This window comes from Haemorhous mexicanus, chromosome 13, assembly GCF_027477595.1.
Source record: "Haemorhous mexicanus isolate bHaeMex1 chromosome 13, bHaeMex1.pri, whole genome shotgun sequence".
In the NCBI taxonomy this organism is placed as follows: domain Eukaryota; kingdom Metazoa; phylum Chordata; class Aves; order Passeriformes; family Fringillidae; genus Haemorhous; species Haemorhous mexicanus.
The window spans coordinates 21,557,230-21,626,792 of NC_082353.1; the positions used below are offsets into that span (position 1 = coordinate 21,557,230).

Consider the following 69,563-nt stretch of genomic DNA (forward strand, 5'->3'; position numbering starts at 1 on the left):
TGGCTGGGATTTGAACAAATAAACCACCAGCGCTGGATGGAGACAAGCTGAGGGGCGGCCACAGACAAACTGGGATTTTGATGGGAATACCTACAAATCACGGCTCACGTGGAAGCTCCAATCCCAGTCTCCCTGTAAAAGAAAAGCTAATTAAAAATTCCCTAATGAGCCGGGGCTCGGTGGCTGAGCAGAAGGGAAGCACCTCCGAGCGGCAAATCCACTGCCAAGGACAGAAAACCCTCCAAGTGCAGCGTGTTACAAGGAAAATGTCACTTTATTGGATGTTCCCTCGTCTCGCTAACGAGCTCTCGGGATAATTTTAGCTCTTCCGCTGCATCCCAGCTCCCTTGTTTCTGGGGATTGTGGATCTCGGCTCCCTCCTCAGTGGGAGTTTTCCCATTAACTCCCAGTGGGAATGGGGGTGTTCTCCCATCACCTGCACCATTTGTTTCCTCAAAACCATTCCAGGTGGGAATTTCTTCATGGAAAGGGTGGCCAGGCATTGGAATTGCCCAGGGAGGTTTGGAGTCCCAGTCCCTGAGTAATTCCCAAGGAATTACCCTAGGAATGCCCAAGGAATTCCTGGATGTGGCGCTCAGTGCTCTGCGCTGGCTGCAAGGCGGGGATCAGGCACAGCCCGGACTCGATGGCCTTGGAGGGCTTTTCCAGCCTCTGGGAATCTGGGATTTAGGGAAAAACAGCACAAAATTGGGAAGGGAACGTTGGGATAAAGGTGGGAAAGGTGAGGTGTGCGGGTGTGGCAGTTCCCCAGCTGTGCTCCAGTGACGTCACCCTCGGTGTTCCCTGTCCGGCGGCGCCGGGAGCCCATCCCTGTCCAACAGCCATGGAAAACCAGTGCTGTGGGTGTTCTATTCCCAACTCCACCTGGGACAACCAGACCCGATCCCAATTAGCACAACCTGAGTGCTCCAGGATCCCGCCCTCGCTGCCGGGGACATTCCCACATCCCTGGGAGCTGCGGGATGGCGCTTCCAGCCCCTCCTGGCACCCTGGGCGCTCCTCCTTCCCCAATTCCCTGTAAATTGTTGGCACCCCCGAGGTGTCCTCAATCCATTGGTTGCACTTCCAGGGATCCGAGCTGGCAGTAAATCCCCTGCTCTGCCCGAGGCCCCCGTGCCATCTTCCAGAGGCTCATCCCGGTGTTAATTCCATCATTCCCAGCACTCCAGATCCCCCGGGGCCGCGCCTGCAGAGGGCTGATAAGGGAATCGGCTTTGGCGGCCACACCAGAGGTGAAATCCAAAGATCCCGGATATTTTGGGATGTTTATCCTTGGTAATCAGCTCTTCCACTGGATGTCCCTGGGAAAGCCTGGATTGCGCTCCGTGCCCGGGGGCGAACAGCTCTCATTAATATTTCACATCATTTTCCTTTTTTTTTTTTCCCCATCTTTTTTTTCTTTCCCTGCTCCCAGAGCCTTGCAGCAGAGCGCCGGGATATTTTCCCATCTCCCGTGTTTGCCTGCTCCAGTAATCATCGGATTCAATCACTCTGGTGATGTTTTTATGGATTAATAACGGGCACTTTGGAGAGCTGGGAGCTGCAATCTGTACAACCTTAATGAGCACCGTGGGGACCCGGTGCCATGGTTTCCCAAATCCTCTCCCTGCTTCCCTCTAAATCATTCCCTGCTCCGGATGGCTCTCCTGCCTCCAGCACACCGGGCTCCCTGCTGGAAGTTGTCCCAATTAATTTTTTTTTCCTGTTTTCCCTTTTTTCCCCCACCTTTCCTAAAAGCTCAGCTTTGTCAGCGCTGACAAAATGTTTGGCTTTGCTGCCTCGCCGGGATGGAGCTCCGGGGTGGGAAATCTCCACTCCTGGATCTGGGAATGCTGGGATTGGGGCGTTTTGCTCTGCAGGTCGCTGGGAAGGTGGGACTGGGGACAGGGGTTGGCTCTGGGTGACACAACTGCAGTGAGGGGACACCAGCAGGGGTGGGCACCTCTCTGTAGGATTTTGGAATCATGGAATCGTTTGGGTTGGAAAAGCCCCCTAAGGCCATCGAGTCCAACCATTCCCAGCACTGCCAAGGCCACCCCGACCGTGTCCCCAAGTGCCACATCTGATTTACATCCCCCAGGGATGGGGGCTCCCTGTGCCAGGGCTGGATTTCCTCTGGATTTCCTCTTTGGTTTGTCAGGAAAAGAAAGCAAAGGATCCTGAGGGACAATTCCAAGAAAAAGGGATCCCTCACTCACTGGAACTCTTGGGAAGCAGCTGGGGATGCAGGGAAAGCCCAGTGCCCACCCTGGGGACAGGGCAGATGTGGCACAGCTGCTTGGGGCACAGACCTGCCCCTGAAATCCCTGGGATACTCCTTGGATCTTTGGGAAGTGATGCTCCCCCCTCTGGGTCATCAGCTGGGTGGGGTCCCTGTTGAGGAGGGTGGATTGTCCCCCAGGGCTGGGGACACAGCAGGGACGGGGCTGTTCCAGAGCCTCTGGAATCATCCACAGGCTCCCACATTCCCGGGATTTGTAACTGAGGTCTGAACACAGGGAAGGAACAAAGGACAATGCCTGGACAACATCTCCTCCTCCAGAGGCACATCCAGGCCCTGCCCTGGCAGGCATGGAGCAATCCCTGAATTCCTGCCCTGGCAGGCATGGAGCAATCCCTGAATTCCTGCCTGTTTTCCTGCGGACAGCCCAGGAACAGCCAGCCCAGGCAGTGCAAAGTCACCTTCCAGAGAATTCCACAAGTGCCGGATTTATTCCCAGCCCCCTCCATAGGAAACCTCCCAGCATTTCAGAGCAGACCCAGCTCCGGCTTCTCCCCCTCTCTGTTCATTTCCCGGGATTTTTAATGGCTTTTCAGAGGCCTGTTCTCAGCCTGCAGCTATTCCAGAGCCGTGGGATGCAGCTTGGGGTGACTAATAAGGAATTTATGGAGCCTTGGCTCCAAGATTTCTCCAGCCAGACGGTGCCAGGACAGAGGCCTTGGGCAGCACCAGCCCAGCCATGCTGGGCCCAGACTGGGAGAACTGGGAGGACAAACAGGGCCTGGATGCTGGGATGCCCTGATTTCCATGGGGAAGCTCATGGTGAAGGAATTTCCCCCACACAAGGTCTGGTTGTGCACTTTTCCCAGCAGGCCGGGAGCCGGGCAGTGATTCCCACCTGGATTTACGGCAGGTGTGATCCAGGCCTGGAGAGGACGAGCCAGATTCCTGCTGGGATGGGGCTGGAGGGGGTCTGGCTGGGGTCAGGGACACCCTGGGGACACCAGTGCCGGTGGTCAGTCCCACGCCCTCACTGACCACCCCTGTCCCAGTTCTGATCCTTCCCTGAGAATTCCTAGTCCATCCCTGTCCATGCTTTGCCCATTCCCGATCCTGCCTGGAGCATCCCTGTCCTTTTCTGCCCATCCCAATCCATGTTCTGCCCATTCCTGGTCCTTCCCTGCCCATTGCAATGACCATTCCTGATCCCAATCCATGTTCTGCCCATTCCTGATCCCTCCCCTGCCCATCCCTCTCCCAATTCTGCCTATTCCTGATCCCAATCCATGTTCTGCCCATTCCTGATCCTTCCCTGCCCATTGCAATGACCATTCCTGATCCCAATCCATGTTCTGCCCATTCCTGCCCCTCCCTGTCCATCCCTCTCCCAGCTCTGCCCATTCCTGATCCCAATCCATGTTCTGCCCATTCCTGGTCCTTCCCTGCCCATTGCAATGACCATTCCTGATCCCAATCCATGTTCTGCCCATTCCTGATCCCTCCCTGTCCATCCCTCTCCCAGTTCTGCCCATTCCTGATCCCAATCCATGTTCTGCCCATTCCTGCCCCTTCCCTGCCCATCCCAATCCCGTTCCTGCCCCATCCCATCCCTGCTCCTGCCCTGCCCTCACCTCCAGCTGATTTTCCCTCTCAGTTCCTCTCCTTTGGCATTCCCGTGGTCCTGCTGGTTCCGAACAATCCCGGCATTGACCCGGAGCTCCGGGCTGTGCCAGCTGGCGGCGGCTCCCGCTTCCCATCGCGTTCCAGGGCTCTGAAAGCCGCCCGGCCCCGATCCCGCCGTTTGGGATGCTCTGGAGGATCCCTGCTCCCTCAAATCCGCGGGCACGGGGACAGGGGATGGGAGCGGAGCATTCCCCATTCCCGGTGCCATTCTCCGGGAACAACGGGCGCCTTCGCCCATGGAATTCCCGCTCTCACCAGGCGGGATCTGCCCGGCACTGGACTTGGAATGCAGCCGGTGATCCCAGCGATATTCCCAGAGGAGCGAGGGCAAAAAGGGCTGGTTTGGACATTCAGGGGAGGGGAAAGGGGCAGCTGGGCCTGGGCAGGGACTCGGCAGCTCCTGACTCCTAAATATAGAAATATAATTTATATAGAGGTGCATTTCTGTCTAAAAATATTTTCATAAGTATATTTTTTATATATACACACACATATATTTTATATGTTATATATACTTGGTTTATATATTATATTATATAATATTATATCATATAATATTATATCATATCATATTATATCATATTATATCATATCATAGTATATTATATCATATTATATCATATTATGTTTTAATATATTTGTATTATATATTAATGCTATCTGTTATTTTATAGATTTCTAGATCTGTCCCCTTTGGGGACACCGAGGGTGATGTCCTCCCTTGGGGACACCGCGTGGGAGCGAGGGGAATGGTTCTCCTCTGCCTTGCTATCCCGGGAAGCAGCGCTGGGATTCTGGGAATGCTGGTGGGTGACTTTGGAAGAGCCCCCCCGAGGTGCCGGGGACACTCGGGAACTGGGAACAAAAAGAGGGAACTCAGGGAATTGGGGGATGATCCCTTCCCTGTGCCAGCAGGGTGAGGAAACAGGGAACTGAGGAATGCGGCAAAATGGGGGAGAAATTAATAATTATCCAAAGCTCATCCCTATCACTGCTCATCAAAACATTCCCGAACTCCATCCCAGGCTCCTTTCTTCTCCCTGCCTCCAGTAAGTGCTTGAACATCCCTTTAAAAATTAAAGGAGGAGGGTTCTGGAAGAGATAAGGGATAATTGCCTGGCTTTGACTGCGGCATTGATGTGAAAATAGGATTGGAATTACTCACTCCGGTTGAAAGGTTAGTTGAAGGTTATTACAGGAAAATTGTTATTCATCCATTTTTTCTGTGCCGCTGGATAGCCCCAAAGATTAAATCCGGGGAGCGCATAATGACCCATCAGGGCGGACAATGGTGGGAATAATCTCCAGAGGCTCCCGAGAGCCTTCCCTGAATAATTCATGGCTCAGCAGCCCTCCCTCCCTCCCCGGCAGATTACACGGGAGTTTTCTTTGGGAAGAGATCATTTAAAGGAGCTTTAAAAACCACCGCGCTTTTGGACGGAAGTGGAATTACCGGCAGCATTCCCGAGGTTTGTTTATGCCTTAATAAATCTCCTTTCCCGCTGACCTCCGTGCCATGGGAACAAAACGCCGCGGGATAAAGGGAGGCTTTGTTCGGGACGGAGCCGGAGGAGCTCCCGTGGGGCTTTTTCTGCTGCGGGCAGGGACAAATCGGAGCTGCTCCATCACCTGGCAGGAGAAATTCCCGCTGGCCCCCCGGATCGCCTCCCTAAAATCCACCGGGAATGAGTTCCTTCTTTCCAGGAGGAGGTGGTGACGTTCCTCATCCCTGAGGTCCCCAAAGTCCCCCCTGGTCCTCTCCTGATGATTCAGGTTCCATTCCCGGCTTCCTCCGGCTCAGGAGAGCCCCTCGATGAGGAGGATGCTCAGGCCCTCATCCCTGGATCCTGCTGGAAAACCGGGAGCAAGGCTGGGATGTCACTTCCCGGCCTTCCCACTGCTCCTGTGGCTCCTCCAGCTCCTAAATCCCGGCCTGGCTCCGGTTAATCCTTTAATTTCCTCTCCTGGAAGCGCTGTTATGTTTTAAAAGCTGATAGCTTGTTAAAGATCCCAGGATTTCTGGAGGTTTAGGGATGTGGGATACACATCCCTGGCATCGTCGGGATCCTGGAAAATAGTTGAAAAAGTATCCTGGATAATAATTAATATTTACTAAACACTTCATCGTTATCAGATGGAAATTAAATCCTAATTAAACCTTCTCTGGGCTTTTCCAGCCGGGAGAATGAGGAAGGATGGCATTGCTGCTGTGGGATGAGCAGGGAATCCTCTGGATTGGGAATCTGGGGTGGGTTATCTTGATTTTAGGCAGGTTTATCTTCATTTTGGAGAGGTTTAGCTTCATTTTGGGCAGGTTTCTATTGATTTTGGGTAGGTTTACCTTGATTTGGAGCAGGTTCACCTTGAGCTGAAGGGCTCTGTGGAGCTGGAGTGGCTCCTCCAGGCCTATCCCATCCCAGAATTAATGAGGAAGGATTTTCCCAGGGGGAATGGAGCAGGTACAGAGCTGCTCCTCCCTCCCCTCCGAGGGAGAAGGGTTGTTAGGAATAATCCTGGAGTTTAAGGATGTGAGTGAGGACTTTTATGGATTTAACAGGAAGCTCCAACATAATTTCCCACTAAAGCTTGTGTCAATAAATCATTTTTTAATTATAAGCTCCAATTATCAGCTAAGCTCGGCTTAATGATCTCTGGAGTGGTTCCTCCTTCAGAGGCCCGGGAAGGAACTTCTCCTCCTTCCTTTGGAGCTGCTGCTATTTTTTCCCAGCTCCTGGAAAAATCTCCCCCCGCCAGTGCCCGTGTGCCTGATGGGATCCGAGTGAAATCCAAGCCTCTCCTAAATCAGGGGCTGTCCAGAGGCTCATCCAAAGGCTCATCCAAAGGCTGTGGCTCGCTTCCACCCCTGGCACAGGCCCTGAGCCTGGGGTTGATTTAGGGCTGCCCCGGGATCGGGTCGCATTCCCGAGCGTGCCTGGGGCAGCTCAGGAGTGCTCAGGTGCCCTGGGGGTTATTCTGGGATTCGGGACACGTGGCAGTGCTGGGGAATCCCCGGGAGAAGGAGCTGGGTGATCCAGCAGATCCTGCAGTTTGCATTTCTCCTGTCTACGCTCCGGGATCCGGAGAGAGATCCTTCCCGTTCTCCATCAGGTCCGGGCTGGGAATGACAGCAGAGTTTGGGGGGAAGAGATAACAAGCTGGGAAAAGAGGAGATAAATATCTCTGGAATGCTCCAGCCCATTCATCCTCAGCAGCTCTCAATGTACCATGGATGATTCCTGACGGGATTGAGCTGGGAATTGAGCTGTGCTCCATGGCTCCACGCCCATCCGTGCCTTGGGAAATTGGTCATGTCTGCCGTGAACATCCCGGGATTTCCATGTGGGAATGGTGCCTCTCCTCAGGCTGGATCACTCCGGGCAGGAGACAGATCCCAGGGCCTTGTCCTGGTGCATCCAACATGGATCCAGAGTTTGCATCCAACACGGATCTGGAGTGTGCATCCCACGCGTGCGCACATTCCAGTGGGTGCATCCAACACTTGTGTCCAGCCTGTGCAGCCGTGGGAATCCTGTGTGTGTTCCTGGAGTTTGCATCCAGTGTGTGCCCGACTGTTCATCCACGGGAATCCAATGCAAGGTCCCAGTGCACGCATCCAAGGGATGTATCCAACACTTCCATCCAATGCAAGGTCCCAGTGTTTGCTTCCAATGGATGCATCCAGCACGCCCATCCAATGGATGTATCCAACACGCACATCCAATGGATGTATCCAGTGTTTGCTTCCAATGGATGCATCCAACATGTCCATCCAATGGATGCATCCAACGTTTGCTTCCAATGGATGCCTCCAACATGCCCATCCAATGGATATATCCAGTGTTTGCTTCCAATGGATGCATCCAACATGTCCATCCAATGGATATGTCCAGTGTTTGCTTCCAATGGATGCATCCAACATGCCCATCCAATGGATATATCCAGTGTTTGCTTCCAATGGATGCATCCCACATGCCCATCCAATGGATGCATCCAACGTTTGCTTCCAATGGATGCATCCAACATGCCCATCCAATGGATGCATCCAACATGTCCATCCAATGGATATATCCAGTGTTTGCTTCCAATGGATGCATCCAACATGCCCATCCAATGGATGCATCCAACATGCCGATCCAATGGATGCATCCAACGTTTGCTTCCAATGGATGCCTCCAACATGCCCATCCAATGGATATATCCAGTGTTTGCTTCCAATGGATGCATCCCACATGCCCATCCAATGGATGCCTCCAACATGCCCATTCAATGGATGCATCCAATGTTTGCTTCCAATGGATGCATCCAATGGCTGCATCCAACATGTGTATCCCGTGCATGCGACCAAAGGATGTATCCAACATGTGTGTCCAACATCTTGTATCCATCATGCCCATCTCATGCATGGAAGCAATGGATACAACCAGCTGATGTGTCCAAAATGGGTGTCCCACATTTGTATCCAACCTGTCCATCCAGTGCCTGTCCCCAGTACACTCATCCAACACGTGCATCCCACTCACATTCCAGCACAGAATCCAAGCCCTGAATCCCACTGGGGGCGTGTCCCAGCGTGGAGTCCTGCAGCGTTCCCCCCTCCTCATCCACAGGCAGGGAATTGCTGTCCTCCTGCCATTTCCAACCTGCCTCCCACCTTTCTGTGCCCGGATTTCCTCCTTGGCTGCTCTGGAGAAGGATTTCCCGTCCTTCAGCAGGATCACGCCGAGGGTAACGACGTTCCAGTCTTTCCAGGACGGATGGGGCTGTTGGAACAGAGCTTCCCTGCCATTTATCCTCTGGATTTCCCTCCTCTGGATTCATCCCCTCTGCTCCCAGGCCAGGAGACAGCACGGATAGATTTTCTGAGATCTTTTATTTTCTGTAAAAATATTGGATGGGGGCATTGACAGAGCTCCGGGTGTAAAAGGACAAGGAAATATTTCCAAATGGTTTCTCTGGCAGCTGGGAATTCCAGCTCCTGTCGCTTATTGACCTCTAATTGTTTCCAGTAGGAGCGGGAGACAGGAAGATCAATAGGAATTGGAGAGACTTAAAACCCTCCTGGTGCACTTCAGTGTAGTTAGGAACCGCTGGAATTCATCTTCCCGGGATTTCCAGCGGTAATTGGAACACTGGGATTGCTCCATGCACAGAGCATTAATTCCTCCCCCAATCCCGCTCCTTGCCTGGTCCCAGGGCTCGGAGCAGCCTCGTGGTTCTCCAGCCGCCCTTCCCCGCTGTGCTAGAAATCCAGGAGACCCAAATTTGGGGTGGAATTCCAAAGGAGCAGGAGGATTCTGGCAGCTGGAACTCCACAGGAAAGAAGGGATGGATCGGTCAAGTGAGGAGAGCGCTGACACACCAAGACACGGGAGAGGATGCGGGAATGATGTCCTGGAGAGCGGCCTGGCGATGGAGCTGGATTTTCCCTCAGGGAGCTGCTGAGTTCGGGAATGTTCTCCGTGATTTTGGTGTGGGGGCCAGGTGGCCACCACCGAGTTGGTCCCATCCCAGCCACGGGCGTTTCCCTGGGAATTGCTCTTCCCTGGGAACTCCTCTGGTCGGCCGGTGGCGGTGCCGCAGGTGCAGGTGGCAATCCCTGCTCCCCATGGAAGATCCCTGCTCCCCATGGAAGATCCCTGCTCCCCATGGAAGATCCGTGTTCCTGTTGGAAGCTCCTGGCTCCTGATGGAATCCCAGCTCCTGATGGAAGTTCCCAGCTCCCGATGGAAGCTTCCTGTTTCAGTTGGAAGCTCCCTGTTCCTGATGGAAGATCCTGTTGGAAGCTCCCTGTTCCTGATGGAAGATCCTGTTGGAAGCTCCCTGTTCCCGATGGAAGCTCCCGGCTCCTGATGGAAACTCGTGCTCCCAATGGAAGCTCCTGATGGAATCTCCTGATGGAAGCTCCCCGTTCCCGATGGAAGCTCCTGTTGGAAGCTCCCTGTTCCAGTTGAAAGCTCCCGGCTCCTGATGGAAACTCGTGTTCCCGATGGAAGCTCCTGATGGAAGCTCCCTGTTCCCGATAGAAGCTCCTGATGGAAGCTCCTGATGGAAGCTTCTTGTTCCCGATGGAAGCTCCTGATGGAAGCTCCCTGTTCCCGAAGAAAGCTCCTGATGGAAGCTCCCTGTTCCCGATGGAAGCTCCGGCTCCCGGCGCTGCTGTCACCGGGAATCAGGGCCCAGCCCTAATCTGTCATTAGCGCATTCAGCACTAATTGCTGGCAGGGTGCCACGCGCCTATTTTCCCGTTTTAACAAAACATTTATGCATGGAAGATTTAATGCCAGGTATCAAGCATATCATTGTAAATTTACCACTAATTAAGCCTAATTAAAATAATTAAATGGCTGCCGAGTCACAATGTGAATGAAAATCACATTTCCTCTCGTGTGCTCGCCCCTCTCCTCGCTGGCCCCGCTCTGGCTTCCCAACACAAATATTTTCCCATTTGGATGTGGGAAGGGAGGAGTTTCATCCTGACCATAACCCTGGGATTTGGGGGGAAGTTCTCCAATTCCAGGACCTCTGGAGATTTTCCTTTCTGGGGATGAAGGATGGACAATCTGACAAATCTGTTCCTCGGAGCTTTTGCATATTCATCACTGCTTGGATTTTTAATCAAAGCCTGGGCCATGAATAATGGATGGGGCTGGGATGGGGTGGGATGGGATCCAGGAGCTCCAGAGGATGCTCTGGGCTGAGGCTCCAGGGAAAGCTCTGGCTGGAGATCCAGGAACTCCAGGGAATGCGCTTGGAAGGGCCTCCAGGAGAAACAGGGACTCCAGGGGATGCTCTGGCTGGAGGCTCCAGGAAATCCAGGGGATGCTCTGGGCAGGGATTCCAGGAACTCCAGGGGAGGGAAGGAGGAGGGAAGGAGGAGGGAAGGAGGAGCCCACCGCCGGCCCGTCCCCGTTCCCGCTGTCCCGTCCCCTGTGTGGTCCCAGCCCGGGCTCACAATGGCCTCAAAGCCCCTTTGTGCTCCGGCTGGGCCGAGCTGCATTTTGGGCTCGGCTCATTCAAGGCCAGCCTGGCAAAGCTCCGATTAACCTTTGCTTTCCCAGGCACGGCCTCATTCTCCCTCGCGGCGGGGTCCTGGCACCCTCGGCCCGCCGGGAAGGGGCGGGATGGCCGGGAAGGGGCTGGGAATGGGAATGTGGGGGTGGGAAGTGTGGGATTTCCTCTCTGCGCCCGCTGGGATCGCAGGAATACCTGATGTGCTGCCTGGTCCTCTCCTCCTCCGTGGGTCCGAGCTGAGGGGACATTCCTGCTTTGTTATCCCAGGAACGAATGTCATCCTCCCACCACGACGTCATCACCGTCCTGATGTGACGTCATCGTCATCATTGTCGTCACTATCATCATCCTGCTGCAACATCACCATCATTATCATCATCATGCTGTGACATCATTATCATTTTTGTCATCACTGTCATCATCATCCTCTTGCTGTGACATCATCATGACCCTGCCGTGACATCATCATCATCCTCCTGCTGTGACATCATCTTCCCACCATGACATCACCCCCAACAACATCCTCGTGCCGTGACATCATCCTCCAGCATGACATCATTCTTCTGCCATGACATCATCCTCCCATGACATCCTCTCGCTGTGACATCATCCTCCCACCATGACATAATCCTACACCACATCACCCTCCTTCTGTGACATCATCCTCCTTCTGTGACATCATCCCACCACAACATCATCTTAGTGCAACGACATCATCCCCCTGCCATGATGTAATCTCCCCACCACGACGTCACCTTTCTGTGACGTCATCCTTCTGTGACGTCATCCTCCTGCCATGACATCATCCTTGCTTTCCCATCCCCCATTTTCTGGGAATCACATCCTTCCCCAAGGGACACCAGCCCAGGAGCCCTGGCCCAGCTGTGCCCCCCTCTTTGTCCTCGTGCCCCCCCCTCCAGGAACAAACATTGGTTTTTCCATGGATGACCATTTTTTTTCTGGGAATTGACCCCTTTGGCATTCCCAGATCCCCGGGCAAACAGAGCTGTTTGTCTCCGTGTTTGCTCATTTCATCCCAAATATTTGCCTGCCAAGCGAACGCAGTCTCCCGGGATGTGCTATTAATGGGATAATTAGGCAGCCGCTAATGAAAAGGATTCCTGGGAATTATGGCAGGATTTGTTTTGGCATTTGGAGGCTGGAGTGCTCCAATCTACCTGAGAGTTAATTAGTTAATTACTGCTGGTGGAACACACCTGGAAAAATAGGGCAGCCAACAAACGCTCCGGTTTATTTTCCAGGAGCCGGTGGAATGAGTTTTTCCATGGGATATTGGGGAAGAAAAAAAATTCCTCTTTCTTTCAGACGTTGGGATCTCTGGGAAAGGCTCAAATCCCGGTGATTTGGGGTGTCCCGATCCTTGTGGGGTTTCTCTGGTGTCGCTTTGGGGGTTTGGCCCGGAGCAGTGGGAACGGCCGTGGATTTTCCGGATCTTTCCCGGTTATGTAACCCCTGCCTGGCTCCCGCCGCGCTCCGGGTGCCGCCGCTGGTGACAAACCCCGCGTGGGGCCGGCCCCGCGCTGATTAATTAGGAAATTACATTTATATAACCCCTAATCCCCGGCCGGGCCTCGCCAGGGGCTCGGGAATTACATCCAGATTAGCTCCGAGCCCGAGAAAACCCCAGGCTGGAATTACTGCCCGGGCACACATCGGCAAATTGGACCGAACTGGAGGAAAACGGCCAAAATTCAGCTTTTTTGGGGTTTTATTTCCCTTAATTCCCTCCTCCCACAGAGGGGTGAGAGCTCCGTGCAGCCAGAGCTGACTCCGGCTGAACGTGGCCTTCGGTTTTCCCAACAAAATTGCTTTTATCCTTCCCAACATGTGTTCCCAAAGATTACAGGGCTGTAATCCCACAAGGCTTAACCGGGGGTGGGGGGGCTTTGGGAGAGCTCCGGGAACGGCGGCGCCGGAATTCCCCCCCCAGCTGGGAATCCTGGTTATGGAAACTGAAAGAACCTTAAGGGATAAAGGATTGGGAAGGAGGGATTGGAATACTTGGGGGGATTTGGGGGAGCCGGGCGATCACAACAAATCATTTTTAAAGTGTTTTCGTGGATTTGGGTTGGGTTTTTTTGTTTGGTTGTTTTTTGTGGAGGGCTGATTGGAAAATAGGTCGTGGATTGATCCGGATCCGATCGTTACAAAGGAGGAGTTTTCCCCGTAATTATAGGGACACATCCAGGAGGGAGCCTTGAGGCTTTGGGAATGCTCCACTAATGGACAAAGAGCCCTGCCTGGCTTCCCTGCTCCGAGGGAATTTTGGGATTGATCCACCCTGGAAGGCGCAGGGAGCCGAGCCCATCCTTGGGAATGTCCTTCAGGAGGGGGTGAAATTCCCAATAGATTTGGGATAGGCCAGAAAGCAAGGGAAGGACTCGAATCCTAGGGATTCCCTCTGCTCCAGGGAGACTGGGAGGATCCAGCGGGGCTGGAGCTGCACCCTCCTCATCCTGTCCTGGTGATGGGATCTGGCAGGAACGGGATTAATTCCAGGTTTGGGATTTGCACATCCTGAGGATCCGGTTGTTTGGGATAACTACTGCTGTCCCAGGATAATTCCCACTGCCCTGGGATAGTTCCTGCTCTCCCAGGTTAATTCCCAGTGTCCCGGGATAATTCCCACTGTCCCGCTCTCTAAGAGGATTGTGAGGATTAAATGAAATCACGAGACACAAATTCCAGCCCAAATCTGATTTTCCCCTGGGAATCAGGGTTAAAACTTTGGGAACTGGAAACTTTTCCCATGGCCACTCCAGAGGGGGAATTCCCAACAGCCAGGCCTATCCCGAGGTGCTCAGAGCAATTTTGGGATTCCAAACCCCAACGGGATCAGCAAACCCCCCTCGGATTCCCTGATCCCACCAAAGCACTCACACAGAGTTGAGGTTGGATTTGGGGCTGGGTTTGCCCTGCCAGGACCCAAATCCTTCCAGATCCCCCATAAAATGTGTCTGGAATCTGCCCATGGATGCAGGAACACCTCCCACTATCCCAGGGACGGAGCCACCACAGTTTCTCTGGGAATTCCATCCCAGCCCCTCCCAGGGAAGGATTCCTCCCCAATATCCCGGCTTTCCCAATTCCCTATCCCTCGGGGAAGGTGGGAATGAACCCCCGGGAGCCTCCCTGCCACGGAGCCACCCTGGCCCCACCATTCCCTTCAATCTCCAGGATTTCCCCTCCATCCCTGGAAAAATGTCATTTTTTGGCCCCGTATCCCGCAGCAGCGGCGGAGTCTCCGAGCTCTGGTTTTCCCTGCTGTCGAGCAGAGTAAGGAGATTATCCCGCCGCAAATCTGAGGGAAAAGATTCCCTTTAAAGTCCCCGAGGGAGCTCAATACACAACGAGCTGCTTCCCGGAGATGCGGGAGCAGAAGGAACATTCCAGTGTTGTTACTGAAAGGGAAGACAACCCCAAAACCAGCTCTGCCGCCAAAACCTTGGGGTTCTCCGGGCTTGGGGCCGACCCCAAATTATGGGTGGAGGTTCAGCCCCCTCCCCCTGAGGGTGGACAGAAAATAAATGAAATTTAGAGGGACCGGGGGTTGTTTGTGGGAGAAGGACAAGGAGGAGGAGGAAGGGGAAGAGGAAGGGGAAGAGGAAGGGGAAGGAGAAGAGAATGAAAACGAGGAGGAGGAGGGGTGACAAGCACGCAGCAGAATTTGGGATGGGCAGAATTTGGGATCTGGACTCTCCCCTCGGACACGGGCAGAGGCCGCGCTGCCACGGCTGTCCCGGGGCCACCCAGCTCGGGGCTGCCCCGGATAATCGATCTCCTCCCTCCTTCCGACCTGCAGGAAACCGGGCTTTGGGGAGCCTTTTCCCTTTGTTTTTGCTTTTCCCTTCGTGGGCCGCCGGCGCTGCAGCTCCATTGGAAGCCCGAGGGATTTATGGCCTCTCCAGTTTATTGTTGATACAGATCTTTATCTGCCCCGGGCTTATAACTGACATTTAAATTACACTGCAAACAATGAATCAATATTTATGGATTAGCGCGCCAATACGAGTTGTCCCGGGATTCTGGCTCCCGGCAAACGGGACAATGAGGTCAAGGTCAAGGCTTTGTCTAATGAGGGATCGGCACAGACAGGAGCTGCCAGCCGGGTATTGACTTCCTAATAGGAATGCATTTATGGCCGGCATTTAGCCCCTGCGCCGAGCCCCCGCCGCCAATTCCCATCCCTGCCCTTTCCCGGCTGATAATTTGGGATCGTTTCAAGCCCCGAACCCGGAGCGTGTCCCCGTGCCTGGAAAAACCCGGGAGAAACACCCGGCTCCTCACACCCCCCTGCTTTTCCAGCCCGGATTTCCCAAGGGGAAAGAGCCCGAGCTCCTTGGAGGGGGATCAGCGCTTGGGAAATTCATCCCGGGCCCTGAGAACCCAGAAGAGTCAGGATCAACCCTGCAGCCCCTAAAAACTTCCCGGGTTCGATTTGGGATCATCCCTGCATCCCTTAAACCCTTCCCGGGTTGGATTTGGGATCATCCCTGCACCCCTTAAACTCTTCCCGGGTTGGATTTGGGATCATCCCTGCACCCCTTAAACCCTTCCTGACTTTCAGCTTCCAATGGGAACTTGCTCCCTTTTCCTACCTGAAATCAGGAGTCAAGCTGGCCCCAAAAAATAAAAGAAATATGGTTTTAATAATTATTATTTCTATTTTAGGGATTTCCCCGGCCCTGTTGCTGTCTAATTCCAGCAGCAGCCCTATGGATGTGGCACTGGGGCCGTGCCTTGGCCGTGCTGGGGGAACGGTTGGAATCCAGGCTCCCAGAGGGCTTTCCCTGGAGGAATAATTCCCGATTTCCATGATTTTAACCATTCTTTACAGCTCCAGGTACCTGCTGCTCGCTGCCTGCCGCAATTCCCGGCGATTTCCCTCCTGGCAGAGCCACGGGCGATGCTCCCCGTGCGATTCTTCCCCCAGTCCCGGAGAGCTGCACCCCGAGCGGGAAATGGGGGAAAAAGGAGAGATTTGGGGGGCTTTTTTTTTTAAAGCCGCGTTTATCCCCTCGTTAAAGCCCAGCTGAAAACTTTCAGGGCTAAACGAGCCCCGTCCTCCTCCTGGCCGCGTTTATTTACATTATAATCATCCCGAGCCCGCGAATTGTGTCAATTATTCTTTCCTCGGGGCGAGCCAAGGATTCTTTGTTCCTCGCTGGTTTACAAAAGTGAAATATAGGTGAGGTTTCGGACCTTTTAATCCCCCGATGTAATTACTGCTCCCCGCAGGCTCGGCCGCGTTTCAGCGGCGCTGCCGGGCTCAGATTAGACACACAAAGTCCCTGCTCTCCATCAAAGGCTTCCTTATCTGCCCGAGACAGCCAAACAACAAACGAGCCCCAAATCTCGCCGGCCCCGCTGTTTATTTGACCAGGCCCGAAATAAATAAATCGGCTGCAGCCAAACAGGCGCTTTTCCCTGAGAACGGGGGCTCGGCGGGCGCCTGGGTGGGAATTTCCAGGAGCGTCGAGAGGGCCCGCGACTACACTGCGGCTTTTGAAGTGCTTTTTCCACGTTTTAGGAGCCCAAAATGAGGATGAAACTAAAATGACACGAAGAAATAATCCCCCATTCAGCCCTGAAAGGATTATTCTAATTACTTTGATTATTAAAGATCAGACAGATTTTTTTTTTTTTCCCCTCCTCCTCCTTTTTTTTTTTTTTTTTCTGCCGGCAGAAAGTAAACCAAGCCCCGAAATCCAAATCCTCGCTGGGAATTGAGGAACGTCTTAAGTAAACAGCGGGAACAAACGGGCAGTGTGAGGACCCGCAGGGTCCGGCAGCCGGCCCGGGGGGGCCCCTTTGTGCGGCCTCAATGGGGGCTAAACGCCCCCCGCGCCCCCCGAGCCGGGGCCGCGTCTCGCCCCTTTCAGATGCAAATGCGGGGGGCTCGCCTTTATCCCGCTCCGAGCTGCCGGTGTCAAGCTGCGCCCGGCTGAAAGCGCTCCGGGATGGCGGGGGGCTCTCCCGGCACCGGGAGGGGCCGCGCAGATGGTGCCGCCGAGCCCCCCGCCCCGGACGGGCCGCGATTCGTTTAAGGAGTCTGTTTGTTTCTGCTGATGAGGGCTGTTAATTTGCGCGGCGGTCTCATTAGGCCTAAACCACCAATTAATTTCTTTTGTTCTCATTAAACGGCTGATTCCGAAACATTTCGGCAGCCACAATGGATGGCTCCGAGCCGCAGCCCCGGCATCCTCCCCGCCGGAGCTGGCAGCGTTCCTGGAGCCCCGGCAGCCAGCCCAGCAGCCCCAAAAAACCCTGGCGCCGGCCCCGGATCTGCCCCGGGTACCTCAGCATCCTCCCCAGGTCTGCCCCGGGTACCCCAGCATCCACCCCGGCCGCGCCAGCGCCTTCCCTGGGTACTCCAAATCTCCTTCAGCAGCCCCAGCATCTTCTCCAGGCAGCCCAGCGCCCTCCTGACAGCCCTGGCATCCTCCCCTGGCATCCTTCCCAGCCCTGGCATCCTCCCCTGGAGCCCCAGCGCCTGCCCCTGGTGCCCTGATCTTGTCCCCCGACATCCCTGGGTACCCTGGCGTCTCTTCCAGGTATCCCAGCCTCTTCCCCAGCTGCTCCAGCATCCTCCCAACGCCCCTGGCACCTTCCCCAGCAGCCCTGGCATTTCCCCTGGCAATGCTGGCACCCCCCGGCCTCAGCGGGCGCCCCCCGGGCGCTGTCCCCGCTCTCCAGCCCGATCCCCCCGGGCAATGCGGGCACCGAACGCTCCCGTCCTGCCCCGGTGCCGCACCCGGCTGGAAACGGAGCATCCCCGGCCCCCGGAGCACGGCGTGAGCCGCCAGGCGGGCAGGCCAGAGCGCCGAGCTCTCCCCTTCTTTTCCCCGAATCAAAATAAGATTTGGGGTGTTTTGTTTTTTTTTGTTTGTTTGTTTGTTTTTTTTTTTCTCAGCTCCATTCTTTTTCCCGGGCCAGGAGGAGCCCGTGCCTTGTGTTTCCCAGCTTGGCCACGCAATTCGCAGCCGCTTTGAGGAGTCCTTGACTGTCCCTGAGCGATGTGATGTCCCCAAGTGTCGCCTTTTGTCCGGCAGCCCCGCCTGACTTCGCTGCGGCTCCCGAGGGGAGGCTCCGGGCCCGGCTCCTCCTGGACCAGAAATTCCCGATCCAAACCCAGCAGTCGGGATAACCTGGGTTTGGGGGTTGGCTTTACAGTCAGGGCTGCGCTTTGGGATGTCCTGAAACGGTGAAAAACAGGGAGAACACGGAGCTGCTCCAGGGCTGGAATTCCTCTGGAGCCAGGCTGGGAGAGCTGGGAATGTTCCCCTGGAGAAGAGAAGGATCCAGGGAGAGCTCAGAGCCCTAAAGGAGAGCTGGAGAGGGATTGAGAGTGGGAAAGGGAGGATTTAGATGGATATTGGGAAGGAATTCCTGGCTGTGAGGGTTGTCAGGCCCTGGCACAGGTGACCAGAGCAGCTGGGGCTGCCCCTGGATCCCTGGCAGTGCCCGAGGCCAGGCTGGAGCACCTGGGACAGTGGGAGGTGTCCCTGCCATGGCAGGGGTGGAACAGGATGAGGTTTAAGGTCCCTCCCAACCCAAACCATTCTGGGGTTCCATGAAAAGCAATAAATCCCAGCCCTGTGCCTGGAATCCTCTGGGAACGCTCCCAGCTCCCCTCCCAACCTGGCACGGGCAGTGAGGGGCCCTGCCCGTGCCCCCAGCCCTGCCTGAGGTGGGAATTGCTGGAGCAGCTCGGGAGAAGGGGTGGGTGTCTGTCCTGGTCAGGGCAGGAGAGCCGGGAAGGAGCCGCGCCTGGCCCCAGGGATCACCGGGCTGGCTGCCAGGGAACGGAGGTGGATGGGAAGTGCTCCGAGCTGGGGGTGCCACTGCTGCTCCCTGCCCGTGCAAAACCCTTCCCTGCCCATGGAAAACCCTCCTTGTCCCTGGAAAACCCTTCCTGCCCATGGAAAACCCTCCCTGCCCATGGAAAACCCTTCCTGCCCATGGAAAACCCTCCTTGTCCCTGGAAAACCCTTCCTGCCCATGGAAAACCCTCCTGGTCCTTGGAAAACCCTCCTTGTCCCTGGAAAACCCTTCCCTGCCCATGGAAAACCCTCCTGGTCCTTGGAAAACCCATCCTATTCATGGAAAACCCTTCCTGCCCATGGAAATCCCTTCTTGTCCCTGGAAAACCCTTCCTGCCCATGGAAAAACCTCCTGGTCCTTAGAAAACCCTCCTGGTCCTTGGAAAACCCTTCCCATTCATGGAAAACCCTTCCTATTCATGGAAAACCCTTCCCTGCCCATGGAAAACACTCCTTGTCCCTGGAAAACCCTTCCTGGCCATGGAAAACCCTCCTGGTCCATAGAAAACCCTCCTGGTCCCTGGAAAACCCTTCCCATTCATGGAAAACCCTCCCGATCCTTGGAAAACCCATCCTATTCATGGAAAACCCTTCCTTGTCCATAGAAAACCCTCCAGTTCCATGGAAAACCCTCCTGGTCCTTGGAAAACCCTTCCTATTCATGGAAAACCCTCCTGTTCCATGGAAAACCCTTCCTGCCCATGGAAAACGCTCCTGGTCCGTAGAAAACCCTCCTGCTCCATGGAAAACCCTTCCCATTCATGGAAAAACCATCCTATTCATGGAAAACCCTTCCTTGTCCATGGAAAACCCTCCAGTTCCATGGAAAATCCTCCTGGTCCTTGGAAAACCCATCCTATTCATGGAAAACCCTCCTGTTCCATGGAAAACCCTTCCTGCCCATGGAAAACGCTCCTGGTCCATAGAAAACCCTCCTGTTCCCTGGAAAACCCTTCCTATTCATGGAAAACCCATCCTATTCATGGAAAACCCTTCCCATTCATGGAAAACCCTTCCTTGTCCATGGAAAACCCTTTCTGCCTGTGGAAAACCTTCCTGGTCCTTGGAAGACCCTTCCTGTTCCATGGAAAACCTTTCCTTGTCCATGGAAAACCCTGGATCTGGAAAATGGGGATTTAGGGATGTTTGGGATGGGGACAGGCAGGGACTGGCCTGTCCCAGCCTGGAGCTGCTCTGTCCCCGAGTGTCCCCAAACCTGGGCTGGCTGTGGGATGCTGTGTCCCCCTGGACACTCCTGGATGTGTCCCTGGCGAGGCAGGGGGTGCTGCATTCCCGGCTCCAGGGGAATTCCCAGGGGGATGCTGCTGTCCCCTGAGGCACCTCCGGGGACATCCTTGGATTCCCAGTCCCATCGGGGTTCCAGGAGTGTCGCTGGTGCCACCGCGGCTTCTCTGGCCATTTGCTGGTGCTCTGTAAATTCCATGAAAAATTTATGGTCAGGACAGAAAGGAAAAAGGGGAAAAGAAAAAAAAAAAGCCACAAAAAAACCCCAAACCAGCCCAGCCTCCAGCTGAGCCTCCCCATAAATTACCGGGATTTGCTTCCCAGGGTGGTCCGGGAGTGCGTGCCAGACCCGCCCGCCTTCCAGGGGGAGGATCCCGGGGGGAAGCCTTGGGAAAGGGGAGGGCAGAGCAGCTGATTCAGGGAGAGTGTTGTGCTGCACTAAATAGATATTTAGGGTTTTTTGGGGTTTTTGGGGTTTTTTGGCTTTTTTTTTTCAAAGGCCAAACCTACACAGATTTTTACTCCGAATCCTACAGCATTTCATTTCTCACAGAAATGTATAATTTATTGCACCTTTTCACACCAGACACCCACAAAGCAATCTTTCCACGGCCCATGTGACAGGAGAGGCCCCTGGGCTGCGGGGGATCCGCTCCGGCCTCCCGGGCAGGGGAGGCTGACCCAGAGCCCAGCCCGGCGCTCCTGGTCCCGCCGGGAATGCCGTGTGGGGAATGCCGGGCCGGGAATGCCGTGCCGGGAATGCAGTGTTGGGAATGCCATGTTGGGAATGCCGTGTTGGGATTGCCATGTTGGGAATGCCGGGCCGGGAATGCCGTGTTGGGATTGCCGTGTTGGGAATGTGGTGTTTGGAATGTCGTGTTGGGATTGCCATGTTGGGAATGCCGGGCCGGGAATGCCGTGTTGGGATTGCCGTGTTGGGAATGTGGTGTTGGGAATGTCGTATTGGGATTGCCATGTTGGGATTGCCGTGCCGGGATTGCCGTGTTGGGAATGCCATGTTGGGAATGCGGTGTTGGGATTGCTGTGTTGGGAATGCCGGGCCGGGAATGCCTTGTCGGGAATGCAGTGTTGGGAATGCCGTGTTGGGAATGCCGTGTTGGGAATGCCGTGTTGGGATTGCCGTGTTGGGAACGCCGTGCCGGGAATGCCGTGTTGGGATTGCCGTGTTGGGAATGCCGTGCCGGGATTGCCGTGTTGGGAATGGCGTGTTGGGAATACCATGTGGGGATTGCCGTGTTGGGATTGCTGTGTTGGGAATGCCGTGTTGGGATTGCCGTGTTGGGATTGCTGTGTTGGGAATGCCGTGTTGGGATTGCCGTGTTGGGAATGCCGGGCCGGGAATGCCGTGTTGGGATTGCCGTGTTGGGAATGCCGGGCCGGGAATGCCGTGTTGGGATTGCCGTGTTGGGAATGCCATGTTGGGAATGCCATGTTGGGAATGCCGTGTTGGAAATGCCGTGTTGGGAATGCCGTGTTGGGAATGCCGTGTTGGGAATGCCGTGTTGGAAATGCCGTGTTGGGAATGCCGTGTTGGGATTGCCGTGTTGGGAATGCCGGGCCGGGAATGCCGTGTTGGGAATGCCGTGTTGGGAATGCCGTGCCGGGAATGCCGTGCTGGGAATGCCGTGCCCGGAGCCCTGCCCGAGGCAGAGCCGCGGGGAAGGCGCTGGGAGGAGCGCGGCCGTCAGCAGCTCGGGTTCAGCCCTGCTGGGGCTTTCACGGGTCACCTCCTGAGCCCAGCAGGGGCCGTGGAGGCAGCCCAGGAAATTCCCGCTGTCCATCGGCCCCTGCTCTCGCCCTTCAGCATTCCAGGGGTGCCCAGGGCCCGCCGAGCAGCTCCTGGGGTGTCCCACAGTGTCCCTGTCCCCCAGCCCTGTCCAGCCTTAGGGAGGCTTGGGTGGCATTCCCAACAGCAGGAGCACCTGGAGCCATTCCAGAGGCCCTGGAGCTGCTCTGGAGCCGGGATGGGAGAGCTGGGAATGGATCCAGGGGGAGCTCAGAGCCACATGCAGGGCCTGAAGGGCTCCGGGAGAGCTGGGGAGAGGCAGGGATGGGGATGGGGATGCAGGGCTGGGATTCTCCACTCCCTCCTGGCCCTGTCAGCTCCCGAGGGAAGCTCTGCCCTTCCAGCCTCCCCAAACCCATGGATCTGCTGATCCCGGGGTGCAGGCAGCTGCTCCCTTCGGTCCTGGCCCTTTGCTGCCAGTCTGGAATATTCCCTGTCCATCCCTGCCAACGCCAGGGGAGCAGAGGGGACACAGTGCCAGCCAAGTGCCACCAGCCCTGCCACCAGCCCCTGCAGCCAGGAGCCATCCAGGTGCTCTCCCAGCCTGGAAATGCACGGAGTTTTATTAAATCATAAAAGTCCCCCAGATCTCATTAAGGCCCAGCTGCCCCCGCAGCCCCAGCACCACTTCAGTGCCATTTTTTGTCTTTTCTGATTAACACAAAACTGCTCAGCCCTGGGACAAAGCCAGGCCTGCAGCCCTGGGGACACCCCAAACCCCTGGGGACTCCCCGGGGCTGAGCCCCACAGGGTGACACAGCCTTGGGACACCCCAAACCCCTGGGGACACCCCGGGGCTGAGCCCAGGGGTGACACAGCCTTGGGGACACCCCAAACCCCTGGGGACACCCCGGGGCTGAGCCCCATGGAGTGACACAGCCCTGGGACACCCCAAACCCCTGGGGACACCCTGGGGCTGAGCCCAGGGGTGACACAGCCTTGGGACACCCCAAACCCCTGGGGACACCCCGAGGCTGAGCCCCACAGGGTGACACAGCCCTGGGGACACCCCAAAACCCTGGGGACACCCTGGGGCTGAGCCCGGGGGTGACAGAGGCACCCCCAGCCCCGGGCTGGGTTTCCCAGGCAGGCTCCAGCTCAGGGGTCCCCTGGGGCTCCGTGGCTTTCCCGAGGATAACGAGGCCTCTGTGTGCTCCCAGTTTTTGTTTGGGGCTGGAGCTGGCTCCGGAGGGAAGTGTTGTGTGAGGGTGTTGTGGAAAAGCCTTGGCTCCATCTGGGAGCTGTCAGGAAAAGGCTGAGCTCAATCACACGTTGTTATGAATAGCAGCATTTCAGCCTTTAAAACTTTCACTTTTTTCCTTCTTTTTTTATTTTTTTCCCCTCTTTTTCTTTCTACTTTTTAAAATATTTTTTTCCCCGCCCCGAGGTGAATTCCAGCTGGGATCAACACTCCCCAGGAATTCCCCCGGAGGAAGTTGGCTGTTCACCAACTCATCTTGTAAAAAAATAAAAATAATAATAGTTAAAAAAAAAAAAAAGATTCATTATTCCTGTTGAGCTGAGATGAAACAATTCCCTGGAATTAACGAGGCTCCTTTTGGCCAGCCGAGGTTCTGCTCCAATGAAAGTTTTTATTGTTGCCCAGAAAAGCCAAAAAACCCCAAAATCCCCCAGGGGTGAGAGCAGGGCTGCACTTGGGGCTCTCCCAGGGCTCTCCAGGAAGTGCCCCCAAACCCATCCTGGTCCTCCCAGCATTCCCAAATCCCGGATGGGCAATGCCAGGCAGAAACTAGGGATGGATTATGCCTGGCATTGCCCATCCAGGATTTGGCCCAGCAGGATGAGGGAGGCTCATTGGAGTGGGAAAGAGGATTTAGGGCAAATCCAGCTCCCTGAGCAGGGTGGGCCATGGGACAAGAGCCTGGAATGGCAGGGGACAGCCCTGGGGACAGGAGGGGCAACGCCAGGGACAGGAATCCAGGGAAAAGGGGATTTTCGGAGGGTGGATCATGGAATCCTGGAATGCTTTGGGTTGGAAGGGACGTGGAAGGACATCCAGGCCCATGGCAGGGACACCTCCCACTGTCCCAGGCTGCTCCAGCCCGGCCTTGGGCACTGCCAGGGATCCAGGGGCAGCCCCAGCTCCTCTGGGAATTCCATCCCAGCCCCTGCCCACCCTGCCAGGGAACAATTCCTTCCCCAAATCCCACCTTCCCTGCCCCCCGGAGTGGGAAGCCATTCCCCGTGTCCTGTCCCAGCCCCTCCCGCCCCGGGCACCCCGTGCCAGCCCCAGGACGGATTTTTCCAGCCGGGTTGGGATTTTTCCTGCTGGGCTGTTTCGCTTTCCGCCTCGGCTCTGCTTGTTGATATTTTTATTTTGTATTTTGGAGTAAGCTAAAGGAGTTTTGAGCCGTCCCTGCTGTTTTCCAGCGAGATCCCGGGAAGCCCCCGCTCCGGGAAGAGGAGCGCGGTGAGGAGCCGAGGGCAGGCGCGGCCGGGCCAGCCTTGGGAGGCGATGCCACCCCCGGAGCCCGAACAAAGCGCGGGCAGGGGCCGCCCCCCGCGCACCACGGCCCCGCACAATCGTTCATTACGGCTCAATTACTGTAATTAAAACTGCTGCGCCGCAGAGGCAGAGCCGCCGAAGGGAGCGGTGCCAGCAGGGCTCACGCTCGGCGGCGGCAGCCAGCGCCAGCGGCAGCTGAGGGTGTCCCCGAGAGCCGCCGCCATCTGTCCCCAGCCCGGGGGTGGCACCCTGGCAACAGGGCTGGGGAGGGAGGGCAGGGATGGGGGGGGATCGGGACGGGATGGGAAGGGGATGGGGAGGGGATGGGAGGGATGAGAAAGGGTTGGGAAGGGGTTGGGGAGAGATGGGGAGGGGATGGAAAGGTTTGGAAGGGGATGGAAGGGATGGGGATGGATGGGAAGGGAATGGAAAGGATGGGAAGGGGTTGGGGAGGGATGGGAAAGAGATGGGGAGAGGATGGGGAGAAATGGGAAGGGTGTGGAAGGGGATAGGTAAGGGATGGAAAGGGATGAGAAAGGGTTGGGAAGGGGATGGGGAGGGATGGGGAGGGGATGGAAGGGGATGGAAGGGATGGGAAGGGGTTGGGGAGCGATGGGAAGGGGATCCCGTTATCCTGGATTCCCTGGTGGGCAGATTGTGTGGATGTGCCTGGGCACAGCTGGATGTGCTCTGCTTGGTGGCTGGGGTGGGGATGGCTTGGCATGGCACGGGACACACAACGTGGCACGGGACACACAGCATGGCATGGGACACACAGCATGGCATGGGGGACAGAGCATGGAATGGAACACGGAACGTGGAATGGGATGGGACACAACATGGCATGGGACACAGAACATGGAAGAGGATGGGACACAGAACATGGAATGAGACACAGAACATGGAAGAGGATGGGACACAGAACATGGAATGAGACACAGAACATGGAATGAGACACAGAACACGGCAAGGGGGAACACAGCATGGCATGGGACACACAACATGGCCCAGGACACAGAGCATGGCATGGGACATGGAACATAGCATGGACAGAGAACATGGCCCAGACTCAGAGCATGGCATGGCCCAGCACAGCTCTGCCCCTGCCCCTTTCCCAGCGCTCAGGGACACAGCCTCAGCCTGGGAAAAACAGCTATGATATTCCAGGACCAAATCCCTGCCTGCCTCCACAGGAGCCCTCCCGTGCAGGAATTCCACACTCACACAAGGAAATCACAAGAAGAGGGCAATGCCACCCAAAACTGCCACATGCCAGGCTGCACCTTCACATCCTCAGGATCCTGGGGAATCCACTCCCACTCGGTTTTCTGGCCATTTCCAGCTCTGCCTTTCCTGTCAGCGTGGGCCAAGACAGACCTGAGGAGCACCTTTAAAAATCCCTCACGGATTTATGATTTAAAATTCCAGCATGGCAGGGGGGTGGGAACAATTGAATTATAAAATCTGGGAGCTGACATCACAAACGGGGATGGGAGAGCCCCGCAGCTCCTTCCCAGCACTGGGAGAAGCCGAGCCCACCCCCAGGGAGCGCCGAGGGCAGCTGGGGAGGGAGGGAGGGAGAGGAACCTTCCCTTCGCTGGGCAGGGCTGGAAGCGCACCCGGAGCCGCTCAGGGGTCCCTTCCCCTTCCTGCCCGGGCTCTCCCATCTCCCAACAAAGGATTCCTTGCCATTCCGACCTTTTAGTGGCCCCCCGTGCCAGCCCCCCGCGCATCCAGCCTCCAAGGGGATGGAAAAGCGCTCCCGGGCACTTCCCTGCCCATGGTCCGGGCGGGCGGAGCGCTGCCCCTGCCTCCATCCCTCCATCCCTCCATCCCTCCCTCCCTCCCTCGCAGCAGGTCCTGTCAGCTCGGATCCATCGCGGGAGCCCCGCAGGACGCTCTGGCTGGCCCGGCGCAGGGAGCGGGGCCGGGAGCTCGGGAATGCCGCTGGGAATGGCGCTGCTGCAATCCCGGGGCAGGATTCCCTGATCCCAGCCCTCTCCCGGCACCTCCCAACCCCGGCAGGAGCAGAAGGGCCCGGGCGCCGAAAGGGAGGGATGGGGTTTGGGATGGCCCGGGAGGAGCCCAGCCCGCGGCAGCACAGCCCACGGGAGGGGAGATGCCGAGGGCTGGGAATCCTTCCCATCCATCCTGGGCTCCATCCCACCTCCAGCACCAGCCCCCAGCTCGGGGGTCCCTGTCAGGGCCGTCCTGTGCCCCCCAACCCTCCCCACTCCTGCCTTTCCCCCCACCTCCGTGACATTCCATGGATCAGAGGGTTTAGAGACACTTGGCTTGCAGTTGAGCTTCAGTACATTGACTTTTTATTCTTTTTTTTTTTCTCTTTTTGGCCCTTTTTTACAAAAACCAGTGGTAGTTATTAACAGCTGTACAGATTCTGCTACATACTTTGGTGTGAAGTTGGGAGCCTGGCTCCGGGCGGCTCCGGAACACGCAATTCCTGCATTTCACTCCTGCCATTCCGGGGAGAAAAACCAAGCAGCCGAGCTGCAGCCCCCTGGGAGCCCGGGGGACACGAGCTGGGGGTGGCCCCACTGCCAGGGGGGCCCTGGGGACAGGGCAGAGCCCCCCAGCCCTTCCCAGCACAGCCCCCTCCGAAGGCCACGGAGCTGGGAATGCTGTGCCCAGGGTCAGGGCGCAGAAAGGGGCAGAGCTGCCCCCACAGATCCCAAAATCCAACCCCAAAACAGCCCAGGGCCCCTCCAAGGCGCTGCTGGCCCCAGGGGCAGTGGTTAATCTGAGCCAGACCACCCTCAATGCCCTTCCCTAAAAGCAGCTCCAGAGAACTTTTCCTTCCTGGGATCATCAGTGCCCCAAAGCGATCCCACCCTCCCACGGAGCCAGCCCGGCCTGGAACATTCCCTCAGCTCAGCCCAGAACCCTCTCATTCCGATGGGAACTCCAGGAGAGCTCTCCTCCTCCCCGGCTCCTCTGCCCGCCCCGGGAGCAGCCGGAGGGATGGCACGGAGGCTCCCGGGAGGGCAGCAATTCCAGCTCCCACCTCGCCATCCTCCTCTCCCCCCTCTCCAAACCGGCCTCCCCTCAACCCCTCGACACAAAAAACATTTGTTTTTTTTTTTTACCTTTTGGACCAGATCCACCTCGCCAAAAATAATCCATAAAAATGTGGTATAAAAATCCTCTGCCGTGTGCTACGATACAGGTGAGCACTTCTGCTACACAAATACTTTTATTTTCCCGTTAGGTCTTTCTTCGTTCTTGGTTTTCTTTTTTTTGTCTTTTTTTTTTTTTTTTTTTGTCCTTTTTGGAACCCTTTAGTACAAAAGGCCTGTGGGGGGAGGGAGTTGCTCCATAAAACCAGAAGACACAAGACCATAAAGCCCACAAGGACCACAAACAGCCCCCCACCACACACAAACCCTACTTGTTAGTAAACTTTTCGCTTTTAAAAAAAAACTGTATTTTTTTTTTTTTGTCTTTTTTTTTTTTTCAAGGTTATCAATTCTAATTCTTTACTTTCATTTGAATACAAAACACATAAGTTTGCTATTATCTTTCGTGGCTCCCTGAGCTGAATTTTCTAAGCTTTCTTTGAAATCACTCCTCATTTGCTTCTGTCCGAAGACCAAGAAGGGCTTGCGTGGGCTTCCCCTTTTCTTCAAACATCCAAGCACGGAAAAAAAAAAAAAAAAAAAAAGGATAAATCCATAAATCCATCTATAAAAAACAACCCCCAAGGTGATTGTGTTGATGTCCCGTCAGTAGCTGAGGATCCGAGTGATTCCCCACCATCACTAACACACGACGCACGACAGGAGGAACAACTTTTCACCAGTGGACATCTCTGCTCAGCCTGGATGGCAAAGTCCCCACGGACACTCCTGGAGGGGGGGAAGGAAAAGGGGGAAAAAAAACCCCAAAAAAACAAAAAAACAAACAAAAAAAAACCAACCAAAAAAACCCCCAGAATAAAATTGCCACCACCAAAACCATCAGTGGAATACAATTACAGCAGACAAAAATACACAACTAAGTGTACTGGGAGGGTCCCCCCTTCCCACGCTATTTCCTAGTCCAGTATTTACATTTTTCACAAGTCTTATGCAGGATGCACAAAAAAAAAGTCCCAATAAAAAAGGAGTCCTTTATAGTGCCACCAAAGCCAGACGGAAAGAACCGGAAAACCAAAAAAAAAAAAAATCAGAAGGAACCCCAAAACCTTAAAACCAAATAAAAATCCGTTTAGGGCTTCCATGTGTGCCAGAGTTGCAGATCTCCAAATAAATCCGAGTGTGGCGGGGGCCGGGCGGAGCTGGGCCGGGCCCGGGGCCTCCCCTGGGCATTCCCGGAGCATTCCCGAGTGCTGCACGTCCCAGGATCAGTAGATGACCTCGTAGACCGTGGCCTTCTTGTCCCCAGAGCCCGTGACAATGTACTTGTCATCCGCAGAGATGTCACAGCTCAGCACGGACGAGGATTCCTTGGACTGGGAAAGCAGCAGGGAGAGAAGCCATCAGGGTGGGATGGAGAGAGAACCCAGCAGGGTGGAAGGGAGAGAGAGAACCCAGCAGGGTGGGAGGGAGAGAGAATCCATCAGGGTGGGATGGACAGAACCCAGCAGGGTGGGATGGAGAGAGAGAACCCAGCAGGGTGGGAGGGAGAGAACCCAGCAGGGTGGGAGGGAGAGAGAATCCATCAGGGTGGGATGGAGAGAGAACCCAGCAGGGTGGGACAGAGAGAGAGAGAACCCAGCAGGGTGGGATGGACAGAACCCAGCAGGGTGGGAGGGAGAGAACCCAGCAGGGTGGGAGGGAGAGAGAGAACCCAGCAGGGTGGGATGGAGAGAGAACCCAGCAGGGTGGGGGACAGAGAGAGAACCCAGCAGGGTGGGAGGGAGAGAGAGAACCCAGCAGGGTGGGGGACAGAGAGAGAACCCAGCAGGGTGGGATGGAGAGAGAGAACCCAGCAGGGTGGGATGGAGAGAGAGAACCCAGCAGGGTGGGAGGGAGAGAGAGAACCCAGCAGGGTGGGAGGGAGAGAACCCAGCAGGGTGGGATGGAGAGAACCCAGCAGGGTGGGATGGAGAGAACCCAGCAGGGTGGGATGGAGAGAACCCAGCAGGGTGGGATGGATGCTCCATGCTCCCAGCAGCATCCATGCTGAGGGCAGCAGCACATCCCAGACCCCGACACCAACCCGGTTACTCCCAAGGATCTCCTCTCTCTCCAGGAATGGGAATTTGGGAGCAGCCCCCACCCTGTGCCCTTCCCAAGCTCTCCTACCTGGAAGATGCTGGCTCCGTAGGGCGTCCTCCAGGCGTTGAGCAGGTTGTCCTTCCCAGTGCTCACAAACCACTTCCCTGCGTTGGGAATTTGGGATCAGCAGCTGAACCCTGCCAGTGCCACCTCCCCAACCCTTCCCTGTCCCCACAGTCTGTCCGAGCCCAGAGATCTGGGAGAAACAGGAAAACCTGGAGCTTCCTGGGGAGTCCTGCCCAGCCCTACTCTGCTGGAAGAACCCAAACGCTGCTTCCCACCTCCAGTGGTGCTCTGTGGCTGTTTGCAGCCCAAACCAGGATGGGTTTATGGGAATAAACCCTGCCAAAACCAGGATGAGTTTATGGGAATAAACCCTGCCAAAACTAGGTTGGAGTTACGGGAATAAACCCTGCCAAAACCAGGATGGGTTTATGGGAATAACCCCCACCACTGCCTGGATGGGTTTATGGGAATAACCCAGGGAATAAACCCTGCCAAAACCAGGATGGGTTTATGGGGCTAAAGCCCACCACAACTGGGATGGGTTTATGGGAATAAACCCCAAGTGCAGCATCCACGGGACGGATCCTGCTGGAAATCCTGCTGGAAACATCCATGCTCAGCCCCCCTTGCTGTGCTGAGCACTGTCCCTTCCTGCAGTCCATGGCCATCCCAGTCTCCCATCTCTGGAGGTGCCCATGGCCAGGCTGGATGGGGACGGGAGCACGCTGGGATAGCAGGAGATACCCCAAGGTAAGGTTCCACCCAACCCCAAACATTCCATGATTCCACAATCCCCATCCACGAGGACGTCCCAGGGTGGGGTGAGGTGCAAGGTGCCCCAGGGACGAGCTCTGAGGTCTCCCAGCCCAGCCCTGCCCCGCCGCGGGCGGGAGCCGCTCACCGCAGTAGGCGAACTTGAGGGAGAGCACGCAGCTCTCGTGCAGGTGCAGCTGGTACTTGTCGGGCTTGGTGTGGTGCAGCACCTCCACGTTGCTGCTCTCCATGCCCACCGCCAGCCACTCGCCCGTCGGGCAGTATCCCAGAGAGAAGATCTGCAGATGGAAGTGGGATAGGGGGAGATCAGCGGCAATTCCCGGCCCCCCGCGGAAGGGTGGGATGAGAGATCCTCAAGGTGCCTCTCCCAACCCAACTGTTCTGGGATCTGTGGCACTGCTGGAGCTGCTGGCCAGCCCCAGATGGATGGAGCAGGTGGGGAGAGGCAGACCCCCGGGTTGGGATGGCTCCATCCCCATGGATACTGCTGCCTTTGCCAACGGGACACAAGGTCCCAGCTCTGCCCTGCTGGGTCAGGCTCTGCTGGAGGAGGCAGGATCCTGATCCCTGACCCCTCTCTCCTCCCACTCCCAGGGCACCCAGAGAACCCTGTTTCATCCACAAGCATCCCATGGGAAGAGCTGCATCCTCAACAGCAGCCTCATCCTGTCAGGATGGAAAGAGGAGCTGGCACAAGATGCGGGCAGCCCCACGGCTCCAGCATTCCCAGGCCATCCCAAAACCAGCAGGAACAGCCACGCTCGGAGCTCCCAGGGCCGTTTTCCCAGCAGGAGAAGCCCCTCCCAGGATCCAGGGGCCGAGCAGGACCCCGTGTTTGCCGTGGGGATGGACCCCTGACCCCTGTGCCCCGCTCCCTGCCCACCTGGGAGGTGAAGTCGTGCTGCTGCAGCTGCCGCCCTTCCCGCAGGTCCCAGGAGCGCACCGTGTTGTCCAGGCCCCCCGTCCACAGCTTCGTACCGTCGTGGGAGATGTCTATGCAGCTGGCCCCGTCCGTGTGCCCTTGGAATTGCCTTGGGAGCAGAAAAACATCATGGAATTCTGCAAGGGCGGCGCTAGAAAAAGCGCTGAGCTGCGTTCAAGGTGCTCGGATGACACCAAATATTCCTGGAAATCCATCCAGGAGCATCCTGGGCTGAGGAGCAGCAGCCTGGCCAAGGATGGGGCTGGTTTAGGGATGAGCACCAGGAGATGGGGCAGCACCACCAGAGGGTGTTCCTGGCTCCAGCCCAGAGAGGGTGGGGGACTCCCCATCCCTGGAATGTTTAAGGCCAGGTTGGACGGGGCTTGGAGCAACCTGGGATAGTGGGAGGTGGTTTTGCCCAAGGAAAAGAGGAAAGGGACATCGATGGGTGGGGAAGAGGAAAAGGGACCATGATGGGGAGAAGAGGAAAAGGGACCATGATGGGGAGAAGAGGAAAAGGGACCATGATGGGGAGAAGAGGAAGAGACCATGATGGGGAGAAGAGGAAAAGGGGCCATGATGGGGAGAAGAGGAAAAGGGACCATGATGGGGAGAAGAGGAAAAGGGGCCATGATGGGGAGAAGAGGAAAAGGGGCCATGATGGGGAGAAGAGGAAAAGGGACCATGACGGGGAGAAGAGGAAAAAGGACCATGACGGGGAGAAGAGGAAAAAGGACCATCATGGGGAGGAAAGGGACCATGATGGGCAGAAGAGAAAAGGGACCATGATGGGGAGAAGAGGAAAAGGGACCATGATGAGCAGAAAAGGAAAGGGACCATGATGGGGAGAAGAGGAAAAGGGACCATGATGGGGAGAAGAAGAAAGAGATGGCAGTGGGGTGGGGAAAGAGGAAAAGAGACACTGATGGAAGGATGAGGAAAAGGGACACTGACAAAAGGAAAAGGAACACTGACAAAAGGAGAAGAAAAGGGACATTGCAGGGGAAGAAGAAAAGGGATGTTGACAAAAGAAGAGTAAGAGGGACATTGACAAAACGAAGAGGAAAAGAGACATTGGATGGAAGGAAGAGGAAAAGGGACACTGACAAAAGGAAAACTGACAAAAGGAAGAGGGAAAGGGACGTTGTGGATGAAGGGGTAAAGGAACACTGACAAAAAGAGAAGAAAAAGGACATTGTGGGGGAAGAGGAAAAGGAACACTGACAGGAGAAGACGAAAAGGAACGTGACGGGACAAAAACAACCTCTAAGGTCCGTCCCAGCAGGACCGCGGCGGCGCTCACCTGACGAGGGTCTGGTTGTGCAGGTCCCAGACGGCGATGTTGCCGTCGCTGCAGCACGAGAAGCACACCTTGGCGTCGGGGCTGATGGCCAGCGCGTAGCAGGCGGGCGCCGAGGACGTCAGCTCGGCCTTGATGCGCGGCGTGGGCGACGCCAGGTCCCAGATGGTCAGGGTGCTGGCCTCGCCCCCCACGATCAGCGTGCGGCCGTCCGGCAGCAGCTTGCAGGAGCGGATGTAGTTATCCCTGTTCTGGGGACACAAGGGACCGTCAGGGACGGCCTGGGCACGGGGCAGGTGGGGATGGAAGGGAAAGGGCACGGAGGGAAGGGGTGTCGTGGGGGTGAGAGGAAAAGGGATGTGGAGAGGGAAGAGGAAAGGGAGTGCAAGGGCGTGGGGAAAGAGGAAAAGGGATGTTGATGGGGAAAAAGGAAAAGGGACATTTAATGGGGAAAGAGGAAAAGGGACGTTGGTGGGGAAAGAGGAAAAAGGGACAAGAGAAAAAGGGATGTTGATGGGGAAAAAGGAAAAGGGACATTTAATGGGGAAAGAGGAAAAGGGATGTTGGTGGGGAAAGAGGAAAAGGGACATTTAATGGGGAAAGAGGAAAAGGGACGTTGGTGGGGAAAAAGGAAAAGGGACATTTAATGGGGAAAGAGGAAAAGGGACGTTGGTGGGGAAAAAGGAAAAGGGACATTTAATGGGGAAAGAGGAAAAGGGACGTTGGTGGGGAAAGAGGAAAAAGGGACAAGAGAAAAAGGGATGTTGATGGGGGACAAGAGGAAAAGGGACGTTGGTCGGGGACAAGAGGAAAAGGGACGTTGGTGGGGAAAGAGGAAAAGGGATGTTGGTGGGGGACTAGAGGAAAAGGGATGTTGGTGGGGGACAAGAGGAAAAGGGATGTTGGTGGGGGACAAGAGGAAAAGGGATGTTGATGGAGAAAGAGGAAAAGGGACGTTGGTGGGGGACAAGAGGAAAAGGGACATTGGTGGGGGACAAGAGGAAAAGGGACATTTCAAGAGGGAAAGAGAGATAACAGGAAGAGGAATAAGACAGTAACACAAGACAAGGAGTTGGTAATGGGGAAGAGCAACAGGATGTAAAGGGAGGAAGAGGAAAGGGAGGGTAGCAGGGAAAGAGGAAACATAGATGGCAATGTGGGGAAGAGATGCTGACGTTAACGGGGCGAAGATGATTAACATCAGAGGCGGGTGAAGGCAGGGGACACAGCCCTGGGGACAGCAGCAGCCCCGCCACGGGGACTCCAGCCCTCACCAGGCAGTCCAGCTGTGAGATGGGGCTCTTGCTGCCGGGCTGGCTGATGTCCCAGATCTTGACGCAGCCCTTGCCGCCGGTGTAGACGTGGCGGGTGGGGTTGCTGATGGTGACAGCACAGACCACCTCGCCGTGGCTCAGCGTGTTGATCTGCCGCGCGTGCCGCGGGATGCCCGGCCCCGCCAGCGCGTCGTGCGGGAACGGCACCGGCTGCATCTGCCCGTCCGCGCTCACGTGGAACGAGTAGGCCCTGCCGGGGTGGGAAAGGGCTCAGCTCCAGGGATGGAGCTCGTGGGGGCTGTCACACTGTGTCCACAGCACCAGCCCTGGGTCAAGGCCTCCCTCGTCTCCCTCCCGGCCACTCGTCCCCTCTGATCCCACAAAAATCCAAGCGGGACTTACGGTTTCCCTCCAGGGATGGATGCCAGGCTGGAGGGCAGGCCCGGGGCTCGCATGGGTGGGTGAGGGTCAAACCCGACCTGCCAAGAGATGCACGGACACGGGTGAGGCCAGGAATGCCACACAGCTTCCCATCCATGACCCCTGGGGACACTGGGCAGCTCCTGCTTTCCCCTGCTGCTCAAAGCTCATTGGCATTTCCCCCTGGCAGGAAGGGGAACCAACCAAAGGGGTCTGCAAGCACCAGGTGGTACCAGCTCCCTCTTCCCCGTGCTGTTCCCAAGCCCCCAGGGATGGATTCAGCCACATTGTGCCCAGCACACCGAGGGCAGAAACCCCAATCTCTGCTTTAATGGCAGAGGCCCCAACCTCTGCTTTAATGGCAGCGTTTGACTCCTTGTTCTGCCTTAAAACAGGAGTTTAGTGGGAGGAATGGGAAGGGGGTTGAGGAATGGGAAGGGGGTTGAGGAATGGGAAAGGGGTTGAGGAACGGGATAAGGGGCCAAGAAACAGGACAAGGGGCCAAGGAACGGGAAGGAGAAACCCCAATCGAGTGGCACATGCATCTCACCCCACAAAGAAGCATCCCCACCCCTTCAATCCAAAGCACAGCTGGCTCTGAGCAGGGGCCCCAACCTCCCAGCCCCCAGGAGCCCCCCCAGCCCTCCCCCCAGCGAGAAAGGAGCTAAAAGTGCTACGTACAGCTCCAAAGCTCACCATTGGTGACCGGCCGTAGGCGGCGGCGGCGGCGGCGGCCGCGCTCATCTGCGGGGGGAGGTTGTGCAGCCCCGCGTAGGCGCCGGGGCTCGTCAGGGACCCGTTCATCTCGTGGTGCCCCATCATGGCAAAGGGCGCCGCGTAGGAGCCCGCGATGGAGATGGGCGTCCGCAGGGCCGAGGCTGCCAGAGGGGGGACAGCGTCAGGGCTGGGACACGGGCAGGGCTGGGACACACGGGCAGGGAGCGGGGACACACGGGCAGGGAGCGGGGACACACGGGCAGGGAGCGGGGACACACGGGCAGGGCTGGGACACACGGGCAGGGAGCGGGGACACACGGGCAGGGAGCGGGGACACACGGGCAGGGCTGGGACACACGGGCAGGGAGCGGGGACACACGGGCAGGGAGCGGCGACACACGGGCAGGGCTGGGACACACGGGCAGGGAGCGGGGACACACGGGCAGGGCTGGGACACACGGGCAGGGCTGGGACACACGGGCAGGGAGCGGGGACACACGGGCAGGGAGCGGGGACACACGGGCAGGGAGCGGGGACACACGGGCAGGGAGCGGGGACACACGGGCAGGGAGAGGAGCAGAGCACAGCCACGGAAAAACCCAACACCGTGGAGTCCAACCCCTGGCCCAACATCGCCTTCCTCCCAGCCCAGAGCACTGTGTCACATCCCTGCACACCTCCAGGGATGGGGTCTCCACCACCTCTTCCTGGGCACCCTTTTCTTGAAGAAATTCCTCCTGATGTCCAACCTGAACTTCCTCTAGCACAGCCTGAGGCTGTGTCCCCTCATCCCAATCCCGCTCACTCCGTGACCAGACCTCCCTCCTCACCCCATCGGATTAGGTCCCCCATCAACCTCATCCCCCATAAACCTGACTCCCACAAATGCAATCCCTCAGAGCTGCCGTTCCCCATGGACAGGGATGAGGCAAAGCTGTGCTGGGGACAATGGTGACACTGCAGTGACACTGGTACCCACCCAGGGGGTCCATGCCGCTGGGTTTGCCGGGCATGGGCCGCAGCCCCGGGGTGCTGCTGGTGCCCGGGGTGGGAGCGTCGTTCCTGGGCGTCGGAGTGTTGGACTTGAGGCCGGGCGTGGAGGATTTGTCGTTCTGGGGGGAGAAGGGATGGAGAAGGAGGCGTGAGCTCCAGCTGCTGGGACCCACAGCCTGCCCCAGGGACGCCCAGAAGGGACGTACGTGGCCCAGGTCCTTGGTCTTGGAGGAGGGAGTGCTGCTGGAGGAGGCCACCGAGGCCGGGCTGTTGGGAGCGTCGCCCTTCTTCAGCCCGCGGGCTTTGTCCAGGCCGTTCTCCGGGGGGGAATGGGCCGGGCTCACCCGGGGGGTGGCAGGGTCCTGTGAGGTGGGAAAAGCCTTGGAATTCCCACAGGGGGAAGGAAGGGCTCCCTCCAGCTTCCCCTTCAGGCGGGTGTTGGGAGGTCCCTAAGGAATCGCCTCCCGCATCCCAAACCCAGAGCTCACCTCATTGGAGACATCGACCACCAGGTCATCACTCTTGTCACCATCGCTGTCCTGGAACACAAAGTGTGTCACAGCCTGCAGAGAGCTCCAAAAACTGGGGGGGATCAGCCCCCGAGGAGCCAAAGCACCCCCAAGAGCATCAGGACACTTGGGCTGGAGATCAGGGGAAATTCTTTCATGGAAAAGGTGTCAGGTGTTGGAAGGGGCTGCCCAGGGCAGGGTGCAGTGAGCCAGGGGAGTGGATGTGGCACTTGGGGACATGGATTATGGCGGCCTTGGCAGTGCTGGGGGATGGCTGGACACAACACTCTCCAAGGCCTTTTCCAGCCTGAACGATCCCACGGTTCTCTGCCCCAGCTGACCCACATCACACCTGGACAGCACCACCCCAATCCCGCTTTCTGCCCCCAGGCGCTGCCCCAGGTGTCCCCACGGCCTCAGAGCTGTCACTGTCACTCACATATCGGCTCATGCTGTCCTTCTCCTCCGCTTTCCGCTTCTTGGAGTCGATGCTGTAGTCCGTGGAGCTCCGGTGCTTCTCGCTGGCCCGCAGGCTCTCCGAGGGGGACACGGAATTATTCTGTGGGGATGGGAGGAGCTTTGAAGGGGGAGCAGAAGGAAACGAGGCTCCACGAGCAGCACAGCCCTGTCCCCGCAGGGATGAGACCCCCTGGTCCCCCCCACGCCACAGGATCCGGGGGACAGATCAACATCAGCCTCGCTGGGAGCATTGGGAATGCTGCGAGGAATCCCATGGACACCTGAGCTCCTTTGCTGCAAGAGCAGGAAAATGCAGGAGGAGGTTGTTTATAAAAACATCTGGGAAAAGCCACATGGCCAGGAATGGCAGAGCCCAGCGACCATGGCACAGCTCTGCTCACTGGGAATTCTGTCCTTGCCTCAAGCAGCAAAGCCCAGGACACGCTAGCATTCCCAGGATAGCTCCAGAGCCCAGGAGTTCTCCCTCTGGCAGAGCTGGGAGCCTCATCCAGGAGGAGGAACAGAATGGTTGCATCCCAGCCCTGGAGCCAAAGGATATCCACAAAATGTCCTGGAAAACCCATGTGACCAGGAGTGCCGTGGCACAGGGGGAATTCTGCCTTTGCTCCAAGCAGCAAAGCCCAGGAGATGTCGGCATTCCCAGGGAACGCTGGAGGAAAACAGCAGCACAACCAGGAGGATGCCTGGCCCTGATCCTGCCTTCTCCCCCCTCAGCCCCTGGGATCAGCAGGATCCATCCCTGTTCTCTCCCTGCACATTCCCTATCCAGTCCCTGGGATCAGCAGGATCCATCCCTGTTCTCTCCCTGCACATTCCCTCCTCAGTCCCCACGATCAGCAGGATCCATCCCTGCTCTCTCCCTGCACATTCCCTCCCCAGTCCCTGGGATCAGCAGGATCCATCCCTGCTCTCTCCCTGCACATTCCCTCCCCAGTCCCTGGGAGCAGCAGGATCCATCCCTGTTCTCTCCCTGCACATTCCCTATCCAGTCCCTGGGATCAGCAGGATCCATCCCTGTTCTCTCCCTGCACATTCCCTCCTCAGTCCCCACGATCAGCAGGATCCATCCCTGCTCTCTCCCTGCACATTCCCTCCCCAGTCCCTGGGATCAGCAGGATCCATCCCTGTTCTCTCCCTGCACATTCCCTCCCCAGTCCCCACGATCAGCAGGATCCATCCCCGTTCTCTCCCTGCACATTCCCTATCCAGTCCCTGGGATCAGCAGGATCCATCCCTGCTCTCTCCCTGCACATTCCCTCCCCAATCCCTGGGATCAGCAGGATCCATCCCTGTTCTCTCCCTGCACATTCCCTATCCAGTCCCTGAGAGCAGCAGGATCCATCCCTGTTCTCTCCCTGCACATTCCCTATCCAGTCCCTGGGATCAGCAGGATCCATCCCTGTTCTCTCCCTGCACATTCCCTCCCCAGTACCTGGGAGCAGCAGGATCCATCCCCATACTCTCCCTGCACATTCCCTCCCCAGTCCCTGGGATCAGCAGGATCCATCCCTGTTCTCTCCCTGCACATTCCCTACCCAGTCCCTGGGATCAGCAGGATCCATCCCTGTTCTCTCCCTGCACATTCCCTCCCCAGTCCCTGGGAGCAGCAGGATCCATCCCTGCTCTCTCCCTGCACATTCCCTGATCCATCCCCGCTCCCCCAGCCTGCCAGCCCTGCCGAGCAGCGCCATTCCTGAGCCGTGCCCGCCTTTCTTCCCCGGCTGAAAGGGAGAACCAAAGCAGTTCATGTTTCTCCTCGGTCCCCACTAAGCAGCTTTGGATAACACGGAGCTCTTTCTTCCCAGGCAGTCATGCTGAAAACCCTCGCAGCTCCCAGAGAATCATGTCAGGCATTTAGAGGCATCGATCCATTCAGCCCCGCTCCTGGCCCGCCGCCAAGGAACTAAATATTTTTTATTGCACAGGCAAAGGCTGGGGAAAATATGAATGACTAACGCTGATTATCGCACACATTAAACCTCCACGGGGAATACCCCGGCTCGCAGTTTATGGATTGGGAAGCTGCCCGGCTCCGACGGCCCCCTGGCCGCCCGAGGAGCGGGTTAATGATGCCCAATTCCCCTCTGCCTCTCCCCCCTCGCAGAGCACTTCCCTTCCCCGCTCTCCAAAGGGCCGTTTGTGGGCTCGGGGCTGGCAGGAAATCGCTGCCAAGCCGCAGCTCAGCCTGCCTTTGTCCTGGCAGCTTTTCACACGGAATGCTGGGCTCGGGAACGAGCTCCGGGATCACCGAGCCCCACCTGGACCCAGCCCCACCTGGTCAGCAGCACAGAGAGCTCAGGGACACGGCCAGGCCCTGCCTGGACACCTGCAGTGCCTCCCTGCGCTGCCCCTTCCCAGCCTCACAGCCCTTCCCGTGCAGGAATTCCTCCTGATCTCCCGTTTTCCCTCAACACCGGGGTGGGAGGTGCTGGCTCAGCCCCATTCCATGAGCAGGGCAGCCCCCACTCAGCTCCTGCCTCCCTCCACATCCTCTCCATCCCTGCTCCCAGGGAATCCATGCCAAGGGCAGCCTCTCAGGTGTCTCCAAAATCCAGGGATTTCCCTGGATAGGAGCTGCTTGAGCTTCCAAGTCCTGCATAAATTTGGAGAAATAACCAGCCCCATCCCAGACTGGGTGAGCCCAGACAGTGGGGGAGTGATCAGGAATGATCCAGCTTCCCTGAGCACCCAGGGGTCCTGGGTCTGACCACGCTCACTCAGCCAAAATTATGGAATTTCCTGATGTTCCGCCACAAGCCAAGGGATTTAAATCACATTTCCAAACCACCACCACAGAGAAGGTGACTCTGCTCATCCCAGCACAGCTCTTCCAGGCAGGATGAGGGATTTTATTGCCTGGTTTATTATTTAATAAGACCTGTGCCAAAGGCAGCCCTGCAGCTCCCAGCCACCAGGTGGGTTTTTAAGGGATAAATCAAACTCAGCCGTGCAGCCAGCAGAAAGTGGGAGCAAAAGGAAGGAATGGGACTTACTGCACTTGAGTCTCGCTCTTCAGGAGATGCCAGGGCAGAGGGGAGGGCACAGCCAAAACAGAGACAGGAAAATAAAGCAAGTTAGGATAAGTCTTAAAAACGGAAAAATAAACCCAGAACCTCCTCCTGCTCTGAACTCAAACCCTTAAACTCAAGCCCTGCCTGGGCTCTCTCCAGCTTTAGAATCTCCCTCCATCCATCTCTCCCATCCCATTCCTGCCCCTTTCTGTCCATGTGAATGATGTGGCCAAACACAGCTGGAAATGCCCTGGATCCAAAGGGAATGGCAGCAGAGCCAGGTGTCTGTCCCTGGAGTCACCCCAGACCCCTGGGGGCACAGCTCCCCACCCAGGAGGGGGTTCAGCCCTTCCTTTGTACCCAAACTGTACATTCCCCCTGGGATCTCTGGCAATCTGAATCCATGCAGGAAAAGGAATGGAGCAGGAGCATGGCTACCTAGAGTTCTGTCTCACTGCTTTTTTCCCACCCCAAATCCCCCAGCAGAGCCCAAGAGCTCAGGGAGGCTGTGGGAACCTGCCAATGGGAGAGTGGAAATATCCCAAACCCTCCCGTGCTGGTGGGCAGGGGGATCTGCCAGGGCAATCCTGCACACCACTGGTGTGCAGCTGGATCCACAGCTCCTTCCACCTGCTAACAAATGGTCAGATCCCAAATAAGGGGAAAAAGCCAAGTTCCTGCTGCACAGAGCTGGATCCCTCACCGTGGGAAGGCTCTGGTGGTGATGGAGAGGAGGAGGAAGAGCAGGAGGGTGAAGGCTGCTTTCCCATTAAGGCACAGCACAGGAATTGCAGCCAGGCTCCACCAAAGGCTGAGCATCATTTTAGGGAATTCTGCATCCCTAAGAGGGCAATCCCATGATCTGAACGCAGCTAACCGAGGGATGGGGTGGTGGGAAATGAGTCACAACAGGACCAGGGAGTTCCCCCAACATCTGAGGGACCTGGAGCAACTCCTGAGGAGGCCACAGAGCTACTCCAAGGGCTGGAGCCAGGCTGGTAGAGCTGGGAATGTTCACCTGGGGAAGAGAGGGCTCCATGGGGTCCTCAGAGCCCCTTGCAGGGCCTAAAGGGGCTCCAGGAGAGCTGGAGAGGGACTGGGACAAGGGAAAGGAGACTGGGAATGGCTTCATAGTGGGAAAGTGGAGATTTGGGTGGGATATTGGGAAGGAATTGTTCCCTGTGAGGGTGATGAGGCCCTGACACAGGTGGCAGTGGGTGCCCAGACACCTGGATCCCTGGAAGTGTCCAAATCCAGCTCGGAGCCCACTGGGACAGCAGGATGTGTCATTTTTAACCTTCCTCTCCCTTCCATCCAACCCGGCCCAGGACTGTGTCACTCCAGCAGCAGCAGCAGTGGCCGCAGGAGCAGCAGCCCCCCTCACCTCTGTGGTCCAGGTCGTGGTGGTTCTTCTCATCCTTGACAGCCAGGTGTGCCTGGCTGCCCAGGGCGCCGAGGGCCAGCAGCCCCGAGCTGGTGCCGGTGACCGGCGGGATCCCGGGCGGCTGGAGCCCCGAGGGGTGCGGTGGCAGCTGGACCGGGGGGCCGTGGGCGGCGTGGGACAGGTGCTGGGCCTGGAGCTGCTGCTGCTGCAACGAAAGCACCAGTGAGCTGGGAGGGAGCGGGGCAGAGGGACGGCAAGGGACGCCCCGGGAAGGGACGGCCCCGGTCGCGCCGGGAGCGGCCCCGCTGGATGCCTGGAAGGAGAAGCCCCGTTAGCAGGAGGGCAGAGGTGCCCAGGGATGTCCCCAGGGGGTAGCAGGAGGGCAGAGGTGCCCAGGGATGTCCCCAGGGGGTAGCAGGAGGGCGGAGGTGCCCAGGGATGTCCCCAGGACACAGCCCAGCCCGTGGCAGAGCACGCACACAGCCCTCTCCCGGGACAATCCTGCATTCCTGGAATGCTCGTCCCTGAGGACATGGTTAGTTTGGCTTTTCCAGCAGTAAAAGGGATAAACAAAACCCCAGGAATCCCACCCAGGAGGCAGAGAGACTCCATGGCTGGAGGGCGGCAGCTAAACCACTCAGAGGGAGAAAATTCCAGCACCCAGGAGCCTCCCAGCAGCTCAGCACAGGAAGTTCTGCTCATTTGGTCAGGAGCAGCTTCCAGGTGCTTCATGGTGGGAGGAAAATCCACACAATGTCCTGGTCCCATCAGGATCCTGCTGCTCCCAGCCCCTTCCCACATTGGATAAATCCTGCAGGGATCCTCCATTCCCACTGTGGGGTTGGATATAACCCCCCACATTCCCTGGAGCTGCAGCCCAGCCTGGATGGCACAGGGCCCCCAGCTGCTCCCAGGGGTTTTTTGGGAGTGAATCCCAGCCATCCCAGCACTCCTCCAGCCATGGAGATTCACTGCCTGCTCCAGCTGAGCTGGAAACAGCTGAACTGCAGCTCTGGGGAGAGAAGGGAAAACCAGACACATTCCTTGCTTCAAACACAATCTTGGAAGAAAACCAGCTGAAATCCAAGGAGCCGCTTCTGAGAGCCCCCAGGCCTGCCCTGGTCCAGCCAGGAGGGTCTTGGAGCTGGTGCTCCTGCCTGGGACCCTCCTGCCTGCACCCACAGCCCCTCCAGCAGCATCCCAGGGAAATCACATTTGGGCATCTGAGCACAATGGGAATCACGGGCTGGGGACACCCAGAGAGAGGGGACACCCAGAGTGAGGGGACACCCAGAGTGAGGGGACACCCGGGCTGCAGTAGAGCCCCCCCAGCCCACTCCAGGTCCCCACAACCAGCCTGGACCAGGATTTGTCCTGGGGCACTCTGAGGGGCAGGAATGGACAGCAGGACCTGCTGGCACAAGGGCCAGCCCAATGGCCACCCCCAGGAACACATCAAAAACACCCTCGGGGATGGAGGGCTCCACAAAGCACCCCTGGGATGGGGGGCTGTCCATGTTTCCACCAGCTCCATCAAGGAAATTCCCAGCACACCTTCCCCAGAGCCGCAGGAAGTGCACCCAGGTGCCCCTGGATCCCTGGCAGTGCCCAAGGCCAGGTTGGACACTGGGGCTGGAGCAGCCTGGGACAGTGGGAGGTGTCCCTGCCATGGCAGGGCTGGAATGGAGGGGATTTAAGGTCCTTCCAACCCAAACCATTCCATGATTCCATGAGAAGTATCCCCACACCAAGTCCAAGTTTCGGGGGAACAGCCCTGGCCCATTCCCGATGGAAGGACCCATTTTGGGCAGCAGAAGGTGACATCCTGTCCCACTCCATGGACACAGCAGGATGGAGCAGGCCTGGCTGGGTCACCCACCCCCTCCAGAGCTGCATTCTCATCCCTGTGGGATGGAGGGGGAAATCCCCACGCAGAAGATTCCAGTGGGAGCTGAGGGCAGAGGCCACAGTCCCAGGCACAGGAGATCCATGGAAGCAGCTCTGATATCCCAGCTGCAGCAGCAGCCACACGGAGAAGGCCATCAGGCCTCTGCTGGAGGAAATCCATAAATCCCTGAGCCCTCCAAAAGCAGGAGCTGGTTCTGCCAGCAGGATGGGAAGCATCCTCAGGATGGACATTCCAGAGTGTCCCCAAACCAGGACATGGAGCAGAGCTGGGGGCGAGGGGCACAAGGTCGGTCCCTCGGCAGCTCCTCAGTGCCAGGATCAATCCTCTGGCACCAAAACAAATGGAACAGATCCTTGGGGCTCTTCCCAATCCCCATTTCACAGCATTTCCACCCATCTGAGGGAGAGGCAGGGCTGGCCATTGTAGCAGAGCATCATCCCAGAGAACGGCCCCGGGTGGTTTTCCAGCACCTCCAACCATTCCCACATTCCTCTCCTGGGAGCTCTCCATTGGTATTTCCATATTCCATCCCTGGAATACACCAAGATCCAGTGGTTTATCCTCAGCAACCTCCAGCTTCCAGAAACATCTGCATGCTGTAACTCATCCCAGCAGCTTTCCACCCAAAAAAGGGACGTGGCCTTGTGGAACAGCAGCACTCCAATTCCCAGGGTGTGGATGGCAATTCCAACCCTGGAATAGCCCAGGGGACAGCACAGCCCCACCACGAGCAGAGCATGGGGACAAGAATCAGCACCTGGAGGTGCTCCAGCAGAGAAGAAAAAACTGGGATTTCTTCCTGGTCTTTGGGCTGCCAACAGGTAAATCCATCCACGGGCTCGGCGAGCTGCAGGAACAGCCCCTCACAGGACGTGGAACCAAGGCCAGGACACAGCATCCCTGGGAGCCCACAGCAACGTCTCCAGGTGGGTTTGGTGTTCTCCCCTCTGGCAGTGGAGAGCAGAATCCGTGTGGGATGTCCTGAAGCCCATCCCCGTGTCCTGGGGTAGCCAAGGTCCCACAGCAGGGCTGCAGAGCTCCATCCGTGTCCCAGGCAGGTCATTCCCGTGGCAAGGAGAGCAGGATGAGCCAAGGGGCCTGGGACTCATCCCAGGGTGGTGCTGCAGAATTCCCAGGTTCCCAGTGCACCATCCTTCCTGCACATCCCTCGGGAACAACGTCCTGGAGACTCCCAGGAGGGGCACAAAGCCCACCTGGCACTCGGTGGCACAGAGCTCCTGCTTGCCCTGAGTGCTCCCTGCTGGAGAGGCCCCTCCCTTCCCATCCCTTATCCCAACCCTGGGAATGCTGTGTTCCAACAGCACCACCGGGTGAGGGCTTCCTGCAGCATCCCAGGGATGGGGAGGCTCTTTGGGAACCCCAAATCCCCCTGCCTAGGGACTGAGGTCCTGCTGGACAAGTGACACACACAGCACAAGGGTCTGGAGCAGCATTCCAGGATCGTGGAGTGACTGAGCCCATCCACAACTCAGATCCCTCAGGATGCTGCACTGGGGCTCCAAGTGAATTCCAGCACCAGTCTGGGCTCCTCCCGTGCTGGCAGGGAGTGATGTCCCCAGTGTCCCAGGAAGCAGGAGGCTGGGGAGGGATGACAATCCCAGACAACAATCCTGCACACCCAGCCCGGGGCAGCGCCCACGGAGCTCCTCGGTGGTGCCACACGGAGATGGGGACATGGGAAGAGGCTCCAAATTTGGGAGGAAGGCTGGCAAGGAGTGTCTGCTGGTGGAGTGGCTTTAATTGGATTATGTCCATCATGCTCCATGCCTTTGTTCCCCATTTAATGGTTCAGCACTTCGGTTCAGCGCCGGCGTTAAATTTAGTGACGGAGTTTAATCATTTCCAGGGCAATCATTTCCAGGGCTACAACCAAATCAAGGCTCCATTTCAGCCCAGCCTCGAGCACAGGAGCTGCGAGACAATGGCCCAGATGCATAAAATTAACAGATCTTGACCTCAAAAGGGGCAAAAAAAGAGTTTTGCACCATTTGAGGGGGGGGTTTAGGTGGTGCAGCATCTGCACTGGGGTGTTGGGATGGGCTGGGGACAGTGGGGCCACCCAGGGCTGGAGCCCAGGGACACCAGGACACCCCAGGGCTGAGCAAACCAAGCCAGGGATGTGTCCACATGAGCAGCCCTACAAAAACAACCTGCTGAGGGCAGGGCAAAGCACCAAATCCTCTCCATTTTGGGGACTCGAGCTGGAGCTGCCACCCAAACCAGCCCCACGCTCCAGGAGGAGCCTGGAACCATCTCTAAAAGCCACGGGAGGCCAAGGAATCATCATCCCCTCTTGCCAGCAGCAACCCTGTAATAACAAACCACTCCATGCAAAGAAGGGAAGGAAAAAAACCCAAATCCTTTGGATTTTGTGTCTTTGTGGGCACTGGAACAGGTGCAGGAACACAAATCCTCCACCTCAACCAGCTCCAGGGTCTGGGATGAGCCTGGAACCACCTCTGAAAGCCATGGGAGGAGATGGAATCATCATCCCCTCCTGCCAGCAGCAACCCTACGGTAACCAACCACTCCCTGCACAGAGGGGAGGAAAAAAGGGAAAATCCCCTGGGTTTTCTGCTCTGGGAAGCTCTGGAGCAGGTGCAGGAGCACGGAGCCAGCACCCAAAGCAGCTCCCCATCCCGGGACAAGCCGTGGAAGGCCCTGGGATCCCTCGCTGCTGGGCCAGCCCAGAGGAGATGCCTGTGATTCCTGCTGGGAGCTCGTCAGGGAGGTGATTAAAGGGCTGGGCAGGCTGTTAATGACAGCAGGGCCTCGCTGTGACCCAGGGAAGCAATTATCCAGGGAATGGGGTCACGGGCCTCCTCATCCACCTTAACTGAATTCCAATATCTGCCACTTCCAGCAGCTCCTGCTCCATGGCCAGCCCACCCCGAACGGGTGAGGAGCAGCAGGAGGGTGCAGCATCACCCCAAAACTCAGCTCCCATTCCGGGGGCATTCCCAAGTGGCACCAAACCCACATGAGGGATCCAGCTGCTTCCTCATTCCCCAGAATTGCAGGAGCCCAGAGCACGATTCCACAGTGGGTGACACCCACAAAACACAGGAAAATGGATGGAAGAGCGAGTTAGACACAGAGAATTATAAAGATCCTTGAAGCCTACAAAGTGTAAATAGTTATTAAAAACAAAAAAAAATTATAAATGAGTATTTTCTGGGAACCAAAGCCAGAGGAGCTCTGGAGCCACCTGCCCAGGACGTGGATTGGGAATTCCGATGTCCCGGGGTTTGCTGCAGGACCAAGGCAGTGACAGCAATCACAGAAATGATTAGAACTGTTAATTTTCAATCAGAACCCCTCAATCTGTGCGGGGAAGGGTCAATGCATGGAACAACACCGCCGAGGGCACAGCACATTCCACACCAACAGCCCGGCAGAGACAAGCCTGGCCTCAGGGGCTGGGGAGGCTCCCACCCCAAATCCCCCCAGGAACATCCCACTGGAATCCTGGAGCTGCCAGGGAGGCCGCAGCTCCCAGCCCTGTCCTGCTGGGGGCCGGATTGGGGCAGTTTTGGGGTTTTGGGACAGCCAGGAGCTGTGGTACTGGGGCAGTTTTGGGGTTTTGGGACAGCCAGGAGCTGTGGTACTGGGGCAGTTTTGGGGGTTTTGGGACAGCCAGGAGCTGTGGGATTGGGGTAGTTTTGGGATGGCTGGGGACTGGGAGCCGCCCTGGGTGCCCTCCTGAGCGCAGGGTTGCCTCTGGATATGGTAAATGATAGGAATAAAAGGGGAATACACACGGTGAGAGGCAGATTGGGAAGTCCACGTACCCCGATGATAGCATTCAACTCCGTCATTGTCACTTGCTTGGCACGTTCAACAGCCTGGGCCACCTGCTGTTGGTGCTGCGGGGACACAGGGCCGGGGTCAGCCACAGCCCAGGTGCAGGACCCCCCAGGCATGGTTCCCCTTCTTTTGGGCCCTATTTCACCCATTTTTCCCTATTTTTTTGCCCTGTTTTGGGTGCAGCGGTCCGGGGGCACCTCCGAGCTCCTCAGGGAAAAGGGGAAGCCCCTCGCAGCCTTTGGGGCTCGGTGCAGCCCCCCAGGCTGAGCAGGGCTCCTGCAGGGCCCAGCTCTGCCCATCCCAAGGGTTCTCCAGCATTCAGGAAGGATTTAAATCCCATTTCTCACATCCAACCCCCACCCAGGGGCCCAGCACTGCCTGCAAGGGAGGGGAAACCCCTGGGAGAAGCTACACGCCCTCAAAGAGGGTGTGGAGAAGTCCTTACCTCTTGTGACAGAAAAGGCATGATCTGGGCTAAAATCGTGTTCAGTCTTTTAGCAATTTCTGTCTGAAAAAAGGGAAGAGGGAAAAGCAGCAGTCAGCACCCGGCAGCAGCCTCCCACGGGTGGCACGAGGCTTCCTGGCAGCAGAGCTGTGTCCCCTTCCTGCCCCTTCCCAAAATCCCCTCCCTGTCCCTTCCCAGCAGAGGCACTGGGAGCCCCCTCAACTCTCCAGCCCAGAGACACTTCCCTGGGAGACTTCCACCCCCTTCCCACCACGGGATGAGTGTCCTGGAGCAGCCTGGAGCAGCTGGCTCCAAGCAAACAGCCAGGCTCATCCTGGGAGCAGCTGCTGCATCCCAGGAAATCCAGGGTTTGGTGGCCCCTCCACCTCCTCTCACTCCCAAGGCTGCAGTGGGGTTTGATTTTTCCAAAACACGCCTTGGCAAGGCCACCTGCCCTGTGCAGGGAGCTGAGTCCCCACCAGGGCTGGGGGCTCCGCTCTGCTCCCTGCCCATGGGTGGGATTCCCTTTGCCAGCCTGACATCCCACTCTGGAAACAGCCTGGAGGCACCCACATCTGCCAGCTGCACCCTGGGGGAGCTTTGTTGGAGGAAAAACCCCAGTGGACACCCAGCCCTTGCTGGGGATGGCTGGGACACGCTGCTCCTGCTACACAAACAACCCAACAAGCACCATCAACATTCCCACTGTCACCTAAGCAAGGAAACACTGGGAAAATCCTGACCTGCCCCAGCCTGGAGTCACCCCCGTGGAAGGAACAACCCCACAGACCCCAGAGCTCCAGGTCCTGCTCCAAGGGGTCCCCACAGAGCTCCCCATGGGCTGCAGAGCCACAGGGACACTCCTGGCCATCCTGTTCTCCAGAAGCACTCCTGGAGATCGGGTTAGACCTGATGCTTTCCTTAGGAATTGGCTCTCTGGGAGCTTCCAGGGATGCTCCCGGTGGGATGGCCATGTCCCTCTCCAGGGATGCTCCTGGTGGGATGGCCATGTCCCTCTCCAGGGATGCTTCCAGCGGGATGGCCATGTCCCTCTCCAGGGATGCTCCCAGCGGGATGGCCATGTCCCTCTCCAGGGATGCTCCCAGCGGGATGGCCATGTCCCTCTCCAGGGATGCTCCCAGCAGGATGGCCATGTCCCTCTCTAGGGATGCTCCCAGCAGGATGGCTGTGTCCCTCTCCAGGGATGCTCCCAGTGGGATGGCCATGTCCCTCTCTAGGGATGCTCCTGGTGGGATGGCCATGTCCCTTCTCCAGGGATGCTCCCAGCAGGATGGCCGTGTCCCTCTCCAGGGATCCTCCCAGTGGGATGGCCATGTCCCAGCCCAAGGATGCTCCCAGCGGGATGGCCGTGTCCCTCTCCAGGGATGCTCCCAGCAGGATGGCCGTGTCCCTTCTCCAGGGATGCTCCTGGTGGGATGGCCGTGTCCCTTCTCCAGGGATGCTCCCAGCAGGATGGCCGTGTCCCTCTCCAGGGATGCTCCCAGCGGGATGGCCATGTCCCTCTCCAGGGATGCTCCCAGCGGGATGGCCATGTCCCTCTCCAGGGATGCTCCCAGCAGGATGGCCGTGTCCCTCTCCAGGGATGCTCCCAGCAGGATGGCCATGTCCCTCTCCAGGGATGCTCCTGGTGAGATGGCCATGTCCCAGCCCAGGGATGCTCCCAGCAGGATGGCCATGTCCCTCTCCAGGGATGCTCCTGGTGAGATGGCCGTGTCCCTCTCCAGGGATGCTCCCAGCAGGATGGCCGTGTCCCTCTCCAGGGATGCTCCCAGCAGGATGGCCATGTCCCTCTCCAGGGATGCTCCCAGCAGGATGGCCGTGTCCCTCTCCAGGGATGCTCCCAGCGGGATGGCCATGTCCCAGCCCAGGGATGCTCCCAGCAGGATGGCTGTGTCCCTCTCCAGGGATGCTCCCAGCAGGATGGCCATGTCCCTCTCCAGGGATGCTCCCAGCAGGATGGCCGTGTCCCTCTCCAGGGATGCTCCCAGCGGGATGGCCGTGTCCCTCTCCAGGGATGCTCCCAGCGGGATGGCCATGTCCCAGCCCAGGGATGCTCCCAGCAGGATGGCCATGTCCCGGCTCCCAGGGGTTAACTCAGGCTGCTCCTGGCCGAGGCAGCTGTGAAAACAGCTCCAGCTCCAAGTCAAACAGGGCCGAGCGGCCGCGAGGATCCAGCGCCACAACAATGGCCGGAGCCGAGCGCTGGCAGGGAATCAAACGCCCCGAAATTCCTTCCGCCAGCCCCAGCAGCTCGTTATCAACAACACAAGTGATTAGCCAGGAGAGCTCTGGCCTCCTGCTGGCAGGGAGCCTCCTTCCCAGGACAGCCACAGCCACCCCCTGCCCCCAAAGCCCCCCGTGCTCCCCACATCACCCCAAAGCCTCACCCTGCTGATCCCACAGCTCAGCTCCCTTCAGCACCGCTGGGTTTTAAGCCCAGCCAAACCAAAGGAGCCCTCAGCTCCACCTGCTCTCAAGCAGCCCAAGGAAGATCCCCAAATATCCTGATTTGGGGGAGAAGTCTCAACGGACACCCAGCCCTTGCTGGGGATGGCTGGGACACGCTGCTCCTGCTACACTAACAACCCAACAAGCACCATCAACATTCCCAGAAGCACCCTAAGCAAGGAAACACTGGGAAAATCCTGACCTGCCCCAGCCTGGAGTCACCCCCATGGAGGGAACAGCCCCACAGACCCCAGAGCTCCAGGTCCTGCTCCAAGGGGTCCCCACAGAGCTCCCCACGGGCTGCAGAGCCACAGGGACACTCCTGGCCATCCTGTTCTCCAGAAGCACTCCCGGTGATTGGGTTACACCTGATGCTTTTCTTAGCAATTCCAGAGGCAGGGAACGTGCTGGCACACCGTGCCAAGGCAGGGACGGCTGGAAGTGACCACAGCTTGGACTCAGGTACCCTGGCCACAGCCACCAAGTCACTGGGATCATCACGGCCCTGAGCGTGAGGATGCACGGATCCAGCAGGCAGCCAGGGATCATGGACTCCTAGAACACTTCGGTCAGATGGGACTTCAAAGCCCACCCAGTTCCACTCCCTGCACCTTCTAGGAGCCCAGGTTGCTCCGACCTGGCTTTGGACTCTTCCAGGAATGGGGCAGTCACAGACACCAGTGTCCCAGCCCCCTTTTTAGGGAAGGATTCCTTCCCAGTATCCTGCCCCTGCCCTCAGCAGGGGAAGCCACTCCCAGTTTCCCATCACTGCAGGGACACTTTGCCGTGGTGACTGTCACCTGTCCCCAGCACAAGGCTCTGGCCAGCACAGGGTTTTCAGCACCCAGCACTCCCTGGCTGGAAGCTCCAAGTGCCAAACCCAAGCCCAGCCCTGGCGCCGTGACTGGAGCAGCCAGGCTGGCAGCACCAGTGCCACCAGCCCCCGTGGTGCCACTGCCGTGCCCTGCCACGGGAAAAGCTCCTTCCAGGCTTTTTGGCACTGGCACTTTGATCAGATTATATTTAGCTGCAGCTCCATTAAAGATTTATTCCTCCAGCTCCAGCCCTTGGATTGGGATGCAGCGAGCGCGGCCGCTGCTCCAGGAGCTCTGCCCTGGCAGCTCCTGGGTTCTAGAACAAATCTGATCCACCTTCGAGGGGAGAACACCAGCCAGCTTCCCTCAGCTGCACCCTGGAAAAACACAGCATCCAGCCAGGCTGATTCCATGGAGCAGGACGGGAAGGAGCTGGGCTTTCCCTGGACAGCCCTGACCAGCAGCACACGTGATGCTTCCACCTTTAAGTGCAAAACTTCCAAGTGAGATGTGAAGCCAAACTCCCCTTTCCACACAGAAAGAGACTTCCCACGTGGGATCCAGCACAGAGATATTGGATGTCCAAAATATTATGTTTACAACCACGAGGTTTCCTGTGAACACGAGATTCAATAGTCTTTAAATATTTGCTCACTTTCCCTTTTCCCATTCCCTGGCACATTCCAGTTGTCCCCATTAAAACTTTAACTGGGAGGGAAAGGGATTCTCTGGAATGCTAGAACAGGGGAGGGCTCCCTGCCCGACACCTTCCCCTTCACAGGGCTCATCCATCACCTTGCCCAGAGCCCCTGAGCCCCACCTCAGCTGCTCCTGCCAAGGAAAGCCTCCATTCCCACTGCAGGTTGCCATGGCAATCCCAGCTCCGCATCCCCTTCCGCTGCCCTGCATCTTCCCTGGACCAGGGCGGATCAAACACCCGGAGGGGGCACGGGGAGAGGCTCCCAAACAGCCCGGGAGCCAATCCCGGGGTACTCCTGGCTGTTAAAAAGGGCAAGGAGTCGGGAGAAGCTGAAATCCCAACTAATCCCCCCTCGCTCTGTGCCCCTGCCAGGAATCTGCCCTGCTCCCTGCCCGGAGCCTCCCGGCGTGGGGTTTCAGCGAAACCAGAGAAAACATCTGCACCGGTGATAAATCAACACCGGGACCACTTGGCCCCAGCTGAGGCTCCTGTCACCTGCTCTCAAAATGGCCAGAGCCACCAGCAGCATCCGAAGCACTTGGGGACACGGGGAGCTGCTGCTGGCACTGCTGGGAGCTGGGCTCGGAGAGGTGGCAGCTCGGTGTTAAATAGCTGGGGCTGGCTCTGCCCTGCAGCTCCTGCACTCCCATCCCTACACCTGGATGGGGCAGAGGGAATTTAAAAATAACCCCTGGATGTCAGTCATGGGAGAGGCAGAGCAGCCTTAAAACTGACCCACAAGCTGGGAGTGCCGAGCTCCAGGCTGGAGCCAGGGTGGGGGGGACACCCCAGACGGGGCTCTGGGCACTGGGGACGCTCCTTGTGCATAACTGTCTCAGTTTTGGATGGCCAGGAGGCAAACGGGAGCTGCAGGGATGTGCCAGACCCAGGGTGACCCTCCCAGACAGGTCCCAGCATCCCCCCATGGCACAGGACAGGACACAGATCCCTCCTGGGCTCCCTGGTCCTGGCAGGATGGAGCTGCCTGCAGGAACCAGCCCCACAGGCATTGTTCAGCATCCCAAAAAAACCTGCACAGGGCATCCCAAAAAACCCCAGACCTGTAGAGAACACCCCCTGCACAGGACAACCCCAAAACCCCCTGCACACATCACACACCCCTCAACCTCTCCCCCAAATGGAAAATTGTAGGAAATGGAAAGATAGAAACTTCCACAGATATTCTCCATGGGGAAGGGAATCCCACCAGGCCATGGCAGGTGGAGCCCCAGGACAGATTTTGGGCCACGCCAGCCCCAAGCCCAGCCTGCCCTTGCTGCTGGGTTTATGCTGTGGGATGAAGGATGGGGAGAAGGTGCCAAACACAGAACACTGCAAAACACCCCAAAACATCCCTGCTTATATCCTCAAATCCAGGAATCCCCAGAGGTGGGAGGGAGCACCAGGATTCTCCAAGGCCCTGCCCAGACACCCACCAACCCCACCGTGTGCCCCAGAGCGTTGTCCAAACGCCCCTGGAGCTCTGGCAGCCTCGGGAATGCAACCATTCCCTGGGAAAGAACAAACCCATCCACACACCCACAGGGCACCCTAAATCCCTGCAGGAGCACGGCACCAGCACCACCCCACAGCCCCCACTCGCAAAGCCCCAACCTTCTCCTCATCTGCCAAGCAGGGCTCCCTCCAGGCACACCCCGCGGTGATTCCCCAAAGGCTCTGCACCCCGCAGCCCCCTGCAGACCCCCCCAAACCCTCCTCCCTGGCAGGAGGAGGAGTAAATCACACGAGGCGTGAAGCACCAGCAGCATTTGTTGAAACCAGGATATTGTCTCTTTAAGCACATGAAAATCAGGCCCTTGAGCAGTGTGGTTCTCACTCGGGCGCACAATTATGGGTACTTTCAGCTGTCTACCACTATTTCAAGTGCTCTCTCCAAGCGGGCTGTCAATGGCATGTTGAAAGCTATTTGTGGCTGCTATCGTTATTAGCAAAGTGGAGAGCCTGGCTGATGAGAATTAAATTCAGGGCGGGGGTGTGGAGGGGCAGGACACAGCCCCTCATTAGGGAATTACCACCAGCAATGGGGTAAAGCTTGCAGAGACCCCCAAAACTCTGCCAGGAACCCCCAAAATCCAGCCAGGAACCCCCAAAAATCCAGCCGGGGAAGACAGAATTCCCTTCTGCCTTGGGAGTGCTGAGAGCACAGCTCACAAATTACTCGGCTTCTGAAGTATTTAGCAAATTATTACCTGGCACTCCTTGCTAACGAGCACGACAGAAAGGATATTGTGTTCCTAGAATATTCTAGAAACACACACACACAAAAAGCTGCTTCTCTCCCCTGGAAGTGTTGGGGGCTTTAGGTTTGTTCCAAGCATTAGGCAGGAAAACAAGAAGTGCTTCTGTGGAGCCTTCTCAGCCATAACAAGGAATCAAAGGCAGCACAAAGGTTCTGTCCTCCGAGGTGTCCCGTTTCCCCACGCAAAATGAGTTTTCCTTTTGGAATGGTTATTGCCCTCGGCGATTATCCACGGAGATCTGCACAGAAACAATGCGCAGCCGACAGGGGAAGGGAAGTTTCTTTTGGAAAAATCAATTAACCCGACCGAAAAAAAAAAAAAAAAAAAAAGGAAGAAAAGTTTTGTCGGGGTTTCAAAAGAAAACTCCTGATTGGAGCCGGGTTTAGGAAAGCTGAGCCCAGGGAAGGAGTTGAGTTCAGCAGGAAGACTGATGTAAGGAGCAATTCACTGCAACCGACTGGGGAATCACTTCCTAAATATTTCCTTGCATATGGAGTTGTTTATGAAACTCCATTTTTTTCCTAACGAGAAACAAAACGAGAAGAAAGAAGGGGGGGGGGGAAGGCCAAAAAAAAAAAACCCCAACCCCACACGCAGCCACATATGCACACACTTAATATTCAGCGTGGAAGAGATAATCTGTTATATAAGCCCACAGACAGACAATCCCCTTTTGCTTAAAGATGAAGTATCCATCAATGTTTGTCTGGAGCAGATGTAATCACAAGCAGTCAAGTCTGGAGGGCAGGACACTGCATGAATAATTCAAGCACTTCAGTCTACTTGATTGTGTGCAGATAAACACAAGTCAACCGCTAAACAGGTCAGCTGATAAACTTGTTTGTTCAGGACCAGCCACCCTCAGCCAGATGCCGGCAGGACCACGCCGCAATTAGCGGGATGCCTTGCGGGATGCCTGGCGGGGGGATGCTGCGCCAGGGATGCCTTTCAGGGGATGCTGCAGCCCCGGAGAGGGGGGGAAAACCCTCCCCGGGCTCCCGCTGCGGTCCGGCGCTCCCCGCTCGCCCCATTTTCGCCTGGAAGCGCAGCCTGGGCTGCTTTGTTTGTTTGCTCCGCGCTGCTGTCAATTAAAGAAGGAGACAGCTCCAGCTTCCCCGAGTTCCCGGCAGCGGGCACGCAGCAGATGTCACCGGGAAGCGCCCGGGCGGGCACGGGATGCTGCTGGAATCGCTCGCACAGCTCCCAGCAAAGCGGTGACCGCGCTGGGCCTCCTGGGCTGCCGGCACCGGGAACCACCAGGACGGGCCAAACCGGGAATTCTGCGGGTCCTGGGCCAGCCCCGAGACCCCCACGGCACACGGAGGAGGGGCTGCTCCATCCGCACCTCCCGGCGCTCATCCCACTCTGCCAAACCTTGGGATGCACCCATGGACTGGAGGAAAAGGCTTGGGAACGTCTTGGGAATGGCATCTCCCAGCGAGGGAACCAACCCAGCATCCCAGAGTGTCATTCCAGCATGTCCCAGCAAGGGAACCAAGCTGGCATCCTGGGGTGTCATTCCAGCATCTCCCCTAGCATCCCAGGCCATCATTCCAGCATCTCCCAGCACCGAGCAGAGCCGTCCAACACCCAGCACCCAGGTAGGAGGGTGGGCAGAGGAGACCTCTGCCCCAAGAGCCTGGGCTGGGGTCCCTCCAGGTGACCCCAGAGTCCCCCGGGCGTTGCTGAGGTGGCCGTGGGCTCCGTGTCCCTCTGGCCACACCAACGCCGTCCCCTCCTCGCTGGAGGCCAGGCCTAGCCCCCAATCCCGAATTCTGGGGTGCTCCCGAGCACCCCAGCTCCAAGGTGGCCGAGTCCCCCCCGAGCTCGGGGGTCCCGCAGCCCCCGCACAAGGACCCCGGGGCCGGGCAGCGGCCCCCGAGCGGGGAGTCGGGATTATCTGCCTGGAAGGAGATATTTATAAAAAACTGAAGACTAAGCAGGAATTATTTTCGCTGCCCCGTGACTACGGCGCAGAAAGGCGAGGGGAGGAAGAGAGAGGCGCATTCAGAGACGCTGCTTTGCATCTCATCAGCGCCCTGCGAGCCTCCTCCTCCTCGGAGGAGGGCGATGCCGCTATTAAGCCAAACCACTTTGGAGTTGAATGGGGCTGATTTGCGAGCGGCAAAGTTGATGTCAACTTCTATCTGCCCTAAGTTCTTAATTAGAACTCCTTCTAAAACCAGTAAGCAGCAGCAGCACAAATAATCAGGTCTAATCTCAATAATAACTTTATTCCTTTAAGTTTTACCATCATGTGCGCAGCCTTTAGGCTCTTTACCGATAATCTTATCAAGGTAGCACACCACATTCTGCTGGGGCCTTCTCTATTTTTTCCTTCAGGCAAGTTACACATTAGAGAAGACTGGAAGGGAGGGGAGGGAGGGGAAAAAAAAAAAAAAAACCACCAACAAAACCAAAACCCCAACCAGCCCCAAACATTGCTTCACTTCCCAGATGCAAAGACAGCTCCGCGCCATTGAGCAACACACGGTGAGCTCTGGAGATAATTCCCGGCTCGGTCTCACGCTCCGGCAGGGCCGGGAGCAGGGGATGACCTTACAAACAGCCCTGCTGTACCCACAACACGACCAGAGGCCAGCGCAGCCCCTATCAGTGTTTTCCAAGCCTTGGGAACGCGCTATTCCAGGTATTGACCTCCCAGCACGGCAGGCGAGGCTGTTCTCACCTCTCTGCATAAACACTCTGCCTAAAACCGAAATTCCTCGTGAATATCGACAAAATAACCCCACCGAGTGCCATCAACCTGCGGCTGCCAATTTAACAGCCGGGCCACGGGATCCCACCTGGAGTCACATCCCTGCCTCCAGCACTTATTCCCTATTTAGTGCAATCAGGGCCGATTTTACCTCAGGTGGAGGAAAAGGGCAACAGGAGATCAATCAATCACAACTTCCCCCCTCGAAATTACTCACCTGTTTGTGCATTTCAATATTCAAACCGTACGACATTTCGTAGTACTGGGGGAAGGAGAGAAAAAAATAGAAATAAATTCAATTAAACACTAGAGCCAAGGAGAATTTGAATTCAATTCACAGCAGGCATTTGCATAAGGTCATTACCAAAAAGCATCCTGGGCAAAACTGGGCTTAAAGCACGGGTAGCCAAGGAAATTACACCTTATAATAAGCAGATGTTTATGGGTTTAACTGGCAGGCACTTAACGAGGGGACACTCCTTTTGACTCCTGTTTTCTCCTCCTAAGCTACTTAGAAAAACAAAGAGGCGCAGAACTGGGTGACAGGCGTCTGCTCAGCCCTGGCAGAACAGGTACAGCCCGGAGTCTGGCCAAAAATCCAGCTTCTCACCGGGGGGGGGGGATTTGTTCCCCCCCCAGGGACCAGGGGAGCTGCCGGGAGCCCGGGGAGCGGCCGGGAAAGGGCGAGCTGGGTCCGGCCAAACCCATCAGAACCCCTAACGAGCCCACCCGGGGCCCGCCATGCTAATTTAGCTTTAAAAAGAGCGTTTTGTGGCAACAAAAGTGCCCATTTCCCTCGGGAAGGATGAACGGGAGAGGGGGGGGGAGGAGCTGCGATGGCTCCCGGGTGGCCTCGGGCCATTATCGGGGGGACCCTCACCAGCACCAGGGATCCCCCCGGAGCTCGGGGTCGCGGCTCCAGCCCCCCCGACCCCCCCCCCCCCGCGGCCGCAGGACCGCTCCAAAGGGGTTAACAGGAAACTTGGGATGGCGCTTCCAGCCGTCTGGGGCTCGGAGCGCCGGGCACCGCCGCCCCCCCGCCCCGGGGGTCCCCGGGCAGGCAGTGCCCGTGCCGGGGGGGGGTCCCCCGGTCCCCCCCGTTCGCCGGCTCGCAGCTAATGACATTTGCAGGCTGATCCGAAATCTGATTAAAGTCTCTCACCATAACGTAATGGCGCTGCATTTCGGTCTTCTCGTTCGCCAGCTTGTCATACTCCACTTTGAGGCTGGGGGGGGGTGAGAGCGCACGGTGAGACCCCGCGGAACCGGGGGGCTCGGGGCGGGGGGGGCGGCCGGGGGTGCCCCCGGGCTCACCTGTGGTACTGGGCCTGCAGGAACTGGAACTCGTCCTTGATCCTGTCGCAGGACTCGGCCACGGTGAATTTGAAGCCCGGTTGGCCCGGCTGGTGCGGAGCCTGCGGGAAGCGGCCGCGGGGGTTACCGGGGGGGCCGAGCGGGCGGCGGGAGGGGGGGCAGCCGGAGGGAGGGGAGCGGGGGGCGCGGGTCGGGGGGCGGCGGGGGGTACCGGGACTCACCGGGTGCCGGCCCTGGGGGTACATGGCCGGGCTGGGGCGCGGTCACTGGAAGCAGCCGCGCCGAGCCTCGCTACGGCGATCGCGACGTGCGGAGCTGCCGCTGCTGCCCGCCGGCCTCGGAGCGCTCCCGGAGAGGCCGAGAACTGAACAAAGGGACGAGAGGAAAGTCCGTGCGGGGGGCGGAGGAGGGAGGGCGGAGGGGGTGGGGGGGGAGCGGGCCCGGCCGGTTCCCCCCCGCACGTTCCCCCCCCACCCCAGCCCGGCCCCGCACCGCCGGGGAGGCGCCCGCGGAGCCGAGCCCAGCCCCGCAGCGCCGGGGCCAGGTGCCGACCCCCCCCGGCCGCCGCGCTCCGCGGGCCTCCGCTTCCTCACCCCCCCCTCCTTCCGGCACTCGCTGGCGGAAAAAAAAAAAAAAAAAAAAAAAAAAAAAAAGAGAAAAATCACTCCCCCCCCCCAGAAAAAAAAAAAAAAGGAAAAAAAAATAGATCAAAAAGCCACAGCGACAACAACAACAACGCGGCGGCGGGAGGAGGGTCCCGCGGTATTCCTGCGGCCGGGAGAAGGGGAAGCAAAGCCAGGAACTAACGCCGGAGCACGACGGCCATGGAGGAGAGGAGGAGGGGGAGGAAGGCCGTACACATCCGACTTCCCGGGCGCCGCGGACATGCGAGGTGCGAGCGGGTCCCCCGCCCGGGGGCGGCCGTTCAGCTGCGTCCAGCCGGGATCGCCGTAACTCCGGGAGCCATCGCGGAGCGGGCGCGGAGCGGGGCAGCGGCGCCCGAGCACGCGGTGCCGCCACAGCGCCCGGGCGGAGCGGGGCGGCGGGCGGGGGACAAAACCCGGGCGGCCTCGCCGCCGCCAGCCAATCGGAGGGCTCTGCGCCCACGTGGGGCCCCTACCGGCGGGCGCTGATTGGACGGCTGTGGCGTAACGTCACAATGGCAGCTTGTGTCTGACGGAGGGGCGGCCGCGAGCCACGCCCACCGCGGGCCCCGCCCCGCGCAGGCCCCGCCCCGCCCCGCGCCCGCCGGCCCGGCCGTGACTCGGGCCCGGCGGTGCCGTAACCCCGCTCTAGCGGCCCGGTTCGGGCGGTAAAACAAACACGGGCGCTTTGGCACCGGAGCGCCTCCGCTCCTCACCGAGAAAGCGCTCGGTACGAGTCCCCCGTACCGGCGGGCGGCGGCAAGGCCGCCCAGCCTCCCCCGGCGGCCGCGCGGCCCCTTTGATGTGTCGTGAGGGCCGCGCTGCTCCCCCTCCGCGCCTCCCCTCACGCCTGAGGGGCTTTAACGAGGAACACGGGTAATGGCGTTAACGTCAGACCCTCCCGCCGCGCCCGCGGGACACCCGGCTGCGCCCCCGGGGGGGACTCCGCACTCGCCGCAGCGGAGCGGGAGCAGTCCCGGTCCCGGCGGGCCGGAGGCAGCGGGGCCGCAGCACCAACGGCCCCACGGGCGGGCCGGGCCCGGCCCAGCGCACAAAATGGCCGCTCGCCCGCGCGTCAGACGGAGCCTCCGCCCCACGTGGGGCCGCGCGCCGCTCAGCGCCTCTCCGCCAATCACGGCGCGGAGCGGGCCGCCGCTCCAAGGCTATTGGCCGCGGGGAGCGGCGCTGTCAATCAAAGCCACGCGGGGCCGCCGGCGAGCATCCCCCGCCCGCCGCCCGCCCGCCATGGCGGCGTAATTAGCCCGGGCCGGCGCTTCCTCCAGCTCAAACAATCTGTCACCGCCGAGCCGGGCGGGCCGCGGCACCGCCGCGATCTCTGCGGCAACACCGCGCCTCGCCGCTCTCTCGACAAGAATGACACGCCGCCGCTTAAATAACAAACAGGAGGCAAAACGCCCCGAAATGCCGCCCCGCTCCTCGCTCCCCGGCGCGGGGGTGCGAGCGCCCCGCTGACCCCCGGGTGCGGGACGGGGGTGCCCCGGCCCCCCCCCCCGCCCGCCGCTAATTGGGCGCGTTCCGGTTGTTGACGTGACGAGCCCTGTCAGCGCCCGGCGCTGCCCATTGGCTGCCGCCGCCTGGCCACGCCCTTGCCCCACGTGGGGCGCGGTCGGAGTGCCGCAAAACGCGGAGCAGATTAAGCGTGGAGCGGAGTCACCGCACGGCCGCTGCCCCCGCGCCCTTCCCGCCTCCTCCGCCAGTCCCAGCTCTTCCCAATTCCCACGTTTTGCCGCTTTTCGGCTTTTTTTGGGGGGCTTTTCTTCTGTCGAGGCAGCAGCTCTTTGTGAATCCCCTGCACTGCACGGGGTACATCGGGGTGATGTTGGGGGATCCATTGGCATATCCACAGGAGCACCCATCGGGATGGACATTGGGTGTCCATTGGGGTGTGCATCCCTTGGGGTATCCATAGGAACACCCACTGGGATGGATATTGGGTGTCCATCCCTTGGGGTATCCATAGGACCACCCACTGGGATGGACATTGGGTGTCCATCCCTTGGGGTATCCATAGGAACACCCACTGGGATGGACATTGGGTGTCCATCCCTTGGGGTATCCATAGGAACACCCACTGGGATGGATATTGAGTGTCCATTGGAGTGTCCATCCCTTGGGATATCCACAGGAGCACCCATCGGGATGGACATTGGGTGTCCATCCCTTGGGGTATCCATAGGAACACCCATCAGGATGGACATTCAGTATCCATTGGGGTGTCCACTGGTGTCCCTCGAGTGACCCATTGGGACCCCCACTGGGGAGCAAACCCCCCCTGTCAGGCAGATGCTGGGAGCTGGGATAATGTGGGAGCACAGCTTCCCGAAGCACTCGGACCAGGAGCAGCTCCTGGAACCACTGGGGCCGGAGAAACAACAAAAATTAACGTCAAGGAGCAAGCCTGAGAACCTTTGTGGTCCTTGTTCCCCCTGCCAAGTGCCCTCTCCGAGGGGGCCCAAGGTGGCAGGGATTTAGCGGAGGGACGTGGCCGAGCTCCCGGTGTCACACACTGCCATGGCTCCCAGGAGACCCCAAAGCAAAGGGAGCAGCACCTGGGAATCCTCCCCTCGGGCAGGGCCCGGGAATGGGACACGCTGCCCTTCCTCAGCACTCTGCCCCTCTCCCCGGATCATTCCCGGCAGGAAAGGGGAGGTTGTCCCCCTCTGCCCCCCGGTGAGACCCCTCTGGATCCCAGCACCAGCGGGACCTGGAGCTGCTGGAGCTATTCCAGAGGAGGCCACGGAGCTGCTCCAGGGCTGGAGCCCCTCTGGAGCCAGGCTGGGAGAGATGGGAATGTTCACCTGGAGAGAGGAAGGATCCAGGGAGAGCTCAGGGCCTGAAGGGGCTCCAGGAGAGCTGGAGAGGGACTGGGGACACAGGATGGAGGGACAGGACCTAGGGAATGGCTCCCAGTGCCAGAGGGCAGGGATGGATATTGGGAATTGGGAATTCCTGGCTGGGAGGGGCTGGGCTGGAATTCCCAGAGCAGCTGGGGCTGCCTCTGGATCCCTGGCAGTGCCCAGGCCAGGCTGGAACCTGGGACAGTGGGAAGTGTCCCTGCCATGGCAGGGGTGACACTGGATGAGCTTTGAGGTCCCTTCCAAACAACGCCAGGGTTCAAGGGTTCTGTCCAGTCCTCACTCTGTACCCACAGAGCTGGAAAATGTGGAAAAGGGGGTGATTCCCGTGGTGGGGCTGAGCCAGACTCGCTGTCCCAGGGACTTTCCAGGGCCAGACTCAGGGGACGTGAGGCCACTGGGAGAGGAACAGAAAGCGGCGATTTTGCACTGAAAATTCACTTTATTGCTCAAAATAGAAGCCATTAGCTGGGCTGTGCCCCTCCCCCTGTGGTACTTATGGACAAATTCTGATTTTTACTTAATGGTTTCCCTGAAAAGGTTGTAATTTTCTTCCCATTCCCATCGAGCCGCAGCTCCAGCGCTGTTGTGGTGAACTCCAACGGGCGAGGATGGCTCTGTTAATTGATATTCCTCATGCTGGGGCTGCGCTGAGAGAGGAGATGTTTTATTTTAGCTTATTAAAACTCACCTGGTTGGGGGAGAAAAAAAATCAAAAGAACGATTAGGGGTGAAAGGAAACGTTCTGGTTCATATTGATTTAAGGTCTGCTTAAATTGATATTTGCACATCCCAATTAGAAACCCGTGATCTTTTCCCAGAACTTATTTTCCTTTTTCCGAGTTGGGTTTTCTTTTTCCGAAGGATCTTGGGAGAAGCCTCAGAGGGAGAAGCTGCTGTCTCCTCTCCCAGCTGGCCTCGAGTGTGGACATCAGTGGGGACACGGTGTCCCTCCTGTCCCGAGGACGGAGCCCCCTCCAGGTGGGGATGAGGATGAGGATGAAGGCTTTGAGTGGTGCTCAGTGTCACCATCCCAGCGCCTTGCAAAGAGCAGCTCCCCATGGGAAGGTGTCCCCGTGGAGAGCCGGGCATTGGGGTTTTGGGGACAATGTGGGGGTGTCACGGCTCCAAGGGTGGCTCTGTCCCGTTCCTGGTGCCCTGTGAGCTGGCACAGCCGGGAAAGGAAGCTGGAGATGTTCCCTCCCCACATCCGGGGAGAACCTCGGGCTCAGCTGGCTGTTGTGACACTTGGTGACGCCGTCCTGTCCCCAGCAGCCTTTCGGGGAAACCGTCCGAGCTGCCCTCCCTTCCCCTTCCCCTTCCCCTTCCCGAAACCCCTCTGCGGGATCAGCCACTGTCCCCATCCTCCCTGCCACTGCCACTGCCACCCCCCGGCCCCGCTGACCCCTCGGGGGTGTCCCCAACCCCCCAAACCCCCGCGAGAGACACAAGGGAGGGAGAATCCCTCGGGATGAGGGCAGGGACTTCTGGAAGGGTCCGAACATCCGCACAGCCACCGCCACCCCGGCTTCCTGCGGGACAGGGCAGGACGGGACCCCCGCGATGTCCCCGTGCCACAGGACCCCCGCGATGTCCCCTTGGCTCTGGAAGGGGCCGCAGCTCCCCGGGGCCGTGCGGATTTGCTGCGAGGCCGCGGGAGAAGGCGGCGGGGCCAGAGGTGATGCTCGGCCGCGCACACGTGTGAGCACGGCCGCGCACACAGCCGCGCCCACGTGTGTCCCTGGTGTCCCCTCCTCCCCGAGGCGCAGCCCGGCGTGACGGGAGCCGCCCCAGAGGTGACTTTATCGCTGACAAGGCGGTGCCAGCCCCGGTCACCGGTGTGTGTTTACACTGCAGGTGACATTATCTGCCCTCCGCGCAGGGCAGGACCCTGCCTGCCAAATTCCCTTCAGCTTTCAAGTTTGTCTAAACAAGGATTTCGGAGCGGGGAGGCAGCGCAGCGCTCGGGAGCCTGCGAGCCCGGATATTTGGATATTTATTTGGATTTTTGGATTTTTGGATTTTTGGATTTCTGGATTTTTGGATTTTTGGATTTCTGGATTTTTGGATTTTTGGATGTTTGGCTTTGCGGGGAGCTGAGCTGTCTCTGCTCTCGGCAGCGAGGCTTTCCAACGCCCCTGGCAGAGAGGGCTCAGCCCTGCTCCCCTCTGGCCACCACGGGGCTCGGTGGTGCTGGCCCCGGGAGGCACCGGGACGGGGCAGGAGCAGCAGGCTCGGAGGGCGATGTCCCTGCCCGTGCCAGGAGCTGGCTGAGCCCTTTGGGGTCCCTTCCCCCGGACCATTCCGCGGCCGGTGAGGTCTCCAGGCGGTTGCCGCTGTTGCCACACCAGGCCCCGACTGCCGCGGCTTTCACAAGCCCAGCTCCCCCGACCTCGCCCTCAGCCGCGGATTTGCTTGAGCAACGCCAGTGCCCGGCCCAGCCCGGCTCCTCCGGCTGCTGCCCACGGCCGGGGGGCCCTGGGGGCAGCACCCCGGCTCGGGACCCCCCAGAACCCCCCGAGCCCCCGGCACGCTCCCAGCACCAAACCCGACGCTGCTCTGCCTGGATTTGGGAGTGCTGGGTGAGGAGCACCCCGGGGTGCTGGGGGCAGGGGGAGCCCCAGAGCCCTCCCGGCAGCGCACACGGCTCCAAAGAGCTGGAATTGCGAAGTTCTGCCCAGGAAGCTCGGACAGCAGGAAGAGGGATTTGCCCAGGACTCACACTGCAGCCCGGGTGCCATCCCAGCAGCTCCAATTTTGGGTTGGAAGGGACCTTAAAGCCCATCCAGTGCCACCCCTGCCGTGGCAGGGACACCTGCCACTGTCCCAGGGCGCTGCGAGCCCCGGCCAGCCTGGCCCGGGACATTCCAGGGATGGGAATTTAAATGGATGGAAGGTTAAATCCTCCGGAGGATGTGGGAGAGGAAGGCAGGCTCGGCTGTGCCCTGCACATCCCCTGTGCTCCGTGGCTGGAGCCAGGGCACTCTGGGATCCTCATGGATGCTCTTGGAGGCTCCTGGAGACTCCTGGGATCCTCCTGGGTGTTCCTGGACATTCCTGAGTGCTCCTGGATCCTCCTGGGTGTTCCTGGACGTTCCTGGGTTCTCCTGGATGCTCCTGGATGTTCCTGGATACTCCTGGATGTTCCTGGATTCTCCTGGATGTTCCTGGATCCTCCTGGGTGTTCCTGGACCCTCCTGGGTGTTCCTGGGTGATCCTGGATGTGCCTGAATTCTCCTGGATGTTCCTGGATGTTCCTGGGGCCTCCTGGATGTTCCTGGGAGCTCCTGGGGCCTCCTGGATGTTCCTGGATCCTCCTGGGAGCTCCTGGGTGCTCCTGGATGTTCCTGGATCCTCCTGGGAGCTCCTGGGTGCTCCTGGATGTTCCTGGATCCTCCTGGGAGCTCCTGGGTGCTGTCCCGTGCCCGCCGCCCCCGGATCCCGGCCCGCGGTGCCGCGGGCTCACCTGCCCTCGCCTCCCGGGGCAAACAGCTCAGCCCCGGCTTTTGCTGAGCGCTGTCTAATTATAGATATTATATTGCAAATGGCTTTTGGGCCTGCTAATGGTATTACTGGTGTTATTCTTCTACTCGTTAATTATAACCAATTTGTTTGGGATGCCTTCCCAGTTTTCGGCTGTAATTGCTCTCCCCATTCCCTGATGGCTGTGACTCAGCAGAAACTCCGCAGTTTCGCTCAGGGATGAGGTTTCTCTTTGTCTCTCCTGCCAAGCGCGGCTGCAGACGCTGCCTGAGCGGCGTGGCCACTGCTCCAGCCCGCCGGTGGCCACGGCAGCGGCCGGCAGGGCTGCGGGACAGCGGCGCCGGTACCCGCGCGGGGCCGGGAGCGGGACCGCGGCAGCTCCGCCTTCCCGAGCGGGCGGGAGCGGGTTTGGGATGCTCTGGAGGAGCCGGATCAGGGCAGTGACCCGTGAACCGTCCCAGGATCCCGCCTGAGAAATCCCAGCGAGCTCCGTGCGGCCAAAGGCTTAGCCCGGGGAAAGGGGGGAATATTAAAGGGATTGTTTTCTTTTTCTTATTGCTAAATTCTTAAGAAGTTTGCTCTTCTCCTCTGGCCGGCATTAACTGCAGATAAGTTATTTGGAAAGCGAGTATTTCAGCAGAACAGCCGCTCAAGTAGCCTAATACACACATTAGAGTCTATTTGCACTTAAAAGAAGTGGGAGGTATTAAATCAGCCCCTGGCCAGATAGGCATTGTATAAACAAGAGCTGTTAACTCCTACTTGATAGCGATGATAGCGAGGGAAAGCAAAACAGCCCTGCAGTGTCACCACCGGCCTGACACAACTTGTTGTAGGTCTGGGCAGAGAAAGAAAACAAACCCCGGGGAGTTCAGGGCTGCGGGAGGGCGGCGGGCGGGGGGTGATGCCAAACCCCTCCCGGCCCGGCAGCGGCTCCCACACCGCGGGGCTCTGTCGGCGGCCGGACAAGGGGGGGACAAGAGGTGGACACGCTCACGGGCGTGCGGAGGCCACCGGGAGGTCGGGACAGGGGGGTCGGGACAGGGGATTCGCCCCTCGGCGTGAGGGGCTTTCCGTCCCGGATCCCGCTCCGGCTGCGCGCGGGGCTGGGGGGATGCTGCTGCCCGGGTATTAATGAAATTTATGAGTCAGAGCTAGCAGAAGAAACTGTTTTCGGCTGACTTCACTCACCACTTCCTCTCCTCGCCTTCGCCTCTCCCGGCAGCCCACTTATCTTCGCCTGGAGCGCTGCCCACCGCCCCTGCCCGGTGCCGCTCCCGGGAAAGGCCGGAGCGCTCAGCTCCGCTCCCGCGGCGGAGCTCCCTCCCTCCTTCCCTCCCTCCCTCAGTCACTCAAGCACTCTCAAGTTGTTCTCTGTGGCTAATCAAATGTCAAAACAAGCTGCCCCTGTGATTTGGAGAGCTTTTAAGCAGGAAGACATTCACCGCCGAGACACGAGAGTGCCGGCAGCGGGAGCGGCCCGGGCTCAGCGCCGCTCCCGGGAGCTGCTGGGCTCCTTGGGATCTCCTTTTGCTGCTCCCGGGAGCTGCTGGGCTCCCTGGGGTCTCCCTTTGCCCCTCCCGGAGCTGCTGGGCTCCCTGGGGTCTCCCTTTGTCCTTCCCAGAGCTGCTGGGCTCCTTGGGGTCTCTCTCTTGGGGGATTGTCACTCTGGAGCTGGTAGCACTGATCCCATGGCTCGCCCAAAGCCAGTACTGCTGGGTTGGGGCTTCTTCCATCCATCCATCCATCCATCCATCCATCCATCCATCCATCCATCCATCCATCCATCCCTCCATCCCTCCATCCATCCTGGTGGGCAGCACAGCATCCCCATCCTTGTGCCCCATTCCTTGATTCTTAGCCAGGTTTACAGCCTGACCCTAAACCAGGTGCCCTGGGGCCAAAACAGCTCCCTCAGCTCTGTCCTGGCTCTGCAGCTCGGGGGACGGAGGGGACCAGAGCTCAGGCCACAGCCTCGGCCTCGCTCCCCACCCCAAATCCTTCCCGAGCTCTGCTTTGCCAGAGCAAACCCCAGGGGGGCTGTGCCACCCCCGGAGCCATCTGTGGGGCTGCGCCCTCTGTCACCGTGGGGAGAGCACCAGGAGCAGACAGGGAGTGGCTTTGTCCCCGGGTGGGACGAGGAGAGCCCTGCGGGTTTGTTTTTGGACAAAGGAATGGATTTCAGTGTCTGACCAACACTGTGGGGAATGCCAGGCCCGGGGATTTGGCAGCACGGCTGGCACTTGTCAGCTGCAGGAGGGAGCAGCCCGCCCTGCCAGCTCTGCCCTCTCTGCTCCCCTCTGTCCCCTCTGTCCCCTCTCCGGGGGGCAGTGACAGGCGGGGCTGTCCTGGGAAGGTCCCGCAAATCCCCGGGAGTGCCGCGTCCCAGAGAGCTTTGTCAGCCAGCCGGGAAGTTTGGGAAAGGCTTCACACTCCAGAGACAGCCGGGGCACTGCTGGGAATGGGTTTGGGAGCACGGGAACCCCTGTGGCACCCCCGAGGAGCCTGGGGGCCACCGTGCCAGCCCAGTGCCAGGAGCTTTCCATGGGGGCTCTGGCACAGGCCCTTCCCTGCTCCAGGGCTCGGGGCACAGCCCCGCCCAGCCTGGATGGGAATTCCCAGGGAAGAGCGGAGGGAATGACAGCCCTGCACTCCGGTCAGCCTGGGAGAGGCGGGGCGGGAGCTGCCGCCGGGCCCGGGGTGATGCTGCGGCAGGAGCTGAGCCCAGCCCGCGGAACAGCCCCGACCCAAGGGCCCAGCCCAGCTCCCAGTGAATCACCCCGGCCACAGAGGCCACCCCCACCTCTGGAAGGGCAGCAGCTGCCTTTCCCTGCCGCGTTTGGGAGCAGCTCTTGAGGAGTCAGGGCTTTCCAGTCTGTGTCAAAGCACAGGATCGTGGAATTCCAAATGGTTTGGGTGGAAAGGGACATTAAAGCTCATCCCATCCCAGCCCTGTCATGGCAGGGACACCTCCCACTGTCCCAGGCTGCTCCAGCCCCAGTGTCCAGCCTGGCCTTGGGCACTGCCAGGGATCCAGGGGCAGCCACAGCTGCTCTGAGCACCCTGTGCCAGGGCCTCACTGCCCTCCCAGGGAACAATTCCTTCCCAATACCCCACCTCACGTGCCTGGGCTGTGCTCCCACAGCTCCTGCTGCCCCTCAGCCCAGCTCCAGGCCTGGAATGTGGGTTTGGGAGGCACCAGCCAGCACCCAAGGGCCGTTTGCTGCTCTGTGGGCGGCCTGTGCTCTGTGTCTGCCGCAGTCTGGGAGGGACAAGGGAGCTGCAGCCCAGCTCTGGGGCTGATGGAGCTCTGTGTGAGCAGCTCCTGGGCCCTGCCCGCCTGGGACTCCGGGGCAGGCGCGGCAAAGCCGGCTCCCTGCGGGTGCTCTGCGCTCCCAGCTCCCAGCCCAGCCGGCTGGGACGGCCCCGGCTCTGCTTCCCTTGTGTAACCAGCCCGGGGCTGAGCCGGGAGCCAAACCCACGCTCCTGACCCGGGCAGCGCTCGCCCACGGCGGGCACGGGCTGGGGCGTGCCCCGCCCCGAGCTGCCGGCTGCTGCCCTGCACAGGGAGCTCGGGGGTGGATCCGTGGGGCTCCCTCGGCCTTGGGCACCTTTGGCTGCCTGGCCTCGTGCCAGGGGTGCACGGAGCAGAAGGAGGACCCAGCTCTGGTTCGTGGAATCCCAGGATGCTTTGGAATGCAAGAAAACTTTAAAGCTGATCCCATTCCACCCCTGCCGGGGCAGGGACACCTTCCACCATCCCAGAGTGCTCCGAGCAACCTGGCCTGGAACATTTCCACGGATGGGCAGTCACAGCCCAGGCTGGGGAAAGGGTCCCTGGGTGCACTGAAATGCCTCTGAAGGTTCCTTCCAACCCAAACCATCCTGGAATTCTGGGATTCCAAGGGCTCTGGGCTCACTGGAGCTGCCGGGCTCTTTGGGGTCTCTCTTTTGGCCCCATCACCCTGGTGCTGTGCCACCATCAGCCCCTCCAACAGCTTTGTCTCCTCGGTTCCAGCTCATTGAGGGGGTTTGGGACCCAACCTGCACGGCCCCCAAACCCGAGGGAAAGGATAAAACATCAAACGATGCCTCTGGAGCACGAGAAATTCCTGCTTGGATGATGAATGTTCCTATTTCTTGCTTTAAGAGAGCAATGAAAGCTGCCCGAGCCAGCATTTATTAGGGGTGCCTGCAAAGGGGCACCAGACAGCCCCAAATAAATCCCAAAATAAATGGGATTAGGGCTCTGCTGTTCCACCTTTGGATGCTCCCTCACCTCGTCCTTCTGGGAGAGCTCGGAGGGACCGTGAGGAGCCTCCCGGGTCCCTTTCAGCTCCTTCATTAGGGACATCCCAGGCAGCTTGGGAAATCCTTCCCGGACGATGCTCTGGAGGAATCCGGTCTGGACATCAGAGAGGCCTTGTTCCCGCGCTGTTATTTCATTAAACCATTAAAGGCACTTCTTTAATAGCTCCAGAAATAATTTTTTTTTTTTTTTCATGTGGCTGGGGCTGCTCCCACCTGGAACCGGCACAAATCCTCCCGCAGGTTCAAAGCTGTCTGGCTTCTGCTGCTCCGCCGGGAATTGAGGATAATTGGGACGAGCGCGTTCAAAGGAGAGCGAGGTCGGCGGAGCTGACACGGCTCGGTCCCTCCCGGCCCGGCCCGGCGCATCATTGACGGCCCAAGCCCCGGCCCGGCCCGGGAGCCGGTCCCGGAGCCCGCAGCCTGCCCGGACACGCCGCTCTGGGTGCGGGAGATTGAAGCTCCA

At 58.4% G+C, this 69,563-nt stretch overlaps 1 protein-coding gene across 10 annotated transcripts; it reads right to left on the reverse strand.

The window, feature by feature from the left end:
* Positions 1-26,600: 26,600 nt before the first annotated feature.
* TLE3 (TLE family member 3, transcriptional corepressor) lies at positions 26,601-58,826 on the reverse strand. 10 transcript variants are annotated; one of them, XM_059858782.1, is made up of 21 exons: positions 58,594-58,825; positions 58,008-58,150; positions 57,787-57,887; positions 57,635-57,698; positions 56,690-56,734; positions 47,509-47,571; positions 47,048-47,122; positions 41,327-41,528; positions 39,925-39,941; positions 36,891-37,010; positions 36,431-36,481; positions 36,149-36,304; positions 35,929-36,061; positions 34,929-35,110; positions 34,215-34,291; positions 33,813-34,062; positions 32,542-32,789; positions 31,200-31,347; positions 30,444-30,594; positions 29,564-29,640; positions 26,601-28,767 (listed from the first exon to the last, which is right to left on the reverse strand). In XM_059858782.1, the coding sequence occupies exons 2-21, from the start codon at positions 58,029-58,031 to the stop codon at positions 28,660-28,662; spliced, it is 2,292 nt and encodes a 763-aa protein (XP_059714765.1). In that variant the 5' UTR covers positions 58,032-58,150; positions 58,594-58,825; the 3' UTR covers positions 26,601-28,659. The 10 variants fall into 10 exon arrangements, with proteins under 10 accessions (XP_059714765.1, XP_059714763.1, XP_059714764.1 ...); XM_059858780.1 differs by having other exon boundaries at positions 34,914-35,110; XM_059858781.1 differs by having other exon boundaries at positions 41,327-41,531.
* Positions 58,827-69,563: the final 10,737 nt, after the last annotated feature.

Coding starts and splice junctions, on each gene's coding strand:
- TLE3 (XM_059858773.1), bottom strand. CDS start 58,031: ATGTACCCCCAGGGCCGGCACCCG. Junction 57,699..57,786: donor CTGCAGGCCCAGTACCACAG/GTGAGCCCGGGG, acceptor ACCCCCCCCCAG/CCTCAAAGTGGAGTATGACA. Junction 47,572..56,689: donor ATATTGAAATGCACAAACAG/GTGAGTAATTTC, acceptor CCCTTTTTTCAG/ACAGAAATTGCTAAAAGACT.